General features: G+C 46.8%; 1 protein-coding gene across 1 annotated transcript; it reads right to left on the bottom strand.

The window, feature by feature from the left end:
* Positions 1–13,356: 13,356 nt before the first annotated feature.
* LOC135365973 (phospholipid scramblase 1-like) lies at positions 13,357–59,073 on the bottom strand. The gene is made up of 6 exons (XM_064598616.1): positions 59,020–59,073; positions 47,045–47,110; positions 45,672–45,832; positions 45,061–45,234; positions 22,410–22,535; positions 13,357–13,685 (listed from the first exon to the last, which is right to left on the bottom strand). Exons 3-6 carry the CDS (start codon positions 45,765–45,767, stop codon positions 13,590–13,592), a joined length of 492 nt encoding a protein of 163 aa, XP_064454686.1. The 5' UTR covers positions 45,768–45,832; positions 47,045–47,110; positions 59,020–59,073; the 3' UTR covers positions 13,357–13,589.
* Positions 59,074–67,758: the final 8,685 nt, after the last annotated feature.

Genomic DNA, 67,758 nt, shown 5'->3' with positions numbered 1-67,758 from the left:
GGGTCCTAGGAGCACCCTAAACTACCGCACTAAAGCTTAGGACTAACATGTCGGCCGCTATGAACCGTGTATCAAAGATTCGTCGTTGGCCCCAACTGTATCTCGCAATACAGTACGCATTTTCCTCGCAATACTAACAACGTCTCATTTTCTTATGCTGTGGGTGCCGTACGTGTTGTGCTTTTCGTTAGCAACATCTCTCAAAATGATCGCCGCACGCGAAGTGCCTCTCACCGGCACTGCCGTTGGCGATAAGTTCACAATCATCGAGCAATTCGAGACATACTTTGGGCCACAGGCTTTATTTTATTTAACAAAAGCACGCAACAAGTGACCTAACTCGTTCTTGCAGCTACAATGATAGTACAATACCTTATTGTGGTTCTACAAACTGTTTACGTGCGATGGCAGAAGCAGACGACTTCCCAGAATCCAAACATGTCGTGACGCACGACTTCCTGGGATGAACTCCGGAAGTTCTCTCTCTACCAATGAGAGCCTCCGAAAACTGCTACTGCTCGTAGCCACGATCCACTTTAGAATACTTGACTTAGGGCGGTCGTCGAAGTGTTCGTGCAAGCCACTTAACCGCAATCCTAAACTTAGTGCACTAACGCGTTAGTGCAACACTTGCCAAGTGTTACACTTAGGATTGTTTCGTGCAAGCGGGCCCTGGCTATTAGTGAAAGACGTAGCTTTGGGTTCCCAGGCGGGTTCTGTATGGTGTTTCCAGCGCATCAGGCGATGTTCTACAACAACGTAAACTGTTCTGCGCGATCAAACAAGTCCCGCTCCCACGCGCGTGCCATATCATAACTTGTTTCAGCGTGCTCAAACAAGTTCTGGCTTTTGTGGTGGGACTCGTATGATGGTGCAGATTTGTAAGAAACACTGAAGAGATTCAAGGGCACACACTATGGAAATCGACAGCCGAATTAGAAAAGGTATTGCGATTTTATCCTCGCTGTCTAATCAAAAGCACTATTTTGAGCAGGGCGAACGGTCCTCGATGTTTTGACGGCGTTTTTCGGTTGGATTCCGGAAGATGCAGTACCCGGGGTCTCTATGAAGCTTTCCTCGGGAAACGATTCACCACCATCGACAGGGTAGACGATGCTGTGGACGAGATCTTACGAGTATACCACGAAATTGAGCTAGAAAAAGGAGATGCGAACCTATTCATGATATCACGCGATCTCGACGAAGTCCTAAAGAGATACGGCTACAGAGACATCGCAGGCATAGATATTTTTCAAGCTCTCCATCTGCTGCACATCTTAGTTTTCCATTGGAATGAATGCTGTCGTATCATGTACGAACTGGATGGCTGCCCCCTAAAGATCGAGTGAAACTGCTGTGTAATCCTCACGTAAAATAAAGCTCTTTCGTCCGCACAAAAGATTTTTGAATGCATGAACAGACGGTTTCGAACGTCCAGCCTACCTCATTCGACGCATTTTTTTAAATTGCCACGCGGGCGTTTGACATCGTGTATCTTTATAACCACACATGGAGTAACTCTAAAACAAAGTATGGGGAATAAGGTACTATCGAAGCCTGATGTAAGTGGTGCAAAAATACTCTCCCTCTATATCTGTACATAGGCAACACGCTGTGCAATTCGAGCTCCCACCGCACACCATTCGGGATAGCACATCGACACAGCATGGTGTTTGATAGAAGAAGGGGTAAATCGATTTCTTGCCCTCTCTTCACAGAACTGACGAAAATTACATTTTCTGTAAGACGCGTGGTCCTCGATGTTGTAACAACCTTCTTCCAATGGATACCTGAACAGGAAGTGCCGGAAGGAATATATGAAGCTTTCATCAACAAAAGATTCAGCGCAGATGATAGGATAGACAGCGCCGTGGGCAAGATCTTACGCATGTACTACGTAATCGAGCGAAAGCAAGGAGTCTCATTTCTATTCAAAATATCACGTAATCTCGATGAAGTCCTAAGGAGCTCGAGCTACGAAGACATTGTACCTGTAGATATTCTTCAAGCTCTCCTTCTGCTACGCATGCTGGTCTATCGGTGGAATCAATGTTGTTGTTGTACGATTTACCAAGTGAGCGGTCGGTTTATATGCCCAGGGATTGAGCGACACAGCACGGGCAAATAAACGTTTCTTTTCATAAAAAACCTATGGATGATCTCAATCTACGTAAACAATGAAGATTTCGCGCTGTCACTACATATCTCCTCAATGTGGGCAATACACCGCGTAGTTCGCGTTCGCGAGTTGGATTTGCTTTACATCATAAGAATATAGTGGTTGCTTCATTCCCGCATTTATTTCGTGCGAACTTTATGTCACAAACAATAAAGATTATGAAAAAAATGTTTCTGGTAAACACGGTATTCACAGCACTTTAGCGAGGACGTCTTCTAACGTGGAGACAACACGTTCCTTTCCCTCGACGACGGTAATGTCCAAGCTCGTGTGGTTCTTTTTCCATAGTCGCGCACCACGGGGATGGAACTCCCGGCATTTATGACTGTCTCGCTCATGGGTTCTCCGTTTCTATATCGCTCCAACAGTTCCAACTTGTATCTCACAAACTGTCTTATTTGATGAGTACTCCGCACGGGAATAGCTCTCAAAATGTCGCTAAAATCACTCTCTTCTCTGTGTCCATTTAAAAAGTTGTGTAGGCATTGTAAATCTGCCAGCATGCGTTTGCATACGAACTGATCCATCTCACACGACACACTGAGGCTTCGCACTTTCGCGGTTGTCAAGTCGATGCTCATCACTTTTCTCATGTCGGAGGGTCATCCTCTCGAATCTCTTCAGTGTTTCTTGCAAATCTGCACCATCATACGACCACAAAAGCCAGAACTTGTTTGAGCACGCTGAAACAAGTTATGATATGGCAAACGCGTGGGAGCGGGACTTGTTTTGATCGCGCAGAACAGTTTACGTTGTCGCCTGATGCGCTGGAAACACCATGCAGAACCCGCATAGGAACCCAAAACTACTTCTTTTACTTATAGCCAGAACTTGTTTGAGCACGCTGAAACGCGCACGCAGAAACGGATGCGTGAAACGGTTTTCTTTTTTCCATAATGCTGTTTGATCGCGCAGAACGTTTGGGATATGATATAAAATGGCTTTAAAATAGCGTGGCGCTCTCCACAAACTATATACTCGCTTAGTCGATGAGTACGTGCTATATAATCCTTCTCCTTATTACCTATCTGTATAGCTTCTCCATCACACAACACAGAATTTTCCCCTCTAAAAACAGGAAATACTGCCGAATCAACTGAAAATGAGAACTTTCCTCGTTGTGCGCTTGACCCAGAGTCGACCGACGGACGGAACTCAAATGCGCCCTTGGAGGGTGGTGCGATTTTGTTTACACAATCGCGCCCGTGATGCGCGCCCGTTAGCTGCGAAGGACATTTGGAATTTCTTGGGAACTGCATAAGCGAACCCTTTGTTTTTGGTGCTTGTTTCGGCAATGAGCAGGTGGGCTCATAGGGATATTTTTTTTCCTTCGCAGAGCGTGGTGTGATCACTGGTTTTAATACGTGCGGCCTCGGAAAACATGATTTACGAGGTGACCCAGTTTCTCGGAGAAGGCCTATTTACATCACCTTGACGCAACATTTTTTTCCGCTAGGGTCCGCCGCAGAGTTTGGCCATGACGGCTGGAAGTGCGTTTTTGATATAAAACAGATAGCTCCAACACATCTTCAAGGTGACCCAATTTCTCGGGCTTGCAACCTTGCGGAAACGAGCGAGCACTGATATAAAAGAGATGGTCCCAACCGGAGGGGTGTGTTACGCGCCTGTGATTCGGCTATCTAGTTTTCCGTGCGGCTGGCACGGAATAGGCACTTAGCCTATTAAGGCTAATCTATCCTACTGTCATGTAAGTAGGTAATGTCACGAGTAGGTAAGCACAGTATTGGATATCGACGGTGAATCACTATTCACCCTCGATATCCAATACTGTGCTTTGTTTCCAGGCTGTTGTGTGGTATTTAGAGTATCACAGCGAATGGAGTCACCAAAATGCAGAAATAAAATGAAAAGTGACTGAAATATCATTGCACATCAGTAATAGCCTTTACCCAAATTCAATACCGGACGATAATTTGTGTTTCCATTTCTGTTTCCGGTAATTGGGGACAGTGGTATATGTTTCCATTTCCGTTATCGTTACCATCTCCAATTTCGGTAATATACCATTTCTCTTTCCGTTACCATTACTGTTACCCTTCCCTGATCACAGGTAAACAATGAGCGCATGGAGTATTTCGCTGACGCCGAAACTTGTTGTGGGAAACTGATCTCTGGAGGAATTTGTGGAACTGGGTGCTGATTATTTATTATAGACTATAATGCACCTAGCATAATTCCATCCAGGGATGTAATTGCCTTTTTTGCAGTCTTTCACATGCTTGTCCCTAAGCGCTCCACTGCCTTTTCCCTGATGAGCAGTGTCTGGTTGCATTTAACTGGCACTAGGGTTTTGTGTGTTTTTATTCTGTTCCACGCAAACCACCTTGAGCAACACTGCTTGGACTTGTGTAGCAGTGCCTTTCTTGTTGCAATTTCTGTTCTTTGTCTTCCCCGCAAATCTCCATGAGGGGGATGGTGGTGACACATCGTGTGAATCTTTGAAACTAGGCAGCCACCTGTCGTCGATCTCTGCAACCACCATCGGCGGGTAACCGTTCTGAACTACTTTCTTCAAGAGTTCGTCGATTTTCAAATAAATTGTTTATAACTGCTCTCTATAGCTTATGACTCTGTGTGACTTTTTTAATAATCCTATCTTTTTCATGGCTGAGCGACCACTGGTTCAACATTACATCAGATGATGCACCTTTATTCTGATTGATGCTTTGATGCTTTAATTGATGCTTTAATTCAAACCTGTCCCAGGTGGTGTACTACTTTAAATTCTGAACTTAAAAGTAAATGTGTTGAAATTTCCATTATTTTTCTGTGCAGAAGTTGGGATCATTACTTACTACTGTCTCGCACATTGACGTGCTGCACGCCTTGCGCTCTTTTGGGGTATCAGGTCTACTCATGTGGGTCCAAGCCTTCCTTACTGCCCAAACTGTCGCTGTCAGTTCATCCCAAAGCCCAAGCCCAAATCATGCATCGTGTTCATCACAGAGTCCCCAATGACGCATTCTGTGTCTGACACTCTTTAAAGGTAATTTATTTTTATTTTTATATTAAATTTAAAATTCATTGTAACGGGTGCAACAAAAACTAGCAGGCACAAAGGTTGATGCCTACTGAATGTGCTTCCAAATTAGTTTGGCCGAATGCCCCGTGTTTGCCAAGAAACCTGTTTTCTGGTTTGCCCTCCGATTCTTCTACTGAGCAGCCCCCCTGACGTCATGGTCAGCTTTAATTTTGGCTCTTCTTGGCTTGTTTATTTGCTCGCAGTTTCACAATCGACAGCAATCGTCACTCGTCAGGCTGAAAGCAAAATCGAGTCACCGGTACGTATGATCATCCTTTTTCTCCAGCTGGCCACTACACTTGTCAATTACACTTGTACTAAGTTGTCACTTTGTGAGAGACGCAGTGTGAGAGAATTGAGAATGCCATGCTTCTACTGTACGAGCAGATAGACTAATAACAAAGATGTTTCGTATCAGGTTCATAGTTGATTTCCTGCGTGATTAGGAGAAGTATGGTATCAGCTCAAGTAGCCGGAAACTCACACAGAGGCCTGGACGCCATTAAAGTAGCTATTAGAGCAATTTCGGACCGCCACACACTAATTAGGATCATTCAGTGAGTCGTTACAGTAATTTGAAGCATTTAACATATTTCCAGACTACTGTGTGAGTTGCCGGATACTTGAGCTGATAAAAAATGAAAATAGATAGAAGGAGAGTGGAGAGACGCAGTTTAACTGGATCTCAACGACTTCATCTTGAAGAAAGCGTTCTGGAATGGCCGCTGACCATCACTGAGTCGATGATTACAGAGACAGTTGACTACTTAGTTGCAAAGCATCGCACTAGGTGGCGCTATGGTCCTCCTTGTGACCACCAGTTCAGGACATATTGGGATTTTAGGTGCCCAGACATCATGGGATGTCTGGGCAGGTTGGAACAGCTTTGGAGAAGGAATGAGAAAAATAATTGAGACAGAGGAAAGTAAACTGCTGCGAAAGCTAGAGCAAAATATGCTAACAAGGTACACCATCAATAGCTGACAGCAAAAAGGACTAAGCAAACCACAAATCAGCCCACTACAACAGCAGTCACAGGGAGTGCATAACGATGCCTCCATTCCACCTAACCGCCAGACACAGAACTGAATCAAAATGTTTTTTTTTTCTCATTAAGTCATGCATCTGGATACCCTAGTGTTACATTTTAAATTAATTCCATGACAACATTATTAAGGGTCATGCCAGCGCTACTCTCGTTGCTGAGGCCAAGGCTGCTTTTGCGGAAGACGGAAAACGGCGGTGATGCACAGACAGAAACAACAACAACCAGAGCCTGACATGCACGGGCACGTCACTGCTAGTAGTAAACAAAACGGGGGCAACGTTATCACGTCTGTTCGATCCGAGAGGCAGGCGGAGAACTGAATTTTAATGCTTTTTTTCCTACGCAGTCCCGCATCTGTCCCTCTTGCAGTTACTTTCTGAACTAAATTAATCACAAAATTATTAAGAATCGTCCTAGCACTTCTCCCATTCCAATAAAGTATGCGGTGTGTAGGGGACTAAACAAAACAAAAATGAAGATGTAGACGCCAGAAGGAAACGTGAGAAGCGCCAGCCAGCGCCAGGCGAGAGAGAAAGAGACTGTAACCGTATACTCAAAATCCAAAGGGTATTCTCAAGTGTATTGAGACGAAAGGGTGCGTCAGTTCATCGGTGTGAGCGGCGTTGTTCAGAATCATTCCTTTGTGTACCAAAAATGTATTGCGTATTGATGTGTAACGCCGTTGGGAAGAAATAAACTCTAGGATTATCCAACAGGTGGCACTAGCATCATCGTCAAGATATAAACGGTCAAGAATCTTTCTTGCCCAAAAAAAGAAATACAGAGCTAGATGCATCAACAACAAAGGAAAGCTTTCATCATAAGAGAGAACAGATCAGGGCATGTCAGGAGGTTGCTCAATGAGCACTGTCGCACGAGGAAAAATCGCATGACTGTTGAGCAACAGAGGAAAGCAAGCACAGACACTTAAACAGAGTGAAAAAGACACTCACCAGCATCGAAGTATTTCCACAAACACTGCACTCCCCGATTGTAAATCCACTAGAAACAAAATCTACCAGGATTGTCGCACACCACCCATTAGTGACGAGCCACGCATCCGTATCCCGTTAGAGGCAAAATGAACCCCACTGAAAATATACCTTTCCACTAACGCCCAACGCAACTGCTAGGAACAGAATCAACGCGCACCATCCACCGTAACATGTCCACACCCACGACAGTGTAAGAGAGAAGTGAATCCTTGCGCCCTCAAGGCAGCGTTCTCGGGACTCTTCTATCTATATCTATATTATCTCTATCTATGTTAATGATGTAGTTAACATACTTTAAATAAATGACAACAAAGTTAAATTAAATGTCCTTGTATATGCTTATGATACTACATTACTTTTTACAGAACAGTCACTACAAACAATAGAAATAGTAGCAAATAATGCCTTAAATAATTTGAAGTTATGGTTGGAGTGTAGTTCACTAAACATTAATGGAACCAAAACTAAAGCTGTGTTATTTCCACCCAGAAACAAATTACCTGGTGAAAGTGTAAACATCTGCTACAATAATAAAGCTATTGATAGGGTACCTCTTTCAAAACATTTGGTGTGATATTACCTCAACATGTGTGCTGGGATGTGCACGTGAACTATATTGCAAAAAGCTGCCTTCGGAACCTGCCAGAATGAATAAGACTACACATATAAAATTCTTTATTCTCCTCAAGGCACATCTATTGCTTCCTAGTATGGGTAATGAGAAAAGAGCATTGAGAATAGTTGCAGGTCTCGTCCGTCTTTCACATACAGTAAACTTGTTTCAATGGTTTAGGGTAATCTCTTTACACAGAGTGTACGATTGCAAATTAATCCATGACGAAAACCCGAGACTGGGAAAAAGACGAAAAACAGACGACACAACACAAAGTCTCAAACACAGCTAAAGTTTAATCGACAACCGCACACTTTTAACACATCAGGTGGGGAAGGGGGGACAGTGCAAAAGGCTCGCCAAAGCGGGGCCGAAGGTCACAGACGCTTTGCTGACACAGTTCCCAGCCCCCAAAATTGACAACGTTTCTCTCAAAAGCCTCCGACTGAGGTCGGTCTCCCTGGCCTTGACAAGGGTCTCTTCCCATATGGGAGAACAATTAAAGCAAACTTTGAGATGCTTTGCCATCCATTATCCTTAACCATCCTTAACAATTTTACCTGCAAATTAATCCTTACTTTCTTATGCAGCACTCGATATAGCAACGAAAATTTCTTACAATTATGTGAACTTAAAAAGACAATTTCCAACTGTTTGCTTCGAAGGGAAGAATGGCATGGCTCTTTTTGACGGACAAATTACAGCAGACAATCATTAAGGTACACCACATAGTCATCATTTAACATCGTCGCGAAGCTGCGCCATGCTGAGCCAAGACTCGATTTTTTCTTGAGGAGGTGTAGCAGTGACACAATATTTATCTATAGCTACCTGAACTGCCTTCATGATGTGTCCTGCTTTCACGGGATGGACCCTGATGGTGAACTTTGTGATTTGGCGCTTGCATGTATCAGACATTGCATCAACTTGTGACAAAAAGTGTCCTCAACTGCAACCAGACTGTCCACATTCCTACAATAAACCTTTTTAATTTATTTCTCATAGTCTCTTCTTAATTTGCCATCATATTTCAACTTTTTCTTCAACATGATTTGATGCACGACCTTATGCAGCACGTCGTGATTCGATTTTTAGTACCCCAGAGCAACGGATAATAGAGGTAAACCCTTTCACGGGGTGGCGATAACCCCCCGAGAATAAATTTCTGGTCATATCCCGGGTCACAACCAAGTTTTCGATAATTCCTCAACACTCCGCTTGTTCGAATCTTCCAAAGCCCAAAATACCACCCCGGATGGACGGAAACTTTCCCGCCTCCAGTTGGTACACCTCAAGGATGAATACAACTGTGCGTGTGAGCTCATTGATGGACAAATTGGATTTTTAGAAATATCTTTATTGAGTGCTTATTATGGAGGTAGCTGTGCAGGAATTTGACGTAAAAAACCAAACTCACGATCACAACATCTAGCAATAAAAGCACCATTAGAAGCCATTAGAGGCCAATTGAAGAACATCGTCACTTAAACAATGCCAACACTGGCTAATGCAATATGGGTGCGTTGCATTCTCGCATGCAGCTTCAGCACCATTTTCCCTTTTAGTTATTTCCTATATTTGCCCGAGATATCGCAGAAGATGACAGCTTTCAGGACTGCGTTATACTTAATGATTCTAATACTGTTGTTGGCCATAGGAATGGTTAGGAAATTGAAAGAGATTCTCATCGTCAATTGTGTGATCCTGGTTTTTGGGAATACGGTGGCAGAAATGGTTTATCATAATGCGATGACTGTCGGCAATGTTACGCTGTCTAGCTGCCAGTGATGTACAAGGTACCTCAAAACTGTAATTGGAGGAAAGTTCCAGGTTCCTAGCACCTGTTGTACTTGCAGTACAGCGTAAGGTACCATGTTAATCTACCTAAACTAATCAGGCAAAGTACTTTAAAGTACCCATCCATTGCAAGTTTACATGGTATCACTGGACGTTTAAATATTTGGTAGTGGTATAAATAAGAGATACTATGTTTACTATGTATACTATATTTTTAATTGTTATTGCTAGAAGGCTTTTAAATGTATTTTCTCAAGTGCTTGCCAGAAAACATGAAGTAGGCAGAGCCACATGGGCTTCGGTATTCTCGGTGCTCATTGCTCCGCTCTTATTACCATCTTCGCCATAAAACTTGGAATGCAAGGTTACCTCTGTAAAAAGAACAGCCTTCTAAGTTTATCTGGCGATATATCTGGGTTTATCTAAGAATAATGTGGGGTGACGTGTCACAACCCCTTTAAAAGGGGACGCTGAGAAGGAGCTGCGATGACGTAGAACACAGGGCTTGTGGGCGGGTAACTAACATGGCTAGTTCCATCTGATATTCAGCAATCCGGTACACTTGATGTCTCAAATGAACGGGAAAAAATATATGTGAAGCCATCGGTGAGTTGGGATAAATAAACGCTTCCGGAATTCTCTGCGCTGCGCGGTTCGGGAAAAAGGAGAGGAGCAAAAACTGCCTCTCAGAAGACAATGTCGTCGTGCGCAGGTTTGAGCATCTCCTGCAAAGCTATTTCTTGTCACATTGTAGTGATATCTTGCTCTGGCTGTAGACCACCTAGCGCACAAGAGGCTCCTGCTTTGGCAGTGCTGTGTCTGTTTTTGTTTGCTTGAAAAAAAAAAATATATAAGTAGACTCAAAGCACCAACAAGCACCGCATTTACTGCAAATTTCCGGACGATGTACAAAAAGGATAAGGTTGAACTTTACGCCATTTCATTTGTCATTTATGGGGCTACCGAATGATATATAATTTGTTGCTCTACTCTATCAGCAACGTAAGCGATACCTCTAAGTAGCACCATACCTCCTAAAAAGGTCGAATTTCCAAAGCCTTTATCTAAAAAAAAAAAAAAAAAAACACCAAAAACTGCCCTCCGATTTAATATGTCGTAGATAGTACCTTAGACTACAACAGAAGAAAAATCGAAATTCGAACTTGATCGATAGGGGCACTTGAATTTTTTGTTGGTTCAATACGCGGAGCCCAATCAAGCGGTGGCACAGTCTCCCGCGTGGGGCAAAAACCGAATTTTCCAACCAGACATTCAACTTCTTTCTCCACATGAAAACGGATTGCTATCGTTTGAAGCCATTCTGAGCATTTACGTCCATGACAGTGTTATAATCGCTGAATGTAGATTGTGGATCAACCAGATGCGCTCCCATTTTGCACTGAACTTGCTTTGCAGGTGCTGAGCCCGTGAAGAACAGAATGCTTTTCCATGTGTCTAAGATGTATATTTGTTCACGGTGATCGCGTAGATGCATTTGTGTTGTACACGTTATGTCAGCAGAGATGCAGTAACTTCGAACATTCTTTATAACTTTCCTTCCCTACCGTCCCATGACCCAGGACGGCGAAAATAGCACAGATGAAAGTGTCGTTGTGTAGTGTCTTATGCACTGCCTCTTGCCTGCAGCCTGTTATGAACCTTGCTCGGCGCAAATGACCAACAACGACGATCTTCGGTTAGACACGGTGCGACCATGAGGTGGTCATAATCGCATTAACCCCCTGGTGACAGCTTGTGCCACGATTCGCGTCATCCTGCGTCATCGTTACAGAAGAGCAGTAAGTGCCCTTTATACACCGTGTTTGAAGACATCTTCATTACACCACTGTACAGCCCTTCACGGGCTGGCCTTTCCGGGCCTACCCGGCCCGGGCGCGTCGAAAAATGGCCCGATCCAGCCCGGTGGCCCGGTTGGTAGGGCCCTACCCGGCCCTGTGACTCAACGCGTAGATCCTGGCATTGCCAGCAGTGACTTACGCGTTTCTAGTGCTTATCAAACAAATTTTTAGGAAGAGAAGACAAAGCCACAAACATACATGATCTGGCGCAGTTTAACATCCCAACAGCATGAGAGCAAATTAAATCCAAATTAGCAAATTAAAGCGTTATCGTTACCCTACCAAGTTTCTGTGGAGGTAGAGGATATTGTCGACAACCTCCTCTCGAAACCTACCTATCTCACTAAGCTTTGCGAGCGTGATTGTGAAATATATGAGAAGTAGGAGGAATGTGAAGTCGCTTTGAGAATGTTCTAGGGGTCGAATCATACTCATAATGCAGTGGCCCTTGCTCATTTTAGCAAATATATGCGCAGGAATGACGCAAGCACATGATCATACGAATAGTTCTTCATTGTGTGGAATTAGCTGAGTGATTCTGCCGAGCCAGACTCTCGGAAACACAGTTGTCGGCCCGGCCCGCGGTGCTGGCGATTTGGTCGGCCCGGCCCAGAGCACACGGCACACAGACCGGCCAGGCCCGCGTAGGGCTCTACTACACTGTGTCGTCCGTGGCATCACACCTGCCTCACGCTCAGTGAAAAACGCTAGAACACCTGGTTGTTGCACTATCGGCATTCAGCGATTATAACCTGTCATGGGATGAACGCTCAGAACTGCTTCAAATGATAGCAGTCAGTATACATGTGAAGACAGAAGGTGAGTGTAGTGTTCGCCTTCTGATCCAGAGATCGCGGGTTCGAACACGGCCGTGGACGCCAGCAACTTGGTGGCAGGGTACAAGTTGCTTAGACACGTCGTCTTTCGCGAGGGACGTTAAATACGGGGTGCTGTGTGGTGAGCTTTCATTGCACGTTAAATAACCCTCAGGTGGGCAAAAGCAATCCACAGACCGACCGCTGTGGCGTCGCTCATGATATCAGTTGTCTCGTGACGTAAACCATCAATTATTATTATTAAATTGAATGTCTGTTTGAATGTTGATTTTGTCCCACGCGGAGACGGTGCCACCGTTTGATTGAGGTCCGCGTATAGGGCCGGCAAAACTTCACAGTGAGCCTACGGATCAAGTCCGAATTTTTATTTTTCTTCTGTGTGTAATCTGAGGGACTATCTGTGACATATCAAACCATAGAGTGAAGTTTTTTTGCGTTTTTTTCGGAGGTATGGTGCTACTGCTAAGAGTTATTGCTTACATTCTTGATAGAGTAGAGCAACGCACTACATACCATTCGATAGCCCCATGAATAACAAATGAAATGCCATCAAGCTCAATCTTATCTTTTTTGTACATCGCCTGGGAAGTAGTAGTGAATATGGTGCTTTTCGCACTTTGATATTTTTTTCCAGACAAACAAAAATCGACACAGCACTATCATGCAGGAGCCTTTTATGCCCTAGGTGATCTAAAGCCAGAGCAGCGTAACACTACGATACGACAAAAATGGTTTTGCAGGGGACGCCCAAACTTGCGCGCAAGGACATAGTCTTCTGAGAGACAGCTTTTTCCTCCTCTCCTATTTCTCGAACCGCGTAGCGCGGACAATTTCAAAAGCGTTTATTTATCCTAACTCACCGATGTCTTCAACATATATTTCCTTCCCGTTCATTCGAGACATCAAGTGTACCGGATTGTTCGATTTGAGATGGAACTAGCCCTAGGTGCCCTCAGAAACCGCGATTTCAGCTGCGACCGTTTAGGACAGGTTTTCTAGCACTTTATCACATTTCACATCTGAAATATTACGTAGCACCCTTATGCAGTCTTTATGCACTCGACAGACAGGATGTTCCTGCATTGATGATCGTATCGCAATCATTATATTGTTTGCCTCTGGGAACATGGTGATCAATGGCTGTGAACAGCCGTTTTCACCGTGGAACAGCTCTGTATGAGGAAACGTCCAGTTAATGTATAAGACAGGAACGTCTCCGTCAATCGAAGAGTCGTTGTCCTTGACGACGACTTGCGTACTGTCGCACCACTTGGTGGCAGTTTTTGGCGAACCCCCTAAAGTCAAACATGAAGGCCTATAGGTGAAAAGAGAATTGAACATATTATTAAACACTTTGCGTGTGACGTGGTTTATTTAGCACTTGTAATGGTACGTTTCGACAGTTATTCTAGGCAAACTTATTGCATACTTCGAGGCAATATAAGAACTACTGTCCCGAACGTCTATATATGCCATTAGACAACGTGGACCGCGCACATTGCGCGTGGCACATACATGAAGGTGGTAGACGCCCCTAAACTTTTTGCGACGTGTAGCAGCCCATATGTATTGTAGACAATACTTAAACACTCTCCCAGTGTCTTGATTTCTTCTTTGATATATGCGTGGGGCAGGAGAGATGTAGATTTAAGATACGTGTAGAGGGTGGTGACAGCTACGATGGCTTGCCACTTTGCATTCGTTTGTAGTGGCTGGAGGCAGTACACATTGAAACACACGCATCTCTAGGACACTGGTCTAGTCACCGTGAAAGAGTGGCAACATTAAGAGTCAACATTAAGGCAAACTCAATTCCTAGAAACCGTGTATGACATGAATAGTAGCAGGGCGTCTATCGCAAAGTGTTGGGATGATGGTTTGTTCCAGGGCCCTAGATGAACTCTTACTTATCTATTATTATCTAACCAGTCACTACTAACTGACTTTTATCGTGTGCACTGTTTCTGAGGGAGAAGGAGCAGACAAGCTTGCTCTGCATCCTCCTCCCCACCCCACCATGTTTGGGATCCGAGATAAACCACTACTACTTCCATCACAAGCTTTCGACGCGTAATAAACGTTCTTTTTTCTTTCAAGAGAGCAAGTAAGAGAGGTTTTTCGCGATATTGAGGGTCCACGAAATCTTGGTAGCAGGGTTGATGGGCACTGAGTGTAGCACGGAGTATGGGCAGTGGAATTCGCGACGATATGAGCTCCACAAAGACAAATCGACCTACTTGACGACCTCAATTCTCACATTTTGTTCTCACCAAGCATTTCTATAAGGGAAACGCGACTTCAACACCAGTAGTTTATTTGAATAGTGTATCACTTGGCATCGCAGATACCTGCTTTCACAAAACCAGCACGTACATCATTATTAGAGGAGTTCATGGTAAGCCTCTAAAGCTAGCCGGCATGCAGACGCGGTGCATGTTTGCAGTTCTAAAGCAACCATTTTTTTTACAATAATCATATGGTATGGTCTTTTTAATCTTCGTTCTGTTTATTCCTCAGTCTTCTGGCTTGAGTGGGGTTCTGCTTTTATATGCCTGCTGTAGGGCATCAGAAGGCGTTTTTCAACAAATTGTTGTCAAGTTCATCGTTTCCTTGGACACCTCAAGGCGCAGTCACATCTAGAGGTACTTTGGCGCTATTGTCAAGAGCGAACGGTGGTCCGTGAATAACCCATACTTCTGCAAGGAGTGCCTTCGTAAGGCAGTAGCCCTAGACGGACAGGCTCCTGTGCTCTTGCAGATTTCGACAATTGCGGGTTTGTTGCGTGTCTAAACTCTTGGACCTGGAGCACATCTTTCGCGCTGCTTTCGTTTTAATGCGACTGCTTGACTGCTTCCTGTTGGGGGAGGGGGAAAGGAGGAGGTCAGCAGTGTATGTGTCGTGGTCATTTCTTTGTTTGTGGTCATTGCACCCATTTGTTGTCTTCTTTCGATATGATTTTGGAGAGATTGTGCTACATTAAAGCGCTGACATCGAATGTGTGGGATCTAGGGTTCGTCGGAGACGTACGAATGGACGGCATTAGGTCTCAAAACAAAAGGTAAACTCTTATTTAGAAACTGGTTTATTCAGGCTCCGACAATACAACGGGGTGTAGAACAGCACGACAATGTATGTCATGCATTGGAAATTCATAGCAAAGCTGATTTTTACGGAGGTGATCTTTCTAATGAGTGTTCACGTTGAATTACGAACCACTGGATGTATGACATCAGCTCGCTTGCTTTTTATAAGCGTTGTGTTACTAATGCGTAGTCTGAAATGCACTCTTACAGAACAAAGGGACTGAAAGCGAAACCATGGTGAGGTAAGCTGGTATCGCTAAAATGTCGTTCGTTAACGCGTGGATGAGCACGCCACCGCAGACGATGCCTTGGGCGCGCCTCTCCCTGTTGACCTTTGTCTCTCTCAGCGCCTCTGCGTCGTCTGCTCGCTGCAAGGAGGAAAACTAGCAAGTGAGCACAGTCGTTTGTTTCCGACATATAGGGCATGTCATACAGATCAGGTGACCGGAGCTGACCAATCTGCGGTGAGACGTTGCCACAACTAGGAGAAACAATGCAGCGGTTCAGCGATAAGCGTTGAACGCGTAAACCGTGTTGGTATAGATCGGCATAGATACAAGACACTAGCGACAGACAAGTGATGCAATGTATTTCGTGGCATTGTCGCTGCACGCTGTGAAGTTAAAGGAGAAACAATTGCGGTTCAATTAAGCTACGATTAAGGAGCACGATCTGCCCGGTTCAACATCTGAATCAAGATCATCTGTCCTTCACTGAACTCTGCTTCACTAAAGGGAATTACTGTCACTGAAACATTCATTATGTCATCAGCCTACCTTTGTGAAAAAGAGTTGAGTGTTAACTTAAGTTTTATCAACCGTTGACCCCGATTCAAAGTTAATGAGCATTAGTGGAACCCTGCTGCGGCGAGCTAAGAGGGGAGAATTGTTTGTCCCAGTCGTTTCTCTTCACCCAAACTTCCGGAATCGCGTGGGATGACGTCACACTCTCTCGTTATTTTCCTTCCTGCGTTGCTCGCTGTTTGCTTATTATGCTGTTGCGTTCCAGGATACGCAAACTCCACCGATCGATGAAAAATTCTCTGTACTCGCGAGAACAGCCACAACCAGGTCTAGAACACAGTAAAAAAAAAATGAATGGGTCCAGTTGGAAAATTTCGAATTGGTACCAACTGGTTGTGCTCAATTGGTTCCAGTTGTGTTTTCGGCAACCCATTGGTCTCAACCAATTGGATCCAATAGACCTCTGCCTGTTTGTAAACAAATGACGTCATTGTGTTCGACAGCGCCAGGAGTTTGGTAGAGTTGAACTACGTACAAAGCTAGTGGCGAACAAGGTCGCGCCTGAAAGCCATGGTCTTGAGAGGATTACGATGGTCTCTGATAGGGATGCGACCTTCGGTCCTGCTTTTCTTTCAGCGAACAAATCCCACTTCGTGGAACTCAGCTCTCCTCCTCCGATCTGTTTCGGTTTCGGTCTGTCTACCAACGTCATGATGACGTTTGTCGGGTAGCAGTTTATTGGTGCCCCCATTGCAATTGACTGGCATGCCAACATTTACCAATAGAAAACATACTGGCCTCCCAGCTCGATCCAATGGGTTCTAGCCAACCGAGCCGTTCGGACCAGATGGCACCAACTAGACTTCCAGCTCGATCCAATGGGTTCTAGCCAACCGAACCATTTGGACCAGATGGCACCAACTGGACTCCCAGCTCGATCCAATAGGTTCCAGCCAATCGAACCGTTTGGACCAGTTGGCACCAACTGGCCTCCCAAGCTCGATCCAATGGGTTCCAGACAACCGAGCCGTTCGGACCAGTTTGTGCCAACTGGCCTCCCAGCTCGATCCAATGGGTTCCAGACAACCGAGCCGTTCGGACCAGTTTGTGCCAACTGGCCTCCCAGCTCGATCCAATGGGTTCCAGACAACCGAGCAGTTCGGACCAGTTTGTGCCAACTGGCCTCCCAGCTCGATCCAATGGGTTCCAGACAACCGAGCCGTTCGGACCAGTTTGTGCCAACTGGCCTCCCAGCTCGATCCAATGGGTTCCAGACAACCGAGCCGTTCGGACCAGTTTGTGCCAACTGGCCTCCCAGCTCGATCCAATGGGTTCTAGCCAACCGTGCCGTTCGGACCAGTTTGTGCCAACTGGCCTCCCAGCTCGATCCAATGGGTTCTAGCCAACCGAACCATTTGGACCAGTTGGCACCAACTGGCCTCCCAGCTCGATCCAATGGGTTCTAGCCAATCGAACCGTTTGGACCAGTTGGTGCCAACTGGCCTCCCAGCTCAATCCAATGGGTTCTAGCCAACCGAACCATTTGGACCAGTTGGCATCAACTGGCCTCCCAGTAGAGCCCTGCACCATCCGCGGATGAAAGCGGATATCCGCAAGATATTTGTGGATTCGGATGAAATTTTAGCACTTCCCGCGGTGTGCGGGTCGGGTGCGGATGGCTCGAGGTCGGATGCAGATCGGATGCGGATGTGAAAGCAGCGGATCGGTAGCTGATCGGATGCGGATATACCGCGTGCTGTATTTTTTTACCAGCAATTTATTCGTATTGCGCGCCGACTGCGAGCGCATGCTCGGGTTCACCTTCGACCATGCATGGCCAAGACGAGAGAGGAGGCATTCTTGCATCTCGAACCACGCGAGCACTGGCGAGGTAGCGTTCCACGCGTTCCAGAAGTCTCTCCATATCGCGTTTGTTGAAAAGTTTACCTTTGCTTGTCGTCGTGAGTCCTTCCGTGACAGCATAGAGGCATTCGAAATTATACCAACATGCTTCCTGCGGTCTTTACGCGTCCTTCGAAACGTACGGATCTTGCGGATCGGATGTGGATGGTGCGTTGTGCTCAGCGGATCGGATGCGGATGTGAACTCTTGTGTATTCTGCGGGTGTGGATCGGACGCGGATACCGTGTGCGCGGATGCGGGTCAGATGCGGATGCCAAAAATCTCACCGCGCAGGGCTCTACCTCCCAGCTCGATCCAATGAGTTCTAGCCAACCGCACCATTTGGACCAGTTGGCACCAACTGGCCTCCCAGGTCGATACAAAGGGTTCCAGGTAACCAAACCATTGGCACCAACTGGTCTTTCAGATCAATCCAGTGGGTTTTAGGCAGCCCTTTTGGATGCAACGATTTGAAAGCTATTTGTGTCCTAATGGGGAATAACTGGCAACTCGTGGTTTACCGACTGGTGCCTTACTGGTCATCAAAATCAACCCAAATGGTAAGCTTATTGGGTAAACCCAACTCCAAACAAGTATTTATCGAATATGAGCCGACTGACAAAAAGGTGTACTATGCAACTGACTGCTGTCCACACTTCGTGGTCGCCTCAACGAAGGAACAGTACACCTTTAGCACAGTGAACAGTGCACCACAAGTGAACGGTGCACAAGCATACTGCTAGGAGATGGTGGAAAATAGATATTATACTGCCTTCTTTGACTAGAGTTAATGACTGTATAGTAGCATATCGATGGAGAGCTGAACTGTGCCACCGCACATATCAATAAAGTGCTTCAGTGTCCCTTGAAGGCCTGAAAACATATTCGGCAATTAGAGCTTGGGTACATGCTTGGTTGTCAAGCTGCCAATACAGCATACTCTGCTGCTGTTACCCTCATATTCGTTAGTATTTACCTTTTTGTAGAGTACCACCTATTCCACTTGAGTGTTTCAGTGTCCCTTGAAGCCCTGAAAGTATATACAAGCATGAACAGGACTAGCATATGTCCACTGTACATCTGTACACATAGCTGTAGTGCTTGTGCTGCCTTCATGTTCAGTAGTATCTACCTCCCGTAGCAAACGTTTTAGGCACTGTCATGTGCAGACTCTGTGTGAAACCTAAATAGATTTGAGAGGAAAGTAAAGTGATTTCCACATTGTAAAATCATCATGTGGCCCGATGGTCATCTGTGGAACGTCTAAAATCCCAAGCGCTGGGCAAAAGACAAAAGTAAGGACACGACTGTAACAGGGTGGCAGTACACGCAGTTTAACGAGCTGAGACGCCACTCTACCACATCAGCTGACCACCCTCAGGGCCCGCTTGCACGAAACAAACTTAGTGTAATACTTAACGAGTTCCCCACTTAGTGTAGTGCCGGAGCCGTAACTGGCTTGCACGAAACTTCTACAACACTAAAGTGGTGGCGCTCGCTCCGCGCAGTTTAGGACGCTGGCCAAGGGTCCTAGGAGCACCCTAAACTACCGCACTAAAGCTTAGGACTAACATGTCGGCCGCTATGAACCGTGTATCGAAGATTCGTCGTTGGCCCCAACTGTACCTTGCAATACAGTACGCATTTTCCTCGCAATACTAACAACGTCTCATTTTTTTATGCTGTGGGTGCCGAACGTGTTGTGCTTTTCGTTAGCAACATCTCTCAAAATGATCGCAGCACGCGAAGTGCCTCTCACCGGCACTGCCGTTGGCGATAAGTTCCCAATCATCGAGCAATTCGAGACATACTTTGGGCCACAGGCTTTATTTTATTTAACAAAAGCACGCAACAAGTGACCTAACTCGTTCTTGCAGCTACAATGATAGTACAATACCTTATTTTGGTTCTACAAACTGTTTACGTGCGACGGCAGAAGCAGACGACTTCCCAGAATCCAAACATGCCGTGACGCACGACTTCCTGGGATGAACTCCGGAAGTTCTCTTTCTACCAATGAGAGTCTCCGAAAACTGCTACTGCTCGTAGCCACGATCCACTTTAGAATACTTGACTTAGGGCGGTCGTCGAAGTGTTCGTGCAAGCCACTTAACCGCAACCCTAAACTTAGTGCACTAACGCGTTAGTGCAACACTTGCCAAGTGTTACACTTAGGATTGTTTCGTGCAAGCGGGCCCAGCTGACGCCACCACAACGACGATTAATAAAACGCACATACAAGCACTCTGCCTGAATATGTGCCGTACCGGAACCCCGAAGCGTGCACGCTAATGTATTTTCTGTTGGACTTTAGCGGAATAGTCAAATGTCACGTGCGGTGTGTCATTTTCATTTATGACACGCGACACAAACCGAAATCACACTCGGATGCCGGAACGCTCCGACTGGGTCGTATTTAAAAGTTATAACAACGAAGTGACTGAAGCGAACATACCTCTATGAGTCCGGATCGCTGTGCGGTGGTAGCCGCAGCTGATGGGTCTGTCCTGTGAGTATAACGCCGACGACGGCATGGATACTAAAGTTTACGAGCACACGGTTAGTATTCAAGGGCAGCCATTTATCAGGAACGCACTGAATTACGCGGCTGAGATGTCACCGCGTCTCTGTGGCCGTTGGTCGCTCGCGGATTCAAAAATGCCAGTAGCAGCCCTGCAACCAGCCGCTTTACACCACAGTTTCGTAAATGGCAGCGATCATGGCATATGAACAAAATCAAAATAAATTGCCTTTGCTGATATACGTCTAATTAATTATTTCGGTAGTTTCAAGTACACTGTGTCTGCACTAGGTCAATAATTGGTACCACGAAATGCACAAAAAAGGATGGCTGCAATATATCAGCTGGATATCACTTGGAACATGGCGGCCGTGGCGGCCGTTTTTTTTCCGGAGGGTTGATTTTAATTGGTGACGATGATCTGGGTGTTTTGTGATGCACAAACTAGTTTGTTTAATTATATATTTTGAATCACCATCCCCGCGTATCGGAAACATGTATGGAACGTTTACGTGATGACAGTTTAAAATTTGAAAAACAATTGGGAGTGCCAGTTGGATTTCCAGTTCACAATGGTGGTGTGTCCAATTGGAACTTAGGAAATTAAACCTAGCTAATTATTACAAAGTAACTAAGGCCCAATTAGGCAAATTGGGTGGTCAATTGAAACATGTGATGGGACAGACTAGATTTATTTTCCTTCTGAAGTATGAGCATTGCAATTTCAGTTACCAATTAGCATGAACCATATGTGAGTCCAGCATCTAATTTCTTATCCAGTTAACATTTACTTAGCAGTGTACAAGTACAGGTTTTCCCGCCGAGTTTTATCCAAGCGCCATCGAAATTAATCCATGTGCCATGCAAACTTTATGGGGCATGGATTAATTTAGCTGGAACTTGGATTAAAATCGCCAGGAAAACCTGTAGTATGGCCAGGAATCAGGCTGAAGTTGGAAGTTGGTTTATGAATTCCAATTGGGCAGCCCAGTTGGTCCCAACTGGTTTTTGTATTGGTCTAGTTGACTCCAATTCTAGCTTCCAATTGGACCTTCACTTTCCGATTGGCCGTCCAACTGGAGTCCAAGGAGCCAGTTGGACTTCTTTCCATGGGCTCGGTTACTGGCTCCAAAGGGAGCGTAGCCGCCTGCGATTGACCAAGCCCCATGGCGGCGAACGTGTTGGAGAAACATACTACTGAATCGTGGACTCGGAGGGATCTAGGGACCAAAGAGAACCATTCATTCGCTAACTTATCCGAAGAGCCGTATAACCGATTCGCTCCCAGACGGCTCACCGACTCTGCAGTTCTTAGTTCGTTCCTGCGGGGAAACCATATCTCTCTCCTCCAGTTGACCGTTCTACTGGTTCTTCACTTCTCGGCAGCGTTCGACGAGCGTCTGCGCAGCGTATCGTGATTGAATTCCGTACATTTCGAAAACCTTGATAGGCGAGTTCTCCTCGCTGCTCGCCAGTTGATCTGCAGTCGCACTCTCTTTTGTCATAAATGCAACGTTCCTCTTGCAATCGTCTGTTCCAATAACCTGACCACCCCGCCGCCATATGACCATTGTGAAGAGCCTTGATCTGAACTTTGGTTGCTGTACCGTTCCCATGAGATGCATTTTTGCTTCGTTAGGGACCGGAATTAATTTCGAGATTGACCAAATTTATCATGTGAGACTTTGTTGCATTTAAGACAGGCTGCCAAAATCGGTCTGTTTTATTATTTTTAATGGATCGCTGAGAAGCGTGTATTGTCCAGCAAAGAAACAGACCAAAACACTTACGACCAAAATTGTGCAACCGATGAGACATCCTTTGATGTGGACGTCCAGGTTGACGGGGAAGGTGACCCTGAGAATCTGTTGTTCTGCCCATATCTCGCCGACTACAGTGCCTGCCAGTGTTTTCACCTGGAAGTTGGTGACATTTTATTTCTCACTAGGTAAGAGTATTCATAACTGTGCGCACACCAAGGATTAAGGAATGAGAGGGGGCGCCCTGTCACCGAAAAGGTGAAGTTGGGCCATGTGACGTCATTGCTGGTCATCTGGTCTGGGTTCCTGAGTTGCCGGCATTGCATGTAGTTTCGGAATTCACGGAGAGGTGTAATTGCAGCGTGCCCAAATGTATAGTTTTCTCGGTTAACGACACCCTTGCAGAAAGTCCAGCGAACTAAATCGCACCCTGTGTTCACACATCACTTGTGTAAGCATTTCTCGCACGCTCGGTACTAGCGCCCCCTGTTCTGCTTGAGTTCGGGCGAAGTAACATCAGCCCTTGTGTAAAAATGAAACAATGTGGGCGTGTTCGCATCTTATAATAATAATAATACTTTATTGAATAAGGTGCCTGCAAACAGCAGCGAGGCGCATTTCCGGCTTGGAACAAGAAAGATGTCGAACAAACAAAAATGTCATGCCAAACGCCTTTCACAACCTCGGCGAGAGTTGCCGAGAGAGATATATACTGGCGACCAATCAGGCGACACAGATGGGCCACGGCCCCTGATTTTTAGTCTGCTTTGGACAACGGAATGCCACTGTGGTGGGATCATGAAAATCATATGAAAATCGTGCCCTCTGACGGGGCGACGGAAATGTGCCTCTACTTCCGCCTACCGCTCTGGAAGTCGCGTCGGTGGTCGCCAAGCGAAAGCTGGGCCTGACTTGTGTGTAACTTTCTGCAACATTAAAACATAAATTCCTTCCATGACTTGAAAACCCGAGACGAGGTAGGGACGAAAACAGACATACACAAACCTCGTCTCGGGTTTTCAAGTCATGGATCGTCACCACCAGCTCACTTGCTACCTAACTTTCCTTTCGTTATATAAATTCCTTTCTACAACATGAGCGGGGACTGTTCTTATCAAGTTAACGGTTAACACTTGCTCCACACTTTTATCATCTCGCGACCATTCATAGGGCCCCTTTCTTCCTTCCTCCGTGTTGTACACACAAGACCCACAAGACTTATGACAAGGCAAACAATCATGTCACGTACTGCGTGTGTTTTCAAACCAGTCACTCTAACTGCGGTTCCCCATTACCATTTCTGGTCAGACAACACCGATGAAATTGCCTCTTGCGGGATTGGGGATGGCGGCATCACCGCAATGCAGACTACTCATCGAAGGCTCTTGTACAGATATTGCAAGTCGTTCCTGGAACACGTGGATTATGTGCTCACGTGTCATTGACGACATGTTGTTTGCGAACCACGTTGTGGCCCGCCGCTGATAGAAGCCACGTGCCATGTGATGATGGTTCCCAAGCAGCACAGCAGGGATTTCCCTAACCCCCCCCCCCTGAAATTTCTCGGGTGACCCCACCCAGCTCGGCCACCAACACGTTCTGGTTGTGTGTTCGGCACAGCGAATTACATCATGTACTGTCAAACTTGGGCTGTATAGGACCACAGTCATTCAGATGATCGTATCATGCATTTGTCCAAAATCATTTGAAAGCGACTGTTCAATGCATATATCGCGCGCATATACGAGCAAAAATGCGTGCGGGCACGCAAACTCAATGTGGATAATCAAGAACCATTTGTGACTAACTCAATCAAGCGAGCTATTCTGCCTTTTTCCTCTAAGGTTTTCACCATGGTAGCTATATAGGTATTCATTTAGCTTCGTGACACGAGGTGCTAGTCTTTTTTGTTTGTCGGCCGTGTGATTATGCATCTTAATGTTGAAATGCCGTTCATAATGAGACTGCATTATACTGTACTGTGTTTATATATATATTTATTTATATATTTATATATATTTATTATATATATACTGTACTGCATTATACTGTACAACGTAATAACATGTACAAATAAAACGGGAAAGCTGTGCAGATATGGCACCATTGTGCCACGATTCTTTCAGTGTCTAAGAAAAATTCTGTAAGTGGAACCTTCTCTAAGCATAACCGCCCCCCCCCCCCCCCCACAGCAGTGAATTCCTCGGGAAATCACTGCAGCACAGTGTACTGAAAGTCGAGTGCAATGGGGACAGGTGGTATGCAAGGTATACATGCATTCTCGGGCGAACATAAGAACGTCCGAGCCACAACTTCCGGTGCCACGAAGACTTCCAGCCCCTCAGAGACTGATGGCGATTTCGGGTGATGCATTTAGGGCACTTTTTTGTGCCCCGAACCCGAGCGGTAAATTCGGGTGGTGCGGCCAGAGCAAGAGCCGCGTGTTCGGATGATTCACTACGGAGCAGTTCGCTCGCCCCAAGAGCACTTTTTTGGCTCTTGCTGCAAGAGGCCGAGCCAAAACCGCCCTCAACGGCGAGCATGCGCATATATGCGCCGCCTCGCGAGTGTCTTCTGCTACGTATTGCTCCTGCGGCTGTCTGCCAGTCACATGGCCTGTCATCTGTTTCTTTGTTGCGTTCACCATTGACGGCATGGATCTTTACGAAAGTAGTAGCGATGAAAGTCAATTGACACCGATAATGCGAATGACAAAGAGGAAGATGCGACCTGCTTCTCGCAAGCTATGCTTGTGATCAGGCGAAAGTGCGCTACGACGCCAACGACGCTGCCGGAAGTTAACGAACACGACGAACGCACAATGCGTAGCGAGCGCAGCGACCCTCGTAGAAGAGCAGTAGAGCGTCCGACAAATTCACGTGATGACTGCCCCAGAGCGACTCCCGTGTAGAGCGTGCACTGGACCTGGGCGCTCTCGCTCGGATTACCAGGTGCATCACCCGAAATCGCCATGAGGATGCTCGGAACCAGCCGCCAGGTAGAATTATATCATTCTCTTTCCTGATTTGTTGAAAACGAGAGGCGTACGTCTTTTTGTGGCAATATTAATTGCCACAGAAAGGCGTATACTACGCTCCCTCTCCTCAAATCAGAAGCGATGGCCGCATCAATAGGCGCAGTGTTGATCTATCCCCGGCAGAGGGCAATTACTCATCATAACCTTGAAATCATCTGTTGTGGTGAGAAGTAGAAGCAGGCAGAGGAAGTAAAGTTTTTGGGCATGTACCTTGATTCTAATCTGACCTATCTGCCTCACATCGCACATGTCAGGAAGAAAATCTCGCGTGGCATATTTGCTTTATCACCATTAAAGCATCTTGTTCCTGTGAGTGTGTTATTGCATTTTTATTTTGCTTTCATCCACAGTCATATATCGCATTGCTTGGAAGTATATGGCAACACATATAGGTCAAATCTTATGCCCATATATCTTTTGCAAAAAAAAAAAAAAAAGAAGGCACTACGGGTATTGCTGGGTCTTTCACCTACTGATTCGGCTACTTTGGCCTTTTTAACTCTTGGTGCTAAAGATATTTTCACGCTAGTCCGATACAAGTCTCTTATTCTTATGTATAAACTATTGCATAATATGGTTCATTCTTCACTGATATCAATAACTTTCTTTGCTGGGATGTACTCCTTAAGGAATAATGATTTCTGTGTTCAATTACCGCAACCACGTACGGTCTTTTTTCCTTTCGATATGCTGCAGCAACGTACTGGAATGAGCTATCAGCAGAAATTAGAGGGGTAGGTAGCCTCGGAATGTTTAAACGCATGCTTTCATGAATTATGACTTTTTCTTCTCTTCTGCTTGGTATTGTGTAATTTATCTTTATGAGGACGATGATGTCTTTGTTGGGGGAACATGATGATGACTCTGCTTTTTTCTTTCTATTTTTGGTATTGTGCAAGTTTGGTATGCTGCAGCAACGTACTGGAATGAGCTATCAGCAGAAATTAGAGGGGCAGGTAGCCTCGGAATGTTTAAACGCATGCTTTCATGAATTATGACTTTTTCTTCTCTTCTACTTGGTATTGTGTAATTTATCTTTATGAGGACGATGATGTCTTTGTTGGGGGAACATGATGATGACTCTTCTTTCTATTTTTGGTATTGTGCAAGTTTTTGGCGATGATGAGGTTTGTGTCAGTCCCTGTATACCTTGTATATAAAATAGGACCGCATAACAGGGTTCACCTCGCGGTCCTATCACAATGTCATGTATGAAAATTGTGTGGTAATAAAAAGAAATAAAAAAAATCCAGTGGTTGGCGCAGAGCGTGTTTGCCGTGGAACTGTCTTTTTGGCACCAAACCGAAAGCGGTGAAAATGGCATGTATATGTAAAAAGGTCGCTATAGTCCCATGAGGCACTTCGTCTTGATATCTGCCAACTTTTGACCGCCAGCGTCATCCATCCGTTGTGCGGAGAACCCGTCGTTCCCGTACTTCCGTTTGCTTCCCTTTCTCCCTTTCCCCCTTGCGCGCTTCGTTTTCCTTTGTTTCCATGGCGACATTGAACAGTTGTCCCAAGGGCGATGGGTCGCCTGCTTGACCATGGAAGTAGCCCACCGAATAGAGCAATGAAACACAAAACACCGGAAAATTCACCTAAAAGTGCACTGGTAAGAAGTTTAATTACAAATCACCCACAGTTACACGTCTGGCAACTCGTGCGAACGCTGACAGGTTGCTTGTGTGGCAGCCTGCTGTTCACAGAATCCGCGACCAATGTGCACTCAACTATGCACAGTACAAGACCCTTTGTGGTGTGCCTATTATCTCATAAGGGGGGCTTTCTCAAGTTTGGATTACAGGAAAGCTATCAGAGAATCTAGTCCACTACCCGTCCCTGCAACACAAGGTCTACTACGATCCGTGGGAGTGCACTATGTATTACTGGTATGGCATGGTACAGGGTCGGCCACACTTAAGAGTATCGCGGGAGTGCATGACCTGCAAGTACGCCAGCGCCGCGTAACAGATGCTCCTGGGTTTGAGGCCTCGCGCCTAGCGAACGTTTGCCACCTCTCGGTTGGGTTCGTCATTGCTCTCGTGGCGCCGGCGGGCGGGGAGACCCACCTAACTACCTGCCTAATCTTTTACTTCTTCTCGATTCCGCTAAGACAAAGATTACGTCACGCCACGCACTGATCAAAACATCGCCAACAGAGATTGAATAGCAACAGCAGGTGGGTTTCCCCGCCCGCCAGTGTCACGAGAGCAATGACGTACCCAACCGAGAGGTGGCGAACGTTCGCAAGGCGCGGTCTCAAACCCAGGAGCATCCGTTACGCGGCGCTGGCGTACTTATAGGTAATGCGCTCCCGCGATACTCTTACGTGTGGCCGACCCTGTACCACAGGCGATACCTCTCAATATACAAGCTATATATCACATGTAACTTTCACAAGCAAATCACAAGTAATGTAGGACAATGACACAACACGGCAGCATGGGAAAGGCACAGAGGGTTGATTCATGTGGGACATTTGTCATATTGCTGTGCGCATTTCTTCACTTTCTTAAAAAGTGGTGAGTAATTCAAGGTATCAATTCTCAGAGGCTGAGTGGGGCAGCAAAGTGCGCGTGGCCTCTTGTACATGGTATATCCACTTGACAGACACACTCGGACAAGCGCACTTGATTGAACTTGAAGTAAAGGATTGAATAAGTCAGCATAAATTGATGGAGAACACAAAGTTGACATGCTTCATTTGACCATATCTAAGATCTCCCAATAGCTTAGACCTGGCCGCTTGGGCGGTAGGACACCTGTCAGTGTTGTACTCAAAAGCTTCTTCACAGGCCTTAACAAATGCAGCGAAGTTCTTTCAGACTCTGCACCACTTCACGGATTGTTCATGATTGCTGACGTCGCTGTAGATATCTGTAGAGTTTTTGTTGCAAGCCTGGGGGCTGTTCACCTTTCACCGCAGCTCTTGCAGCTTGCGTCACGTGGGGTTGAAGGGAACATTGTTCACCCATGCCTAAGAATGATGACAAAACGAAGGTTATGTAGTAATTGTGACAAGAAAACAACTCAATGGGCTGGCATACCTTCCACTTGGGCTAGTGATCCTGATGGTACTCCTGATGGGGAAACATCGTCAACTGCAGGTGGACAGGCCCTGCTCGTATAGCAGTGGTCCTGACGGGAGGATTCGTCAGGCCCCATTTTATGCTTCGCAAAGCAAGGTGGTGCACCATTAACTTAAGGTTACGCCAACTTTCTCATGTTAGTGTGCCTCTATAATCAGGGTGATGGTTGTGAATGGGTAAGCATGGTGATCTAGCGCTCCGTGTATCACCTTCTGTCCCTGCAGTTTCATCACGGACGTGCCCGCTGGGCACAGATATAACGGCATGTTGTCTGTTGTTCTCTCCAAAGCTTCTGATTTGTGGTCTGATTTACTTCTTTTGAGGTGACGCACATATGATGAGAGAAACACAGAAAATATGTTCAATGTTATTGTTGAACCCATACATACCAGCACTTAATGAAAAACACTCCAGTGTCTAGATTGCGCCCCACCTGAGCCTCTTCGTTGGTAAAAGTGCAGTCAGTGCATAGTGTTGTATACAGAGAAACCCAGGGTGCTAAAAAAACAGAACAGCTTTGCAGCATCAAGTCAGAAAATTCCAGCCATGCTGAGCTAATGTGACATGGTTCCCATTGTAATTGTTTGTTACACAAAAATGTGTACAGGATATTATACGAGAACTGGCCAGTATCCCAAGAATGCGTCTACACACACACTATGCAACAACACACTCTTAGAAATGAACTTCACCGCATAGCACGCTCCTACCAAACCATGATCTCGAATGATATCGTTATCTGCCTGATTTATTAAAAACGGGAGCCCTATTGAAAAATACTTAAGAAAATTTCATAGAAACATAGCATTCGCTCAGAATTTCTTACACAAGCGTCTTCGTCTCTCAGAATTTCCTATAGGGGATGCAGATTCGTATACATATCCTCACAGGCACACCAATGAGAAAATATCCTGTGGGATAATTCAGGGTTTGGCCTTGTGATTTCTATGAGAAAACAGCGTGATTCATACGGGACTGACTTTCTCACCAACTTCTCTTCAGTATTAAGAGAAATTTTGAAGGATATTTCCAGTGATGGCCAGTAGTTTGACTACATGTAGTTAAACTACTAGTTACATACAAATAGATACAAAGCCTCAATTTGCCTCAGAAATTAACGATGAAAGATGAATGTCACTGAAAAGGTTATGTATGTATGTATTTGTCCCTTCTATGTTGTTCCAGCCTCAGAACATCAGTTCTTTCATGTTCATCAGTTGCCGCCTGCGTCGATCCCGTCGTATGAATGTGTGTATGAGTGAGCAAAAATGTAAGAGTGAAAGGAGGATGAGAGAGAGAGAGTGGCTGGTTTGTCCCTCCAGATGACGCACCCTGAAAGTCACTGGGAAAGCGTGTTAGCTTAGCTCAGTTGGTAGAGCCCTGGACCGGCAATCCAGAAGATGTTGGTTCGAGTCCTACAGCTGGCTAACCTTTTCAGTGACTTTCATCTTTCATCGTTAATTTCTGAGGCAAATTGAGGCTTCGTATGTATTTGTCCCTTCTATGTTGTTCTAGCCTCAGAACATCAGTTATTTCATGTTCAACAGTTGCCGCCTGCGTCGATCCCGTCGTATGAATGTGTGTATGAGTGAGCAAAAATGTAAGAGTGAAAGGAGGATGAGAGAGAGAGAGTGGCTGGTTTGTCCCTCCAGATGACGCACCCTGAAAGTCACTGGGAAAGCGTGTTAGCTTAGCTCAGTTGGTACAGCCCTGGACCAGCAATCCAGAAGATGTTGGTTCGAGTCCTACAGCTGGCTAACCTTTTCAGTGACTTTCATCTTTCATCGTTAATTTCTGAGGCAAATTGAGGCTTCGTATGTATTTGTCCCTTCTATGTTGTTCTAGCCTCAGAACATCAGTTATTTCATGTTCAACAGTTGCCGCCTGCGTCGATCCCGTCGTATGAATGTGTGTATGAGTGAGCAAAAATGTAAGAGTGAAAGGAGGATGAGAGAGAGAGAGTGGCTGGTTTGTCCCTCCAGATGACGCACCCTGAAAGTCACTGGGAAAGCGTGTTAGCTTAGCTCAGTTGGTAGAGCCCTGGACCGGCAATCCAGAAGATGTTGGTTCGAGTCCTACAGCTGGCTAACCTTTTCAGTGACTTTCATCTTTCATCGTTAATTTCTGAGGCAAATTGAGGCTTCGTATGTATTTGTCCCTTCTATGTTGTTCTAGCCTCAGAACATCAGTTATTTCATGTTCAACAGTTGCCGCCTGCGTCGATCCCGTCGTATGAATGTGTGTATGAGTGAGCAAAAATGTAAGAGTGAAAGGAGGATGAGAGAGAGAGAGTGGCTGGTTTGTCCCTCCAGATGACGCACCCTGAAAGTCACTGGGAAAGCGTGTTAGCTTAGCTCAGTTGGTAGAGCCCTGGACCGGCAATCCAGAAGATGTTGGTTCGAGTCCTACAGCTGGCTAACCTTTTCAGTGACTTTCATCTTTCATCGTTAATTTCTGAGGCAAATTGAGGCTTCGTATGTATTTGTCCCTTCTATGTTGTTCTAGCCTCAGAACATCAGTTATTTCATGTTCAACAGTTGCCGCCTGCGTCGATCCCGTCGTATGAATGTGTGTATGAGTGAGCAAAAATGTAAGAGTGAAAGGAGGATGAGAGAGAGAGAGTGGCTGGTTTGTCCCTCCAGATGACGCACCCTGAAAGTCACTGGGAAAGCGTGTTAGCTTAGCTCAGTTGGTAGAGCCCTGGACCGGCAATCCAGAAGATGTTGGTTCGAGTCCTACAGCTGGCTAACCTTTTCAGTGACTTTCATCTTTCATCGTTAATTTCTGAGGCAAATTGAGGCTTCGTATGTATTTGTCCCTTCTATGTTGTTCTAGCCTCAGAACATCAGTTATTTCATGTTCAACAGTTGCCGCCTGCGTCGATCCCGTCGTATGAATGTGTGTATGAGTGAGCAAAAATGTAAGAGTGAAAGGAGGATGAGAGAGAGAGAGTGGCTGGTTTGTCCCTCCAGATGACGCACCCTGAAAGTCACTGGGAAAGCGTGTTAGCTTAGCTCAGTTGGTAGAGCCCTGGACCGGCAATCCAGAAGATGTTGGTTCGAGTCCTACAGCTGGCTAACCTTTTCAGTGACTTTCATCTTTCATCGTTAATTTCTGAGGCAAATTGAGGCTACGTATGTATTTGTCCCTTCTATGTTGTTCTAGCCTCAGAACATCAGTTATTTCATGTTCAACAGTTGCCGCCTGCGTCGATCCCGTCGTATGAATGTGTGTATGAGTGAGCAAAAATGTAAGAGTGAAAGGAGGATGAGAGAGAGAGAGTGGCTGGTTTGTCCCTCCAGATGACGCACCCTGAAAGTCACTGGGAAAGCGTGTTAGCTTAGCTCAGTTGGTAGAGCCCTGGACCGGCAATCCAGAAGATGTTGGTTCGAGTCCTACAGCTGGCTAACCTTTTCAGTGACTTTCATCTTTCATCGTTAATTTCTGAGGCAAATTGAGGCTTCGTATGTATTTGTCCCTTCTATGTTGTTCTAGCCTCAGAACATCAGTTATTTCATGTTCAACAGTTGCCGCCTGCGTCGATCCCGTCGTATGAATGTGTGTATGAGTGAGCAAAAATGTAAGAGTGAAAGGAGGATGAGAGAGAGAGAGTGGCTGGTTTGTCCCTCCAGATGACGCACCCTGAAAGTCACTGGGAAAGCGTGTTAGCTTAGCTCAGTTGGTAGAGCCCTGGACCGGCAATCCAGAAGATGTTGGTTCGAGTCCTACAGCTGGCTAACCTTTTCAGTGACTTTCATCTTTCATCGTTAATTTCTGAGGCAAATTGAGGCTTCGTATGTATTTGTCCCTTCTATGTTGTTCTAGCCTCAGAACATCAGTTATTTCATGTTCAACAGTTGCCGCCTGCGTCGATCCCGTCGTATGAATGTGTGTATGAGTGAGCAAAAATGTAAGAGTGAAAGGAGGATGAGAGAGAGAGAGTGGCTGGTTTGTCCCTCCAGATGACGCACCCTGAAAGTCACTGGGAAAGCGTGTTAGCTTAGCTCAGTTGGTAGAGCCCTGGACCGGCAATCCAGAAGATGTTGGTTCGAGTCCTACAGCTGGCTAACCTTTTCAGTGACTTTCATCTTTCATCGTTAATTTCTGAGGCAAATTGAGGCTACGTATGTATTTGTCCCTTCTATGTTGTTCTAGCCTCAGAACATCAGTTATTTCATGTTCAACAGTTGCCGCCTGCGTCGATCCCGTCGTATGAATGTGTGTATGAGTGAGCAAAAATGTAAGAGTGAAAGGAGGATGAGAGAGAGAGAGTGGCTGGTTTGTCCCTCCAGATGACGCACCCTGAAAGTCACTGGGAAAGCGTGTTAGCTTAGCTCAGTTGGTAGAGCCCTGGACCGGCAATCCAGAAGATGTTGGTTCGAGTCCTACAGCTGGCTAACCTTTTCAGTGACTTTCATCTTTCATCGTTAATTTCTGAGGCAAATTGAGGCTTCGTATGTATTTGTCCCTTCTATGTTGTTCTAGCCTCAGAACATCAGTTATTTCATGTTCAACAGTTGCCGCCTGCGTCGATCCCGTCGTATGAATGTGTGTATGAGTGAGCAAAAATGTAAGAGTGAAAGGAGGATGAGAGAGAGAGAGTGGCTGGTTTGTCCCTCCAGATGACGCACCCTGAAAGTCACTGGGAAAGCGTGTTAGCTTAGCTCAGTTGGTACAGCCCTGGACCGGCAATCCAGAAGATGTTGGTTCGAGTCCTACAGCTGGCTAACCTTTTCAGTGACTTTCATCTTTCATCGTTAATTTCTGAGGCAAATTGAGGCTTCGTATGTATTTGTCCCTTCTATGTTGTTCCAGCCTCAGAACATCAGTTCTTTCATGTTCAACAGTTGCCGCCTGCGTCGATCCCGTCGTATGAATGTGTGTATGAGTGAGCAAAAATGTAAGAGTGAAAGGAGGATGAGAGAGAGAGAGAGTGGCTGGTTTGTCCCTCCAGATGACGCACCCTGAAAGTCACTGGGAAAGCGTGTTAGCTTAGCTCAGTTGGTACAGCCCTGGACCGGCAATCCAGAAGATGTTGGTTCGAGTCCTACAGCTGGCTAACCTTTTCAGTGACTTTCATCTTTCATCGTTAATTTCTGAGGCAAATTGAGGCTTCGTATGTATTTGTCCCTTCTATGTTGTTCCAGCCTCAGAACATCAGTTCTTTCATGTTCAACAGTTGCCGCCTGCGTCGATCCCGTCGTATGAATGTGTGTATGAGTGAGCAAAAATGTAAGAGTGAAAGGAGGATGAGAGAGAGAGAGTGGCTGGTTTGTCCCTCCAGATGACGCACCCTGAAAGTCACTGGGAAAGCGTGTTAGCTTAGCTCAGTTGGTACAGCCCTGGACCGGCAATCCAGAAGATGTTGGTTCGAGTCCTACAGCTGGCTAACCTTTTCAGTGACTTTCATCTTTCATCGTTAATTTCTGAGGCAAATTGAGGCTTCGTATGTATTTGTCCCTTCTATGTTGTTCCAGCCTCAGAACATCAGTTCTTTCATGTTCAACAGTTGCCGCCTGCGTCGATCCCGTCGTATGAATGTGTGTATGAGTGAGCAAAAATGTAAGAGTGAAAGGAGGATGAGAGAGAGAGAGTGGCTGGTTTGTCCCTCCAGATGACGCACCCTGAAAGTCACTGGGAAAGCGTGTTAGCTTAGCTCAGTTGGTAGAGCCCTGGACCGGCAATCCAGAAGATGTTGGTTCGAGTCCTACAGCTGGCTAACCTTTTCAGTGACTTTCATCTTTCATCGTTAATTTCTGAGGCAAATTGAGGCTTCGTATGTATTTGTCCCTTCTATGTTGTTCTAGCCTCAGAACATCAGTTATTTCATGTTCAACAGTTGCCGCCTGCGTCGATCCCGTCGTATGAATGTGTGTATGAGTGAGCAAAAATGTAAGAGTGAAAGGAGGATGAGAGAGAGAGAGTGGCTGGTTTGTCCCTCCAGATGACGCACCCTGAAAGTCACTGGGAAAGCGTGTTAGCTTAGCTCAGTTGGTAGAGCCCTGGACCGGCAATCCAGAAGATGTTGGTTCGAGTCCTACAGCTGGCTAACCTTTTCAGTGACTTTCATCTTTCATCGTTAATTTCTGAGGCAAATTGAGGCTTCGTATGTATTTGTCCCTTCTATGTTGTTCCAGCCTCAGAACATCAGTTCTTTCATGTTCAACAGTTGCCGCCTGCGTCGATCCCGTCGTATGAATGTGTGTATGAGTGAGCAAAAATGTAAGAGTGAAAGGAGGATGAGAGAGAGAGAGTGGCTGGTTTGTCCCTCCAGATGACGCACCCTGAAAGTCACTGGGAAAGCGTGTTAGCTTAGCTCAGTTGGTAGAGCCCTGGACCGGCAATCCAGAAGATGTTGGTTCGAGTCCTACAGCTGGCTAACCTTTTCAGTGACTTTCATCTTTCATCGTTAATTTCTGAGGCAAATTGAGGCTTCGTATGTATTTGTCCCTTCTATGTTGTTCCAGCCTCAGAACATCAGTTCTTTCATGTTCAACAGTTGCCGCCTGCGTCGATCCCGTCGTATGAATGTGTGTATGAGTGAGCAAAAATGTAAGAGTGAAAGGAGGATGAGAGAGAGAGAGTGGCTGGTTTGTCCCTCCAGATGACGCACCCTGAAAGTCACTGGGAAAGCGTGTTAGCTTAGCTCAGTTGGTAGAGCCCTGGACCGGCAATCCAGAAGATGTTGGTTCGAGTCCTACAGCTGGCTAACCTTTTCAGTGACTTTCATCTTTCATCGTTAATTTCTGAGGCAAATTGAGGCTTCGTATGTATTTGTCCCTTCTATGTTGTTCCAGCCTCAGAACATCAGTTCTTTCATGTTCATCAGTTGCCGCCTGCGTCGATCCCGTCGTATGAATGTGTGTATGAGTGAGCAAAAATGTAAGAGTGAAAGGAGGATGAGAGAGAGAGAGTGGCTGGTTTGTCCCTCCAGATGACGCACCCTGAAAGTCACTGGGAAAGCGTGTTAGCTTAGCTCAGTTGGTACAGCCCTGGACCGGCAATCCAGAAGATGTTGGTTCGAGTCCTACAGCTGGCTAACCTTTTCAGTGACTTTCATCTTTCATCGTTAATTTCTGAGGCAAATTGAGGCTTCGTATGTATTTGTCCCTTCTATGTTGTTCTAGCCTCAGAACATCACTTATTTCATGTTCAACAGTTGCCGCCTGCGTCGATCCCGTCGTATGAATGTGTGTATGAGTGAGTGAAAGGAATATGAGTGAGAGAGTGTGGCTGGTTTGTCCCTCCAGATGACGCACCCTGAAAGTCAGCGGGAAGGCATGTTAGCTTAGCTAAATTGGTAGAGCGCTGGACCGGCAATCCAGAAGATGTGGGTTCGACTCCTACAGCTGGCTAACCTTTTCAGTGACTTTCATCTTTCATCGTTAATTTCTGAGGCAAATTGAGGCTTTGTATGTATTTGTCCCTTCTATGTTGTTCCAGCCTCAGAACATCAGTTCTTTCACGATTGTGCTTCCGATTTTTGCCTTGAGCTACTTGTTTGATGAGAATGGAGGTACAGAGCAATTGTGTGGTGCATGTGTACTAAATCTTCACTTTTAATTAGAAGGGTGCGAATATTGAAATTTTCGGATACGAATCGAATACGAATAACTACAAAATTGTCCTTCGAATATCACGTCATAGGATAACGGCTTCTAGGAGTTAATTAAGTTAATTAAGCCCCGAAAACAAGCATCGTCACAGTTGTCTTCTGCAGATCAATACAGAAATGTCCCAAGAGCTACTGAGGAATATGTATTAACGTCTCTATTGAAAAATACTGCAGAAAATCTCATAGAAACATAGCATTCTCTCAGAATTTCTTACAGAAGCGTCTTCGTCTCTCAGAATTTCCTACAGAGGATGCAGATTCGTATACATATCCTCACAGGCACCAATGAGAAAATATCCTGCGCGATAATTCAGGGTCTGGCCTTGTGATTTCTATGAGAAAACATCGTGATTCATACAGGACTGACTTTCTCACGAACTTCTCTTCAGTACTAAAAATTTTGAAGGACATTTCCCTGTCGGATGAACATGAAGCAAGAACTGAAGGGCCGCAGAGAGTGATATGTCGTCCGTGTTGGAAAGTAGTTCGCGCGATTTCGTATGTTTGTGAATAATCCCTCTTTGGTAGAAGTGTCATGGTTGCTCCACTTTGTCGTTCCTATTGAAACTATTAATATAACCTGCTATGACATTCCATCGTACATTAGTGGAGGCGTTTATTCCAAGTGCCAGCAAGTTAGTTAGTCTGCTTTGAAACGAGGAAGCGCATGGACGCAGCTACGCATCTCAAGCAAATATCGCCTGGCATTCGGGATTTTCGTCGCTTTTGAGGTATATAGCACGTGTGCGTGTGGTATATAATCGCCCGTGCTATGCATTCCCATTCTTTATGCGTCTTTACCCCTGTTCGCAGGTACTCTGTGGATCGGAAGGTAGAATGCAGTGAGATGGTTATAGCAACTGTGCTTTGGACAAACGGTATCTTACATATTTCTGTGCCTATCTCTCACGCCCACAAATGTTGGAAACCGTGCTTTTTGAAATGCTGTTTCTTCAAGAAGCGGCAGGCAGCGGGAATTAACTCATTGGATCCGAGTTCGTGGTCGTAACCCATTCTCGTTTCGAGAAAGTTGGATGCTGCTTTGACGCAAGAAAGCCTATGCGTTCCCAAGGTGCAAAACATAAACATGGCATAATCACATCAATAATTTTTGGGGGCCGTCGTATTGGACATTTCAAGTACGTCTACAATGCGTTGGGTCATGCCTTTCTGAATTTATTGGCTGGGCCACAAATGTTCTGCAGCATTCCTTACAGTGACGGCATGCGACTTACTTACTCTCAGTACTTCTCAGAAAATAAGTCTAGTTCCTTCAATTTTCATGTTGCAGTGCAGCTTTCTTAGGGTGTTTCTTGCAGGGTGGCCCATTACCCTTCCTCACAGGCTCTCTTGCGGGCCTCGAGGCCTGTAAGAAATCCTGTGAGAAAGCCTCACAGGCCACCCTGTAAGAAACTCTGTAAGAAAGCTGCATTGCCACTGCCTGTATGAAATCCTGTAGGAAAGCCTCCTTGCAATCCTACAGGATCCCTGTAAGAAACTCTGAGAGAAATTTTGTAAGATTTAGTCTCATAACCTCATAGAAATTCCTTCAGCGGTCTGAGAGATTTCTTTTGTAAGATTTTCTGAAGTATTTTTCAATAGAAGTACGCCTTTTCTGTGACAATTACGAACAGCAAAAGTGTCACAAAAAAGGCGTATGGCTCCCCTTTTCCAACAGATCAGGGCATAACGATGTTATTCGAGATGGTGGTTGGCTATGCGGTGAAGGTCATTTTTAAGAGTGCAAGCCCTACCGCTCACTGCAACACCACGTTAAAAAGCCCCACAAAAAGTAAATGCACTAAGAAGCAAGCAAGCAGGCAAGCAAGCCCAAAACCACGTGCAAGTGCCTACCAAGCAAACCCCATGGCTCCAGAATCAATCCAAATACGAAGAATCATGCAAAAATGCTGGTGCCTCTAAATGAGGTGCAGTGGTGCACTCTGTTTGAGTTCGCGCGCCCAATACAACAGTAGCAGCAACAAGGCACGTGCTTTATGACAATGAAAAAATGGCTAGGAAGCAAGCGAGCTGGTGAAGATGATGCATAATGTAAAAACCCCGAGACTAGAGAAGAGAGATTTTAGACTTCGTGTTGTGTCTGTCCCTTCGTGTTCCCTAGTCTCGGGGTTTTTACATTATGCAACGTGCTTTATATTTTAAGTGTTTACCAGCTCAGTTGACGTTGACCAATGCTGACCGGTGTTCACACAGCAACCACGCTGAAAATCAGCACCAGCAAACTATCTTGCTTAACGTTTTTTTTTTTTATTTTGTTACTCTAGGCATCACATCGTATCGAAAGCTTGCGATTCTAGGCGCTTGAGGAGCGTGGCCATCGTGGCAATATGACGGAGGAGTCAGCCCAACGTCGTCGAAAGAAGACGGGAGAAGCGTGTCATTGTGCCTGTACGACGGTGCATTGGACAGATGAAAGACAGTGTATTGCACTATCATTCGGACCGGGTAGCTTGGCGCAAAGTCAGCAACAATCAAAATGGGATTTCCCTGTACCTTTTCTGTCCTACCTGATCTTCTGGTAATGTTCTGTTCGTGAGACCTGGGAAGACAGGGAGAGAACAGGCAGAGCACGTGCTCAAGAGAAGTGTTTGTATATTTAGATTCAAGAGATATTTCTACGAGTTGAAGAAAACAGTGTCTCTTCAAAGCAGGGGCGGCCTGTCATAAGGTGTGGGCCGGCTTAACAAAATTTCCTGCTTTGCGGCAGAGCATCATCGAGGAGATAGGGTTGTTACATAGGGAACACAGCCCTATGGCTGCAATAAGAAGCGGCTGCAAAAAGGAGGGCACGCCCCCCCCCCCCTGCTTCAAAGTCAGTGCCAATAAATCAGTGCCAAACCTGAAAATGTAGACTGCTTGCAAATGGTGCCGTTGCTGCACTGCATACTTAATATGAGCAAGGGCAGGAACGAAGTGGTACAGGACGTCTGCAGAGATGTAGTTAAATTCTATCTTCGTAGACTTCAAAAATTCACTCCTCACTCTCAAGGTTCCATCCGCAACGGTTACGAAGACGTTCTTGTAATGCGCGGAGACCCGATACACCATCACTTGCAGCGGATGAGGAGAGGTCTCTCCTATATTGCCATAGCACAACACGGTGATAAGGAGCTCATTCCGGGGACCTCCTTGTTGAAACAGTCATTCTTCACTCCTTCCCAAGAAGTCGGAGCAAGTTGATGTAGGAACTGCTTGTTGCCTCTTTTTTCTTTGTTTTTTTCTTCTCGGCTCACGCCCCGCTTAACACCGTTTTCCAGCTAGCCTCATACCCAGCGCTTTTGCACTCGGCACACTATAGCAAGCAGGAAAGTGATACCAGGGAGGAAGCATACGGCTTTCCTTCTCTCTGACTTGTGCGGTAAACAGTTTTCAGTGTGCTCCTTCGGCTAGACGGCACTGCGCTTTCAATATGGCTGCGTCAACGGAAAACGGTGTATACAATGCAAATCATAAGGAGAGAGGCTGGAAGAAAAGCTGTGTGTGAGAGAGAGCGAGTAATGGGGGAGAGTAAAGAAGCTGCACGGATGCAAGATCGTCTCCCAATGTCCAAGCCCAGGAGGCGCCGCATGGTATCCAATCCGACGAAAGTCGTGCTTGCTTCCGTTGGGCTCCGTGTGCCATGCCGTGTGTGAAGCGCGTTTGTTTTGTCTGCTGTCACGTGGACGCTTGAAGTGTGTCTTATTCCGTAGGGAACGAGACTCGTACGCTTTACACCTTGTGCTGCGACATGAAAGAAGGGCGCACTCAATTCGCAAGAGACATCGTTCATAACATGCTAGGCCTAACGTATCGATCGTGGCGGCTTCCATGTTGAGTAGCGCCGCTTCGGTGGCTTGGTTCTAGTTATTATGAGAGCTCTATGGTATATACATGCTTGAGCTGTGCCGTTGGACGTCACGTGCCGGAGCCCGTGATACGTCACGCAGTCTTCTGCTCCGCCGATGCGCTCTATGGATGTGGTGAGGGTTTTTTAAAGGTGTGCGGAACAGAGCCTTGCGCATGCTCTGTAGGTTACCTGCGCTCATCGTTCGTTCGCAGGAGCTCATTTTATTCGTTGCAGAAGACGTCGCAGCGAAAAACAAAACCCACTTTTTTCACTTCCATGCTACTTTAAGTTTGTTCTAGATAATGATAGATAGTTTAGTTTGCTCTAGAAAGGTACACTTATTTACTGCTCGTCCCTTCTATTCAAGATGGGCCAACGGAACTGCTGACTGTGCAGCCTGCACGGTGGAAGCAGACACAGCGCATCTACTACTGCACTGTATATACCCTACAGCACTGCCCGCGACACCCTCAAAACACGTCTGACTGCTCTAGAACACGCACACCCCCGCTATTCCCGTCAGTATAGTGCGTCATTCGATCTTTGCTCGACTTCCTCCAGATGACAGGCCTCATGAACCAATTATTATTTCATCACCAACCTTGTTAACTAATAACCCTTGTTAATTAATAAATAAACAACGATCTTAAGGAAGAAAGGGACAGGTCAATGATATACACCTTCTGGGTATGAAAATTGTTCAAACCGTACGGAAGGGTATAAGACAGGGACTGATGGCAGTAGTTAGTCGTAAACCTGGGTATTGTCCATTTGTCACAGTGACGAGTACGTTGAGACAAGTGTCGTAACGCAAGCAAGGACAACATAACGTTGTCGAAGTTTGTCGAATACATCCGAAGAGTCGGGAGTTTAATTATTATACGGGCTCGCCGTTGGCGTTATCGTGGAAACGTTCGTAATATTGGCGCAATATGGGCAAGATGGGCTTGAGAATATGGGCAGCCCATATTTATCCCGTATGTAGCCTGGTTGCACTCCTCATATTGGTCCCATATTGCTAGCCCATATTGGCCGAATATTGATAACTTTGGCAGACCATATGGGTCGAATATTGCCGAGCTCCCAGCTCAGCACTCTTAGAAATGAACTTCACCGCATTGCACGCTCCTAGCCAACCATAATCTCGAATGATATTCTTATGTGCTCTGATCTGCTGAAAACGGGAGGCGTACGCCATTTTTGTGACAATTATGAACCACATAGGTGTCACAGAAAAGGCGTACGCCTACCGTTCAACAAATCAGGGCACAAAGCGATATCATTCGAGATACTGGTTGGCTAAAAGCGTGCTATGCGGTGAAGTTCATTTTCAAGAGTGAAGGGCCCATTCATAGCAGTGTATGACTCCATAAAGATTGCCGCTCGCTTTATTTAATTTTGTATTTGAATGGGCTGGAATCACTCAGAGTTTTTGTTTTTGTTTTTTGCCTTGCCTCTCTCTTTCCAGCTCTTATTTGTTTGTCAGCAGATATAACCACGTTGATCTCGTAAATGTCGTTTCTAGGCGATCCCAAAATCTCCTCTGACAACTATGAATCAGCTATCACCCTGCCCGCCATTCCATTATTTCTGATATTTTGTTGAGAGAAATATCCTACAACAACTGGGCTAACTCATATGTCAAGGCTACGGAAAACGCAATGGTGTTTTCCCCACGGAATTGGACATCCGAATACTGTCAGCGAATTTCTTGTTGGAATGTGCTATGATGGCTTTGGTACAAGTGCAGTCTATCTTGAAAAGAATCTCTCTGTCGTATACTAAACTCTGCTTAAATGATATTGGTATCACGTGGAATTAAAACCTTGCGTGTCAGGAAAATGTGACAAGTCGCTGTCTACACTCAACCGATGTGGACAGGACAAGAGGCAAAAACGTACTCGGTCGGACCGATTGATACCGATTGAAACCGGCTCGAATATTATTGATATTAACATTGCCTTGAGTTCGAGGGGAAAACACAGACGAACACAGGACGAGATGAACAGATAGACTCACGAACCAGCAATGAAGCTTTAATACACAAAGGGCAGGGGGGACAGGGTAAAAAGAAAAAAAGAGTTCACTCCGCGCGTCTCAGCGTATAGGTGAGTATGAGGCGCGTAATACAAACCTCTTAACGGTCGGTGGTAGCATCGATAACTGCACAAGGGAACGTGTGTTCTTGCAAAGAATGGAAAGATATTCCAAAGCAGTACAGATTGCAAAAAGTACGATAAAAAGTAAAAATATTGGTAACAGTAACAGTACAATGTATAAAAATATAAACATAAAAGCAAAACTCAGAAGTGAATAAGGTACGGAATAAAATGTGTTTGAGTCTGTCCCATGGAATTAGCCAAGATTAAAGAAGTTATCCGGGGCTAACAGGGCTAAGGAGAGTGACCAAGCCTTCTGGGATGAAAATGCTAGATTGTCTCACACATCCTTTTATAGTTGCTATTAGAGAGGATTCTGGTAGAGTGCGGGACAGTCTGTCATTGGAGGAGACTAAACAGTTCGTTCTGGGAAGGTCTGCCAAACAGCCAGAAGAGCCCTCCAGATGTTTAAAAAGTTCAGAAGTACTTGATTTGTTTTTGACATTATTAGCATGTTCCCGAAGTCTATCGTTCAGACAACGGCCACTCTGGCCAATGTAGGAACCCCCACACCGAAGGGGTATACGGTACATGCACGACTTTTTGCAGTCTACGAACTTTTTTGTGTGGGTTGTGGTGCATCGCTGGTGTTGACCACATTTCATGAAAGGTGTTAGGGTGGACAGCTTGTTGTGAACGGAGTAGTCTACTCTGATTCCTTGCGAGGCTGCAAATTTTCCTAAGGCATGTGAAATACCGTGGTAGAACGGTAGGACCACGCGGCGGTTCAGTGGGCGTTCAGGGTTTAGGGGTTTGGGGGGGGGGGTTCAGGAGATTTTGCAGGTGTGTATATATTGCATTCGACTGGAAGCCAGCTCCTTTGAGGCGGCTGATTTGTTGGGACACAGCGGTAGGGACTTTATGGATACAGGATTTTTTAACAGCAGAACCCAAGACGAAATTGATTACACCTGACTTTACGGCTTTGGGATAGCAATTTCCAGCAATTTCCTACGGCAAGCCATGTCCCACCATGCTTCCTGTCTTCCTTGTCAACAATGTCACTTCAAGATCAAGCCTTCTTTGCACTATGTCGTCTCGACATCACCCTGGCCCAGCTAGACGTCAACCTGTGCCTATACAGCCTTGCTCTCAGGAAAAGGACAGCAGATCCGGCCTTCTTCCGTCAAGTATTTTCTTGCAACGTACAATGGTCGTCCAAAAGGAAACTGTTACGAGCAATAAGGAACGTTTGTAGTGCCCAACGTGCTGAAATTCACTGGCTGATCACAAGGATGTGGACCTTATCGTACGGGAATGACTTCATGGGCTCCTCGGCTTTTAAAACTTGGAACTGGTATGTCACCAAACACTTTCGCATTCATTGGTATGACTTACGGACGTCTTACCGCTCCTCTCTAAAGGTTCGTGCACCCTGTCAGGGAGCCACCTCAAAAATGACACCTTTGCTTTTGAACCCTCATGGTGTTTCCCTTCAACTTAGCACTGAAAAGATCTTGAATCGTGGGCCGAAATTTGCTCTTAGTGTTCGCCCCACACGTGTTCTTTAGCGTCCTCCATCCATAAGATTGTCTCCTCAGCCCCGTCTAACGGTGACACCCGAGTCTCCCTGACACAACAATGTTTGCAAAAGTTACAATCGGCACTCAACGTTCCCTCGTTGCCTCTCTTAAAACCTACCGCCTGGCAACTGAACATCAAGCGGGATTTAGCAAAAAACTCCGCCGTCCTGCTCGAGACCGATAAATCCTCCAAATTCTTTATCTTACCTCAGTCAAACTTTAATGAGAAAGCTCTTGCCGCTATCTCTTCGGTACTAAAGCCTTTTGAGGGCAACCTCAAACTTGCTAAACGAATAGCCTTAGATCTTTTACGATCCCTGCCGTTGTCTGAACGATAGACTTCGGGAACATGCTAATAATGTCAAAAACAAATCAAGTACTTCTGAACTTTTTAAACATCTGGAGGGCTGTTCTGGCTGTTCGGCAGACCTTCCCGGAACGAACTGTTTAATCTCGTGCAATGACAGACTGTCCCGCACTCTACTAGAATCCTCTCTAATAGCAACTACAAAAGGATGTGTGAGCCAACCTAGCATTTTCTTCCCAGAAGGCTTGGTCACTCTCCTTAGCCCTGTTAGCCCCGGATAACTTCTTTAATCTTGGCTAATTCCATGGGACAGACTCAAACACATTTTATTCCTTACCTTATTCATTTCTGAGTTTTGCTTTTATGTTTATATTTTTATATATTGTACTGTTACTGTTTCCAATATTTTTACTTTTTATCGTACTTTTTGCAATCTGTACTGCTTTGGAATATCTTTCCATTCTTTGCAAGAACACACGTTCCCTTGTGCAGTTATCAATGCTATACCACCGACCGTTAAGAGGTTTGTATTACGTGCCTCATATTCAACTACGCTGAGACGCGCGGAGTGTACTCTTTTTTTCTTTTTACCCTGTCCCCCCTGCCCTTTGTGTAATAAAGCTTCATTGCTGGTTCGTGAGTCTATCTGTTCATCTCGTCCTGTGTTCGTCCTGTGTTTTCCCCCCCAAACTCAAGGCAATGTTAATATCAATTCAACACCAGCTAGCTTGCCTGCTCCTGCTATGTTCATCGAATATTATGTTGTGGTCTAATCCTGAAGCGAATCTTCAAAAATGACGGCCTCAATGTGCGCTCAAGCACGGGGTGCCGTGAAAATGTCGTCAGCCTCGCAGTATTTATGGCAGTAGCTACAGCGTTTAAATATTGAATCTATATTTTACATTTTAATACCTCTTTCAACAAAGTATTTTGTGATGAAACATAGAAGTTACTGAAAAGGTTAGCCATCCGAGGCTTTGAATGTGCCCTTTCTATGTTGTTCCAGCCTCAGAACATCAGTTCTCTCAAGTATTTTGTATTTATATTTAAATTCATTAAAAAATATATTCATGCCCACCCCCGACTTGCACTACGGTAACATACCTTGAACACTTCCGTGGAGATGACGCCGGACCAATACGACGGGAGAGTGGGGCCAATAACCTTTAATATCGGTCTTCCCTTGGCGTCATAAATTGTGAGGGAGGTATCCCATATGGTCCAATCCTCGGAAATAGACGCTATTTCTCTTCGAACAGGAACTCCAATTTTCATCTCCTGAAATGAACAATGCAATGCGATAATTAAAATGGGGTATGCGATTTGATTTGATTCGGGCTTTATTGCCGCATCAGCTTCTAAGGCCATCACGCGCCAAATATTACTGAAGACTATAGTCTTAAAAATGAACTTCACCACACAGCACTCTCCTAGCCAACCATCATCCCGAATGACAACGTTCTCGCCCCTGATTTGCTGAAAACGGGAGGGAGAGCCTAATTTGTGTCCATTATGCACGGCACAAAATAGGCTCCTCCTCCCGTTTTCAATTCTCCCCATCATGTGGGGATATTCTCAGGATGTCACTGCTGTCCCGCAATGACATCCTCAGGATGAGTGAGGGATGTCAGCGTGTTCTTGGGGTATATTGTGCATACTCGAGTGACTCCTTTCATTGACGTCTACAAGCATAACACCAGTCACAGACTTCTTACCTGTCCGAGGCAACAGCAGAAACATCCCTTAACACCGCCCTGGAGTCTGAGAAGGCGCTGGAAAACCATCACAACAGCGCCATCCATTTGGCACATTGAAGCAGTGAATGATGCACTTGCAAGACCGAAGCAATCTTGAAGAAGGGGGCATGGTGTAAAATCTGCATCACGAAAGAATATGGAAGGTATATGACACGAAGATGTTGTTCACAGTGAAAAAGAGATAAACACAGGCAAGTGAACACAGCGAGAGAGAGCATGTTGTACTCTAGGGTGCAATATGAGAGTTGCCAAATAACGGTTGAGGACAAAGCAACTCAACCGTTATTTGGCTGCTTTGTCAACCACGTGTAAACGCCAAGTACCCCGTCTCTCAGCACAGTTGTTGCTCGCATGGCTTGGGCTACGTTCACACTATACGTCAGTGAACGCCGCGAATGTCGCGAACGACGGAGATGCCGGTGAACTTGTCACTTTCATACAGCAATCCGTGAATCCCGCGAAGGTGCCGAAAGCCGCAGAGATGCGAGATGATGATGTGATGCCTTGTCATTTACATTGTCATTTACTGGTACCACTTTCTATACTTACCCTTTGAGAAAGTGGGAGTGGGAAGGAAAGAAGGAGGGAGAGTCCAGCTGATTATGAGACCAGGAAGGTTAGTTACTGTGGGAATGGGGAAGCGTATCGCCCCCGGCGATGAAACTCCCCGTTCATCATGTTAAAACAAAGTTGTTGTTATTGTCACTCTCTGGTTATGTTTTCCACGTAGGGCTAATTTTGTCTATCTTTCGACACGATGACTGGTTCGCTCCGCATTAGAGGGCTAGCACTCCTGTCAACTGTCGCCGCCACAGCGTTTGACTGTTCGAAAAGTGGCTCGCCAGCGGGCAGTGTAGATAGCATCAATAAATCATTTTGGACTGGATATGAAATGTCTTGGAAATTATTTTGGACACAAAGCTCGCTGTAAAGTTGGTCGTACACCGAAAGCCAACAGGCTGGTTTTGTGCATGCGGGTATTGCGGGTATACCCGCATGCACAAAACCAGCCTGTTGGCTTTACGTGCGGCTTTACGCGGATGGTGCTGGTATACCCGCGCCATCCGCGGAGGCATTGTGGTCTACCCGCACCTTAACCCGCGAAGAGGAAACTTGCGTGAAGATCCGAACCGCGCTCATCTTTACTTATATACTTTCTGTCGTAACTACATTAAGTCCGCTCGAGTCAGGTCGTAATCTTGTGTTTAGTACCATCATCTGGCACTTTCAAGATACGTCGAGGCTACCAGGGCGAGGTGCCTACTTGTTGACAGTTAACAAAAGCTTGTGTGCGGCGTTGACATCAGCAAAGGTTGAATAATGTGACGCACCGTTCCTCACAAATAATAGGCCGTCGTTCTTCGAGCCTTGAACGTTGAACCGCCATGAAGGATATTCTGCATGAAGAAACGAGTTAATTACTGCACTCGCCGACTAAGTATGTCGTCAAAAGGAATGTGGCTTCCTGTAGCTGTGAGTGTTCGCCACAGCTGACACGTGGAGATGTTTGTCGGTGTAGCCGAATATCAGAATGTTTGCGCCGTGAGGTGTTGCTAGGATCACAACAGTTCAACATGTTTGAAGTATCGTGAAAGCTTTCGCATAGGTTGCACTTGGACGATGCGTGTTTTGCAGGCAGAAATACAACCCACCGCGCTAATGACGTTTCCAGCTCTACTGGCAATCAAAATGGATAAGAGCCGCAGGATTTTCCATGTAAGAGCGCTTCATCCGGTCACTAAATGGTACTGACATGAACATTATACTGACTACCGTGCGGCCGAGTGAAGTATGTGGCGTGCTTTTCTTTAAATAGGTCGCGTTAGCGTGAATAACGTTCCTACGAATTTCAGCAAAGCGTGTTGCAAAGCTACTTTGTACAGTAGTTTGGTACAGAGATTTGTTTTTGTTTGGTTGTACAGTACAGTGGTTTGGTTTAGTACAGTGGTTCTTTGTACAGTGGTTCCAGCAGTGTGCAGTAGTAAGCGCTGACCACGAGCTGCCACCGCTGCTCTGGACACCATTAAATTAGCAATTAGAGCTAATTAGAACCCCCACAGTAATCAGCACCCTCCAGGGAATCACCACACTAATTGGGGAGCATCTAACTCGTGTACAGACCACACTGTGTGTTGTGGGCAACTCGTGGTCAGAAAAAAGAAGAAAAAACGGAGTTGGGAGAACAATTTATTATAAAACAATTTATTCTAAAACCAATGATGTTCAAGAAAGCGCTCCAGAATGGATGAGTGACCAGCGACCGCCATGTTGCTTGTTGACGCCCGGTAGTTCCAGAGATTGACGACAGGCGGCCACCTAGTTGCAAGGCATCACACCAGATGGTACCACCATCATAGTTCTATGACAGAAAGATAGAGAACAACAAGATACTAGCGGCGGATAAAATTGCAACATTGTCAAAAAAGTCTCAACGTGCACGTACAAAATGCCGGGAAAAGTCCTAACCGCTACAGCAAATGCTAAGCATGCAACAGCACAGAGAAAAGGCTTAAGGGGATTGATTAGGCCTAACCGCATCACTGCACAACAACTAACACAAGATAATTACCACAAAATGCGAGGCACACACCACTAAACATGCGAAAACGAGGAGAAAAGGGTTATGACGCGCAACGCTACAAAACTCAAAGCGTGGAAGTGACTGCCAAACCTGTCCAGTGATGCAGGGAAACCGCTACTGCAAATGCTAACTATGCTACAACAAGGAGGAAAGGCTGAACACAAGCGTGGTGCAAATTGCACAAACATCAGCAAAAACTGCTGCGAGAAATCACTCACCTTGCCCCTGCGACAACGAAGCGTCCGCTCCCGTCGACAGTCAAGCCACAACTGACACAACGTGTTGACGCCGAAGTGACCAACCGCACGTCCTCACTCCATGAGTGACGCAGGCCTGCGCCATCTGGCATGGCGGGTGGCATCTGGAGTGACGTGTCACCTAGCGAGCATGCAGGCGCCGTTCAGCGTGTGAGTGACGCAAGCACTGCTCTATGGGCGCTACGCATGCGTGCAACCCTTGCGCCCTCTGCGCCGCTGCGGCCCCCATCGAACGGTTATGGGCGCTCGTGGGCGTTCCCTGTTTCAGTTTTGCTTTCTTTCTCTGCGTGCGCTCCTAGTGGCAACGGCTCACTTCTCTGTTTGGATTTTGGTCTCGTTTCTTAGCGTGTGTTTGTTTGGAAACGTTCTATAAAGGGAGCATGCACTGTGCTTGCGTCATCATTCTGACTAATACATGGAAAGCATTGTGTGGTTTATTCTCCTGCATTTGTCATTGTTGCCAGGACAAGACACAAAACAAAGTACTTCGCGAATTTATTCGCAGTGTCGTGGAGGAAGCCTTTCAAGTCCACCGCCTACTGCAAACGCCTGGAATTGTTAAAAGCACGTCAAGAAATGTGTCAGTACAAGATCAAGATGCTCAACCGCATCTTAGTGGCGGACAGAGTGACGAAAAAGAAGTCGAACTTTGGCCTGGATAATCTGTATTGAGAACGCAGTTCGGACATAGAGGACATGTATACACCAGAGTTCGAGGTAACTCGTTACAAGTAACTCGTTACTGTAACTAAGTTCCTTTTTTTGGTAACTTGTAACTTAACTCGCTACTTTTGCGCCGTGGCAACTTTCAGAGGAACTCGTTCCTTTTTCGGGTAACTTTGCCGAGGTAAGTTAAGTTAAGTAAAGTTCCAAGTTACTTTTAACTCGCTTTTCACTCACGTCCACATATTTTCTTGCTTTCTCTCTGGTTCCTTCATGACATTTTTCCATAAAACGTGATATTCAATCAATGACAGTACTTTATTCAGGAAGTAAGAACCGCTGCCATTGAAATGAAACTGACCCATTGTGCACCCACACGGAGTAAGATGCTAGCGTTCGAATAGACCTCTACCAGAGAAACGTCATCATGACATTGGTAGACAGACTGAAACCAAAACATATCGAAGTAACTTGGATTGATTGATTGATTGATTATGTGTTTAATGGCACAAAGGCAACAAAGGCCATCTTGGAAGTAACTCGTTCTTTTTTTTAAGTAACTCAGTAACTGCGAGTTGCATTTCAGGCTGAAGAACTTCGTTATTAACTTAGTTACATTTTGCACAGGGTAACTTAACTTGTAACGAGTTCTTTTTGACGGGTAACTTCTCAATCTATGGCATACACACACCATCTGTCCTTACCCAAACCTTTTTGTTTCCGTCATCTTTTTAGTTGTATTTTGCGTAAATCGTGCGGTAAATCGACATTCGTAGCAAACGTGCTTAGGCACCTGAATGACGACGTGGGCACACCTCATTCGCATATATTCTACATGAAGAAATATGATTCGCTGAGCATGCTGGACGAATTTGGGGATTCTAAAATTTACCAAGCAACTACCACGAGAATGGGACACATCGCACTCTACGCTCATCAAATATGTACTCAAAGAACGATGAAATTTATTTTTCCTGACTGTCTGTCCTGTGTAGAACATAGTGAAGCCACAGTGAAGCCTTAGTAGAGCTGCTGCCATCTGGCAACGTGGTAACGTGAAGGAAACAGCCGATCAGCGTGAAACGGAAGTAGCCCGGGTGGCCCAATCAGAAGGCTTAGAATCAGTGGGGAGGATCAAGAAATCAGATGGCTTATAAGTGTAGAAACTGCAGAGTCGATCTGCGATCAATGGATTTAGAGTTGACCAATCACTGAGCAGCCAAGCCAGCTAATTAGCATACAGAGTCACTATATCTTAGCATGGACCAATCAGCGGGGCGCAGCCAGCTAATTCACGTAGGGGTTGGCAGGGAGATAAGTGTGAGTAGTATGAAGGTGCAGCATAAAGGTGCAGAGCTGTGCTATAGCCAATCATCAATCAGTGGGTTTGGAATGTGCCAACCAGTGCGAAGGGGCGGAGTCTGCCCACTCATTAGCAGAAAGAGACACAACTATGGTCTCCCAATCACCATGAAGGGGTGGAGCCAAGTCAGCTCATTAGCATAAAGGGGAGGAGCTACGGTCGCCTCCTACACACGGAGTGCAGATCACAAGCAGTAGTGCTTGACTGGTCCGAGACATGACGCTACACCCAGAAGGAACAGTACCAACGTTAACTGGCCTGGCGTCTTTCGATAATCACGCGCGAAGACGGAGGCGTGCAAAGCATTCACCCATCTAGGACGCTTATCTCTGCAAAGCCCACCCATATTTGCAGCCTTTCTTGCTGCTTTGGGACTTTGTGGCAGACAATGTTGCACATTTTTTTATGGCGTCTTGGGGGAGTGGGGTGCTATGAAAATCAATACTGTTGAGACCCCAGAGAAACTACCTCTTTACAGCTCTTAGTGAGAAATCAGATATTACGGTTGTTTCGGGTGGGTTGTGTTCTATGCGTCACTACATGACATAGGTTAAAGCCCCAGGTCAGATTTTTCGCTTCAGCAGGTAAGGAAGATTCGATTTGCTTCAAAATGCGAGAGGATGATCAGCGATGAAACCAAACTAACAATAAATTGTATTAGTCTGGTTGTATTGGTCCGGTGCTTCACCAGTACTAGCGGAGAGTGGAAAAATGAAATGAATGAGAAAGAGTGACACTAGATAAGACACTAGAACAAGAAAATAAATGTTTTGACGAGAGGACCTCTGGGTCATTCACGGTGTGCCCTTTAACCACTCCCTTGATGGCTATAATGAGGCCTCAGATGATGCTAGTTCCAACACATAAGGTATACACCATGAATTTTCGTTTCCTCATAATCATAGGACCAGTGATTTATTCTGAGCCCCCTGCACCCCTCAAGTGTTTTGCGCACCCTGTAACATTTCACCTGTACACTCCCTACGGGATGGAGACCTTGCTATTCCGTGCCCTCGTTCTTTGCAACACCCCCATATGATTAGGATTCCGGATAACCCAGTGTCAGGGACGATAGGCACGCGACACAAGCAGCACGAGTAAAATGTGTGCTTCACAGAGATGAAAGCTAAGGAGAGGTTGCGTCCCCTAGTCTTGGTCCCTGCCAATTCCGTTCATGAGCTCCACAATTTCCTTGTAGTTGCAGTTGGTGAGCCATGTTGGAAAAACATGCTTTTACATATTTTATATTCCAGCTGAGCTTCAACCTTGAGCAGGAACAATAAAAGCGTCCTCACGCGCGTTTGGTTCGAATAATAATAATAGGCATCGGCATCGCACACATGTGCTTTAGCTATAAAACAAGGTTTCGACGGAGGTTGTACACGTGGGTACAAAACAACAAGTTTATTGCATGGTTATGATTAGGCAGTTTACTCTCTCTACCCCACACATGAAGAAAGTTCGTTCTGCATCTATGAAGCACAGATCAGTTTGGAACAAAGCAATCGCCCAAAATGAGCGGTGACACACAACAAACATTTATCCAAAAGCATGTATTTCAACATCCTCCAATACATAAGAATAATCCCAAGCAACAAATAAAGTGTGGCGGCTTGTAGCGCCATCGGTGCCTGGCTCAAGGAAGAAGACAACATCTGGCGCACCCGGCCGCGGGCTTTTCCCGGTTCCATTAAAACAATCTTCACTTCTCGCTTCATCCTAGTCTCTTGTGGTCGCTCCTATCTTAGCTCCCACAATTGGTGACCTGGCAGAACGCCCGCACATTCTACCATCACTGGTCAGCCATGGGTCACTCCCCAACTCCAACATCTTCTCAACAGCATGGCCTTCCTCCCCAGGTCAATGTCACAGAACAGAAGCTGCCGAGTTTCTGGGCAAATGATCCCGCACTCTGGTTCATCCTCGTAGAAGCCTAATTCGCCAAACGGCACATTACCAGGCAGCAGTCAAGGTATCACCATGTCCTGACATCCCTTGCTGCCCCCATCATAGCTGAAGTACGCGACATTGTCGTTAAACATCTCGGTACCAACCCTTACGACACCATGAAGACGCAGCTCATTAAACGCCTCTTCGAGTCCCTACAACAGGGATTACGGCAGTTGCTCACCACTGAAGAATTAGGTGACCGCACTCCCAGCCAATTCTTACGTCGAATGTACCATCTCCTTGGCAGCGAGTCCTCAGCCCTAGACGATTCAGTACTCTGCGAATTATTTCTCCAAGGGCTACCGCACACGGTACGAATGATCCTTTCGACATCTCCAACTGTGTCGCTTAGCGACCTAGCAGAACTCGCCGATCGCATTATGGAAGCAACGCCGCAGTTTTGCGACAGCAATGCCGTTATTCCAACGCACCCTACTGAACCCGTCGCCCCCCCCTGTCAACTCCCAGTCCAGCCGTCTGCTCCTTCTGCGACACCCTACGATCTGAAGTTCAGCGCCTTTCCGACATCGTGTCGCACCTATCTATGCCTGGAACCTGCCACACAGATCAGCACTTCGACCCAGATGCCACCGTCTGTCAACGTCCACGTTCTCCTAGCCCGCAACGACCGCGCCCTTCCCGTTACCGTTCCTCTTCCCCTACTCGCCCCCAATATCAACGTTGCTGGTACCACGCACGCTTCGGCAAGGCCGCCACGAAGTGCCAAGAACCCCGTATATTTAAGAGAAACCCTGGGCACCGGCAACTAGAGACGACCGCTGTTGCTGGTCCTCACCAAGGTCGCCTGTCCAAAGTCTCCTTCCTCGTGGATACCGGTGCCGAAGTCAGCATTATCTCTCCTTTACCAACTGACCTCCGCCGCACCTCATCCGGCCCTTTCCTCCAAGCTGCCAACAAGACCCCCATCACCACGTATGGAGAACGTAGTCTTACCCTCGACCTCGGCCTGCGACGCAGATTCCGCTGGGTATTTCTCATCGCTAATGTCACTCACCCAATCCTCGGAGCAGATTTCCCAAGTCATTTCAACCTCGCCGTCAACATGCGCCGCCGGGCGTTGCTCGACGAAGCCACAACGCTCCGTGTCACGGCAGTTGCTACCTGCATACCATCATCCGGAATCCACATCCTGCGCCCGTCAGCCCCGGCACCGTACGACTCCATCCTCGTCGACTTTCCCACAATCACGTCCCCATCCAATGACTTCAAACCCATCAAGCACAGCGTCTTCCACCACGTCGAGACCACCGGCCCTCCTGTGTTCACTCGACCTAGACGCCTCGCACCCGAGAAGCTCAAGATTGCGCGCTCCGAGTTCCAGCACATGCTTGACCTCGGAATCGTCAGACCATCATCCAGCAGTTGGGCGTCAGCGCTTCATATAGTCCCCAAAAAGAACGTGGACTGGAGACCATGCGGAGATTACCGCGCACTTAATCGAGTCACTATTCCTGATCGATACCCCATTCCCTATATTCACGACTTCGCGGCCTGTCTCCAAGGATCAGCCACCTTCTCAAGGATAGACCTTGTGAAAGCATGTCATCAAATTCCCATGCACCCCGACAGTATCGCGAAGACAGCCATCACTAAACCTTTTGGCCTTATTCAGTATCTCCGCATGCGCTTCGGTCTCAGGAATGCGGCGCAGTCCTTTCAGCGTTTCGTCGACGAAGTTATCCGAGGCCTCCCTAACTGCTTCGCGTACATCGATGACATCTTGGTCGTGAGCCGAACCCCAGAAGATCATTGCCAACACCTTCGTGAGCTCTTCACCAGGCTGCAGCAGTATGGACTATCATTAATCCCGGCAAGTGTCTCTTCGGCGTACAAGAACTGGAGTTCCTCGAACACAGTGTTTCTCAGGACTGCATCCGCCCTCTTCCAACCAAAGTTCAGGCTGTCCGTGAGTTTCCACTGCCCTCAACACAGCAGAAGCTGCGGGAATATCTCGGTATGATAAATTTTTGCCGGCGTTTCATTCCGAACTGTGCTACCACCATGCAACCTCTGAACGCCCTCTTCTCCGCGAAAGCCAACCCGTCAGCCAAAATTGACTGGACAGACCATACGCTGGCAGCCTTCAATACCCTCAAGACCACTCTGGCAGACGCCGAGCTCCTCACCACCCACTTCCTGATGCTCCCACCAATTTCCTTGTCGACGCCTCCAACACCGCCGTGGAAGCTGTCCTACAGCAAGAGATTAGAGGAGGGGAGGGAGGGCGCCTGGACGCCTCTCGCCTTTTTCTCGAAGCCCCTCCGATGTGCCGAGCAGAAATATAGCACCTTCGGCCGGGAGCTTCTCGCGATCTATCTGGCAATAAAGCACCTCTCCTACTTCTTGGAATGCCGCGAATTCCACGTGGTGACAGACCACAAGCCGCTCACTTACGCCATACACGCCAACCGCCCTACGGCCACACCCCGTGAGGTTCGACAGCTCGCATACATAGCAGAATTTACGACCGACATCCGCCACAATACGGGAGCCCCAAAGGCCGCAGCAGACGCCCTCTCCCGCGCTCATATTGCGTCTGTCTCGCAGTTACCACCTACTGTCGACTTTTCCGCGCTGGCAGCGGCGCAAACCGGTGACCCAGTGCTGCAACAACTCCGCTCTGGCTCATCCTTGGACATTCAAGATGTCCACACCCCATATGCGGACACAATCCTTGTTTGTGGCACCTCTACTGGCTCCCCACGTCCCGAGCAATTTCGTTGTTCCATCTTCAAAATGCTTCATGCACCTTCTCACCCAGGAATTCGTGCCACTCAGCGTCTTGCTTGCCAACGATTCATTTCGCCTCGCATCAACTCCGACATCCGGCGCTGGACTCGCTCTTGCCTGGCTTGCCAGCGAGCGAAAATCTGCAGACATACAGTAACCCCTGAGCAAGCCTTTCTGCCTCCCTCTCAACGCTTCCAACATGTCCATGTGGACATTGTCGGGCCGCTGCCCCCTTCTCGTGGTTTCCGGTATCTATATTTACCTGCATCGACCGCTACACGCGCTGGCCGGAAGCACAACCCATCCAGGACGTTACCGCTGACACCGTTGCCCGAACCTTCCTGTCAGTATGGATCTCCCGATTTGCAGTTCCCGAAACCGTCACGTCGGACCGAGGCCGCCAATCCGAGTCAAAGCTGTTCAACGACGTCCTCAGATTGCTTGGGCTCGACGAGGCACAGGACCACCGCGTACCACCCTTCCAGTAACGGCATCGTTGAGCGCCTCCATCGGCAAATTAAGACTTCGCTCCGCGCGCAAGCCGATCCAACTCTTTGGGTGGACAACATTCCACTGGTACTCCTCGGCCTTTGCGCCGCTCTCAAGACTGACTTACACTGCTCCTCAGCTGAGCTCGTCTATGGTACCACCCTCCATGTCCCCGGTGCTTTCTTCGCTACTCATCAAGCCGCTCCCGTCAGTACCGACGCCTTTCTGCAACAGATGAGTGACACTTTCCGTGACATCCGCCCGGTACCCCCGCGTCTTTCTTCGGCCCCCTCCCCTTTCATCCACAAGGGCATCGACAAAGCATCTCATGTCTCCGCCACGACGGCATGCGTTCCTCCTTCCAGCCTCCGTACCTTGGCCCTTACAAAGTCCTCAGGCGCGCCTCAAAATTCTTCACGCTCGACATCGCCGGCCGCGAAGACACCGCCTCTTTGGACCGTCTCAAACCTGCGTATCTCGACGCGCATGACCACCATCTCCACAGTGTCAGCTTCCCCGACCAGCCTAGTACCAAATCTGACGCCCCTCTCCCACGCCACGTCCACTGGTCTCCCCACTTGGTCCGAACCACTCCGTTACTGGCCGGGGGAGTGTCTGTGGCGGCTTGTAGCGCCATCGGTGCCTGGCTCAAGGAAGAAGACAGCATCTCGCGCACCCGGCCGTGGGCTTTTCCCAGTTCCATTGAAACCATCACAACCACAAAAGGTTGGGCCATGCTTGGTAATAGTTAGGCTGGCCTACCTGGCCTTGCTTGGTACATCATCGGCCAACAAGCTGGTTTCTTGATACGGATCTGTACCCTGGCCAATAATTTGCCAAGCATTGGCCAGCCTACATTGTGCGAAGCTTGTGCCAAGATACAGACCAAATCGTTCCTGTGGCGTCGCTCATTGTCATACTGAATTCTCTCGCGGTGTGAGGTAACGATATATCATTATTTGTTTGTTTTACTCGTATTTCCCACAACGACAAGTGATCGCGACGTTTCAAAATGAGAAAAAGTAGAGCTTCTTTAAAGTATAAAAAAGCTCATAAGATGCTCGAGACCACAATACGACAAAACACACAACGGCATGTGTTTCCTGAGGAAAAACAGGTACTATACATACATGTCTCGTGAGCTTCCGCAAATTCGAGAGTCCTGTTCGCGTGTGTGTCAAAATGAAGGGTGAGGTGTCTAAATTTAATTTGGCGTGCACACGAACTACACTGAAATGATGAATTTCTTGTGGTATTAACTTGCCACGGAGGTAACGCTTCTGTTTCTTACTACTTTAGTTGTCAGAAATTCCTTTGGTCCATCGAAAAATTGAGCCTATGTAGTGCTACATCATTCTACGTTACCCTCTCCCCCAGGCGAGATAGGTCTAAGCTCTGGCAAGTGCTTGGCCAACGAGATCGTTTCTTGGTACGGATCTGTACCCTGGCCGACGGCTTTCCAATCCTCACTCTGCCTATCACTACGCAACGTCGCGCCAACGTTGGATGAGTCGTTGGCCAAATGTCATCCGACCTTTTGCCAACCGTCGACCATCGGCCATTGCTCTCTTGGGATGATGCGTGATTCACGTTCATCGCGAGACACACAAGAGTGGTTTTACAAGAGCACTGGAATGTGGTGATGAAATCAGGTGTCATGAGGTGATCGGCCGAAATAGATGCGGTCTGCGTCTCTTTTGTCGTTTTTGGAACACGAAGGTTGCACTGTCACCTCCGTTTCATAGCGAAGTGAAAGAGGCGAGGAAATGGCTACTTCCTAAAGATATACCTCAGTATTTTGGTCGGATACTAGTGCCCCCAGATGAAAATTCAAAACAAGGAGACTCATCCCTTTCATCTCTGCTTTGCACATACTCCACTCGTGCTGCATTTTCGTATGCTTGCAGTCCGCGACTTCGCATATTTTATGACCTGAAACAGTCATGTAACAAATTCGTGAGAAATAACATACCCACTGAAATTAGCCAGGACCTCTATCTGAGGGAATGGTCAAGGTCACTTTGTAAATGAACGCGGGGGTCCCCTTACTAGAACATTTATTTGCTTGCTCAAGTGTCTCGTACAGTGCAGGTCTTTCTCATTCAGTTTATTTATCAAGCCCATTTGAAGCTTGAGTGAACGGATATGATCAATACACAAGTCCCATCTGAAATAATGACAGACATCTCAGAGTGGGCACATGCTGGAAAAAGACCCTTCCTGAATTGAAATGCATTCGAGCACGTCGCTGGCACATCTTTATCTTGCCAGACGTGGACAAGACTCTACTCTATCTTTCCTGGACAGATGATTGATTGATTGATTGATGAGCGGACAATCATCAGCGCGGACGCACGGCCGAGGGCAAGCCTGAACGGCGCGCTCATTTTCTTGTTATATTGGTTCCATGTCTGATCATCCTCTCCCAAGATCTGTCTTTGGCCTTTAAGCTCCTGGCGACCCACAACCCGATTTGAGCTTCAGTACGTTTTCTGAGAGAACACGGACCAAGCTGCATTGACCTTGTTTCGTTAAACCTGGGCTTTTGCGATTGATGTCACAGTAGTATGGCTTCTATGGCTCATGGTCTACCTCCATGTACCTGTTTTATTGAGTAATATATCAAACTGCCGAATGGAAGGTGGAGTCAATGTCTGTCCTCACGTCAGAGACCCCATGGTCATTCTTGTTCTTTGGCCCCTAAAAACACCTTCTTCTAAAAACTAAAGAAGAGAGCTGTCCTAGATATGGGCACTGAATGAGGAGTTTTGCATGATCCCTCCCGGGAATTATGTCGAAACTATAAAAGACAGCCACGGCCATGAAGAGCTAATGACAACACCACGTATTGGTCAACTTACGCCAGATTTTGCACAGCGATGAAGAACGGATTTTTTTAAAATCTATGGCAACAGAGTTCCATATTTCTGTATCACTAATAGACTTGAACTCTAACGCAATGTGTATTTGTCCTTCATACGTGGACTTCTGTGGGTTACATGAAGCAGTTTTATCTTGAAAGTCGAATTTTTCCGTGGACGCGTACGTGTCATATTCTGGACGCGTTATTGGCCGAGAGACGTGTAACCTAAAAAAATCTCCTATGATCAAGCATCTTCTGTCTGTTCTCTGGACTCAGTAAAACGTTAGCCATGCCAATAGATTACGGGAGGCTCAAAAGCTATCTTCAGCGAACAGCGAACCTTCACAACGTTTTGAAATTACAAGAACGGCTTTAAAAGTTCCACTCACCATATGTATCGAATTGCTTCGAAAAACTCCCACCATGTGGTTCTACCGCGCCATAACCTGAAAAGGACACAGTGACCTCAATATGGGAAATGGAAGTATGGAATGCCCGATCGTGCAGGTATATATGTTGGCGAAGATATTCCCAAAGCCGGGCGTCATATAACTGGAAAATGAAAACTGTCACCGACTATACAGGGTGTCCCAGAAAACGTGTCATTGAATTATAATTAAAAACTACACCACCAAGAATCATGCAGTCAACGGCATTTGTTCTTACTAGGTTTTTGCCACCAACTGATGTGAATGTCATGTATCGTTTAAGTTTAATTATGCAAATACATATTTGCGAACTGAACTCGGCAATTTGCCAAGTAAAGGTCACTTATTTAGTCCACCAATATGAAGAGTCTGCCGAATTTACTCAAATTCATGATAATTGACAGGGATATTCACGAGCTATCCCATCGGAAAAAATAGCCGAACATCATGCTTTTCGGAGCATGGACCACAACGCGCTACGACATTTTGAGCGCAATCGCCCTCTGTCCGACGAAAGGAGTTTCCAAACCCAGCTCACCCAGTGATAGTAAAAAAAGTGACAGTTCCTGAAATTGGGATATGGGAAGCATGATACCAACGAAAGCCGGACGCGATAAGCCATGCCAGTATTATATTCTTTCTGCTACGCTGCGGTGTGGGCTGGGTTTCCAACCTCCTTTCGTTGGACTGAGAACGGTTGCGCTGAAAAATTATTTGCGCGCTATCCTCTGGAAGCCCCGTAGAGACGATGTTCGTCTATTTTTTCCGATGGGATAACTCCTGAATATCCCTGTGAATTATCATTAATTTGAGTAAATTGGGCATGCTCTTCACATTGGTGGGGTAAAAAAGTGACCTTTACTTGGCTAATTTCCGACTTAAGTTCGAAAAAATTTACATAACTAAGCTTACGTTACACGACATTCATATGATGAGGTGGAAAAAGCCTAGTAGGAACAAATGCCGTTGACCGCATGAGGTAGCGTAGTTTTTTTATTAATTCAATGACACGTTTTCTGGGACACCCTGTATGTTGGTGTTCACCATGGAGAGCACAGCGATTACATGTGGCAGCAGGAAATTCTTCAAGGACAAAAATGGATGAAGCACCTAATAATACACTTCTGCGCTGCTTCTGATATTTTCATTACTCCTGGTGACCAGATTCAATATTTCGAGTGCAGTGTATATACAGTGCAATATTTCGAGACACCTAGCCAGTGCCGGATCTAGGCGGAGGAGGGGGCGATTGGGCGCATGCCCTGGGACCTCCACGAAAAGGGGGCCCCCACGAGTACAATTTTCACTGCTTCTTCTGTCAACCGATACGGCTTTGGGTTTCAAAAATCACGTATGCGGCAAGAACTTTTGTGCACTTGAAGAAAACCACATTCCCACATTCTCGGAATTGTGGGACTCCTACGCTTAAAGTTGACGTGAGCTTAGAACTCGACGCCCCTTATTACAGCTATGATTCGGTCTACTTTCCATAGAATATTCATTAGCACTGAGGGTTAGAAACAAGTGTGCACATCTATCGGCACGACGGCGGAAGGCTCCTCGATCGTCTACAAGTGGGTTGGTAGCTCAAGACCGCCACGATTTTTTTCCTTGAGAGACCTATTTTCGATTTACTGGCTTCATAACAGAGTACGTCGGCATGTCTTAGTGATTTAATTACGTCAAAACCAGGGCTTCCCCAAAAAGTGTTCATATTGGATACGAAAGACTGATTGCCTTCTGAGGTCTGGAGCTTTATGCACAGTTGCAGGAGGTCCTAATTTTTTGCCTCCGGCGAAGAAAGTACACGATTGACATACGATGGCTTTCATAGATAAAGTTTCTAACCAAATTCCTCGCTAATGTCGTGCTGCGTTGTTGGCCTCGCGCTGTGGTGAGCGAGTTGAGGAACTCTGTCTTCCTTCCCACATCCGATGCTTGGTGTGGTACTTTTGTTTTTGTTTTTGTTTTATGCCTAGCAGTGCCAGATTTACAGTGGTGGGTTTCCCGGGGCACTGTGCTGTGGGGGCTCCCTTGTGACCTTTTCTGGTGGAGGCCCCTTTGTGGTGGGCCCCTGTGGTGGGGGCCCCGGGGCAAGTGCCCCGTGTGCCCCCCTTAAATTCGGCAGTGATGCCTAGAACAGTTTTATAAGCGTTACATCAATGAATTTGTACAAGCTCATACGAGCACGTTTTAAGAACACGTCTTGGACGTATTTGATGCTCATGGACAAGGCCTTCAACAAGTATTCCACCACCACGTGTTTGATGCGTTTCATGGTCTAGCTCATCAGAGCACTGAGGTCCGTAAAAATATTTTTCTTGGGTTTTTCATCGCGTCGAGCTCTGTAAGGAATGAAATGAGCTCCTGCGAAGGAACGATAAACACAGGGGACATACAGAGCACGCTCTGGGCTTAAAGGCGCATGGAAGCTACAGTTAACATGGCTGGAAACCCTGCTTTATTTATGAAGCTGCCCACCAGGAGTTACCATGCAAAAACATTTTCGCTCTACGGTGTGCTTTGCATGTGGAGGTGGTTCTGTAGCGGCCGGTGGACAGCGACGAAGATCGCCACGCGCCTGGAGCACCTGCCTCAGTTCCACCGGCGCGGCCATGGAGATAGGCCACCGTCATCGCCTCTCCGTGGCATACCATCATCGCCGGTCGGGGCTCATGTAGAGGAAGAGTATCGTCCTCTACATTTGGTGACCCGAACTATGAACACCATGTTCGGCATAACTCGGCCCAGTACCATCTCAAATTTCACAACGACGGCTATTATGGGGCAGCAACATCCGCTCACCTGCTCAAGACAGCAGATGATGGCGCTAGGGCCCACCTATCGTGAGTCACCGAGCACGTCTCTCCGCCGGGGCTCGTAATCGGAGGCTACGCTCACTTCTTCTGACCCGGCACTCTTCGGCTTCAACGCCCTGTACCGGTCGCGGTACGCCGTGGTCCCGCACTCTTCTTCAGGCCTCCACGTACTTCGCGATGGCACACCCCGGCATCACCAGCGACTGTTCAATGAGCGACACGCTCCACTACCGGTATCGGTACGTCGCTGTTCTTACGCCCTGACGCCGCACATGCGTCAGCTCGGCAACGCTTTCCGGAGGTCGCTCGTGGAAATGTCTCACGCTGCCCCCATCGTCCTGCTTCCACTTGACACGACTCAAGCTGATCACTGGCGCAGCAGCACGACGGCACAGCGCACTAAATCGACCGTCCGCAACAACGTTCTACAACGAATGTCCACGCCCGCTATCCTGCCGCGCCTGCTGCCGCGAACTCAAGCCGTACTTTCTCACTTCTCAAGCCTCACTTTCCCACGTCCCCGTGCCGTCACCATTCCTCCCGTCTTAGTATCGACGCCAACTTCAACCACTCAACCGCAAGCGCCGCTCCGCGTCTGAGGGGGGGAGTGATGTAGCGGCCGGTGGACAGCGACGAAGATGGCCACGCGCCTGGAGCACCTGCCTCAGTTCCACCGGCGCGGCCATGGAGATAGGCCACCGTCATCGCCTCTCCGTGGCATACCATCATCGCCGGTCGGGGCTCATGTAGAGGAAGAGTATCGTCCTCTACAGTTCTTTTAAAGGTGCCCGAACTAGAGCCTTGCACGTGCTCTGTATGTCGCATGCTCTCATTGTTGTTTCGCAGGAGCTCATTTTAATGGCTACAGAAGACGGCGCAGCGAAAAACAAATATCTTTTGGGTCGCCTTCTATGCCTCATTAAATTCCATCTCTTTCTTCATCTTCTGTTTAGTGATTATAGCGTTGTTCCAGCCTCAGAACATCAGTTCTCTCTTGTTCAACAGTTGCCGCTTGTGTCGATCACGTCGTATGAATGTGTGTATGAGTGAGCAAAAATGTAAGAGTGAAAGGAGGATGAGTGAGAGAGAGTGGCTGGTTTGTCGCTTCAGATGACGCGCCCTTGGGAGTCGCTGGGGAGGTGTGTTAGCTTACCTTAATTGGTAGAGGCTTGGACCGGTAATCCAGAAGATGTGGGTTCGAGCTCTACAGCTGACTAACCCTTTCAGTGACTTTCATCTTCTATCGTTAATTTCTTAAGCAGTTTGAGGCTTTGTAGGTATTAGTCTTTCTACGTTGTTCCAGCCTCAGAACATCAGTTCTCCCTTTATGCTATGTTCTTCAACTTTGACATTGTCTCGAGTTACAGTACCGTTTCCATATTTGCGTCGTCCCTATGTGGTGGAATCTTGAACGTCGTATCTTTCCACCCAGTTAACAAGGCGGACACTTTTCGTATTTGCACTTCGCGTGGGAAAGTAACAAGAGAAGATTGAAAGAATAATGAGGAAAGAGTGAAAGCGCATTGTAGTGACTTAGGAGTACAAAACATAAATTGTCGACCTACAAACGTCCGCGTAGCCTCGAAACTGATTACTCCCCCTCAATGACTATGGCAGTCACCAGCAGGTGGCTACGCATGCGCATATGCTCACTCGAAAAATGCCCATTTCCGCTCACCTGGGTCGAACCACAGCCACACTTGGTTCTCCTCCGCCAGTCCCTCAAGGCCAGTCTTTTGTTCCATCAAGACACGCCCTGAAACACACACATTAAGCTTAACTGAAGGGATGCACACAACAGACCTATGTATATTGGTATTACCAGTATACATTCATACCAGAATAACTGAGCTAAACCCTGCATGTCCAATTTGTAACAGCGATGCCCTTAATGCCACCAGAAACGGACCGATTCAGTTCAGTCACAGAGTTCGTGATCTCCCGAGTGTATTCAGGCAACGATTCCTCGAGTTTCAGGAGTCTTGAAACAGACCCTTTTTCACTGGCCGTTTTTCACAGTTGACAGTATTGTTGATGCCTAACAGATGCAACTGGTTGACCTGCAGTGCGACGCACCGATAGGAGGACGCGCGCTGTAGTTGGTGCGGCTTCGTTTTATTCTTGCGGTAGACACGTACGTATGTTGTACGACCATGATCGGTACCTGCTGGATTAAAGGGGGATATATGCCTCTTGTACACTCGTCTGCCGCCGAGAGATTCCGTGCGCGCTCCGCAGAATTTCTCCGACGAGAAACTGCATCTGCTAGCTACGTCGCGTTCAGCGCCGTCCTCCGACGTGTGTTTGAGTAACTTCTCCACCGTCACTGCGGACTAGGGTTGTTAAGCGTGATATCCCGAAACCCCTAGATCCCGGCCAATGTTTGAAGTCCGAAGTCCCGGGATTTCTCCCGGAAAATCCCGGGCTTTCGTGAGAGCAAATATGCCAGGATCTGAACGCAGAAGCTGAACGTACCTTCAGTTCGGCAGCCAGTATTTGAGCCAGCCAGCCTCCGAACTGGGGAACCACTCTCGACGCTCTGTGCTTTCTGACGTCGTGCTTAAAATCATTGTACAATGTGATAAGCACGCAGTGACAGTGTTGTAAACCGTATAGTGTTTCATTTATTTCCATTCCTTTTTTTTTGCGTTCTTCATTCAAATGAAACGTTACACCATTTGAGTAAATTATGAAGTAATATGGGAGAACAGATGTTCTGAGGCTGGAACAACATACAAGGGACAAATACATACAAAGCGTCAAATGGTAGAGCCCTGGATCGGTAATCCAGAAGATGTGTGTTCGAATCCTACAGCTAGCTAACCTTTTCAGTGACTTCCATCTTTGAACTATACTTGATATACAGATCAAATACAAATATCACCCCAGGATCTTGGGATTTCCGGGAAAAAGCCTGAAGTCCCAAGATTGCAAAAATGACTCGGGATTGACAAGCTTAGGGCCAGTTCTCACTTGGCGACGCGCGACGCGGCGTCGTGAGCGGGCGGCGGAAGTAGAGGTGCATTTCCGCCGCCCCGTCAGCGCGCACAATTTTCATGTTCCCACCACAGTGGCCTTCCGTCGTCCAAAGCAGACGAAAAATCAGGGGGCGTGGCATTTCTGTGTCACCTAATTGGTCGCCAGCTGTCGTTCTCGGCAGCTCTCGCCGACGTCGTGAAAGAAGTTCGACATGGCAGTTTTTTTTGGCTCGACGTCTCTCCTCTCCCGACTCCGGAAATGTGCGTCTATTTCCGCCGCCCGCTCACGACACCAGCTCCGGTGGCGCAGCGGTAACGCGTGCGCTTGGAGACTGGGAGGTCCGCGGTTCGAATCCGCGGGCCGGCTGTGCCGTCTGGGGCTTTTCCTGGGTTTCCCTCAGATGTGTAATAGGCGTATGCCGGCACAGTTCCCCTGAAGTCGGCCCATGGACGCAGCTATCCTCCCCCCGAGCGGATTCCGCTCGGTCTTCCACTTCACCCTTTCCTCTCCTCCTCTCCACCACCTTTCCCTTTCCGAGAAACATGCCGCCTAATCAGGCAGGCAGACCTCTCGGGTTCCTCCCAGCGACACTCCTGCTCCTCCTCCATCTCCCGCTCACGACGCCGCGTCGGGCGTCGCCAAGTGAGAACTGGCCCTTAGTACTGACGTCGTTTGAGTGTGCTTGGCCTTTCTTCTGTGATATCTCTTTGGCGCGTGTTTTCCCCCTTGCTCTCCTTTCAACAGACCTCAACCTCAACCGTTTCAACTCGTGTTTTTAGTCCATGCTGGATATGTACATGCATGCCACGCCACCGAGTAGTTCCGGTGAAAAACATAGTGCGCGTTGCAAAGCGGTCTGGCGTCGCTGTCCGAAGGATGTGAAGATAAATGGTGTCAGTGGAGCATTCGCCAGAACTGTTGTGGGCTAGAATTCAGTGAATCAGTATTGAAAAATGAAGCAGTTTACATAACGCCGTCCCGTTCCAAATCCGCACGGCCACGATAGGTAAGTTCGCGCTTCTCCTCCTGTCTCATTGGATGCCACCACTCTTCCTGAGGATCCCATTCGGTGCCGGCAAAGACGGCTCCGTTTTGATCGCATTGTTCTTGTAAACGGTACAGCCATGTGAACTTATTTTGCTTGTGTTATGCTAATTGAAACACGATTTTCATTTGAGAGCAAATTGTTTCGGCATTTTAGTGCCACTTTAAAATCTACTGGCCAGTTTGGTTCAGGCCGCCGAACGGATTGCCCGTCTCTCTCTGATTCCTATCACCTAGTCGTGACTACTGGTGACCCGAAAATCGAACACTGGCAATACCCCAGCTACGCCACCATGGCCATGGGGAGGGGGGGACGCACAACCCGTCCCCCCAATCGGTTCCCACAGCCCGGTTCGTTCCGTCTCCTCCGTCAGCGTTAAGCTGCACGCTTTTCGGAATGGCAACCCGGCCACTTGGTTCGTCCATAAGTGGGCGAGTCACAACACACGAATGTAGAGAATACTACCTTTGTATACGTCTACGCTCATTCTCGAAGCTAAAGCTCGCAGAAGAACATTCATCGAAATACCACAGCTCACGGCAGATTTAATACTTTGTGACAGCATTGCATAGAAACGTACATACATGGAGCTACTACAGTACATTAAAACTTTTCATGTACTGATATATTATTGCACGGAATAGTCGCACCGACTTCAGATGTGTCCATGGCCGTTCCCAGGATTTTTTCGAAGGGGAGGGGGCAAGTGCTTCCGGGAGGGGCAAGCGCGCAATCCCTCATCCACGTCTTTTTCCGGAGACGTACGTTGCAAACTGTGCTGGTGCTCAGACGTTCCTATTATGATATCTGAGAATAATCTATGACCAAGCACAAGGGACCCATCCTGTACGTTGTCCCGGTGCCCCACCACTGTCAACCTGGCGCTGTTCGGTACTCTCTATGTTTAATAAGGATAATTAGTGGCTTTACATAGCGAGGCTACTGTCAACATATGTCTGCGAGAAGGTGTTTTCTGTGATGAATCTAAATAGATCGAGTTACATTCACGATTAACAAACGAACACATCAACGAATGACGGGGATTGATGTTCTGAGGCTGGAACATAAAGAAAGGCCATACGCATGCAAAGCGTCAAGCGCCATTTCAATGATCTCCTTATTTCACCATTAATATCAACACGGATCTTAATATTGCAATTGCGGAATCATATTCACAGGACATTGGCGCAACAGTTAAAAACAAGGTACGTCAAGTTTCCAGATCACACAGGAAAACAAAAAGAAGGGAACAAAGGTTGGTGACCCTGTGATTGAGCAATGCTACGCTGCCCAAATATACACGTTTTTTTATTGGTTTAACTTCTGTGTTGTGTAATCTAGTATGGTTACCACAAGCCTGTGGTATCCGGCCCGCGTGGTTTCTCCGTGGCTCAGTGCGGCCCCCGGGCACCTGCACCCCTGTTCTAGATGCACTGTCCAGAGCTTTGGCAGGGCAGCCCCGTTCTTCTCCACACCCCCGAAGCGCTCTGGGAACCGTATAGGAACCCCCACTTGTCTTAACCTAACCCGCACATTGTCACAGGGTCCTCCGCCTCCTCTCTACTGTCTGTATTCTGTCGCACTGTTCTACGTTGTGCTCCTATGCCAAGTCTTTGCCGTTCTCGCGTGCTGAACTTACCTTGTGATTTTGTCGGCGACTGCTCTCACAGCGCTGCCACTTATGCTCGAACTGGGCGCACTAGAACTGAATATTCCGTGATATATCCAGCCCGAACGCGGAACTATAAGATGTTTCTTCTTCTTCTTCTTCTCCTTCTTCATCTTCCTCCTCACAGTTTCTGTGGATTATTCACCAGTCTCGCTGTCGCGCGAATTTTTATCTAGTTATTGCTATTA

The sequence above is a fragment of the Ornithodoros turicata genome, chromosome 8 (genome assembly GCF_037126465.1).
Source record: "Ornithodoros turicata isolate Travis chromosome 8, ASM3712646v1, whole genome shotgun sequence".
Classification (NCBI taxonomy): Eukaryota; Metazoa; Arthropoda; class Arachnida; order Ixodida; family Argasidae; genus Ornithodoros; species Ornithodoros turicata.
The sequence above is the reverse complement of the archived record's forward strand: the minus strand, read 5'-3'. Positions and strand labels throughout refer to the sequence as shown.

What these genes read in the sequence shown, in the direction of transcription:
- LOC135365973 (XM_064598616.1), bottom strand. Translation starts at nt 45,767, where the DNA reads ATGTGCCAAATGGATGGCGCTGTTGTGATGGTTTTCCAGCGCCTTCTC. An exon ending in TCTGCTGTTGCCTCGGACAG is followed by an intron (nt 45,235 to 45,671) that starts GTAAGAAGTCTG and finishes TGTTCATTTCAG; the next exon opens with GAGATGAAAATTGGAGTTCC. An exon ending in TCTCCACGGAAGTGTTCAAG is followed by an intron (nt 22,536 to 45,060) that starts GTATGTTACCGT and finishes ACCAACTTCCAG; the next exon opens with GTGAAAACACTGGCAGGCAC.